A 60,948-nucleotide genomic window follows, 5' to 3' on the forward strand; every position below is an offset into this window, starting at 1 on the left:
CCAAATTGAAAGATTGTTCACCAATAACAATTGAAATATTATCTTCATAATTTTGACACCAAATGAAGGAATCTTCACAAGTTGATGCCAATTGAAAAGAATGCTCGTATCTTATAATGTCACTTAGTGAATGCTCACAAAGACAAGAGATAGCATTAAATTGCACAAGCTATAGTTTCACAACTAGTGACCCTTTGGATGTCGAAGGCATGTAAGTCACTAATTGCAAAACCTCATAATATAGACTAAATTCCCCCTTTTTAATAGTGCATACATATATATGTGGAAGGCAAGAACATAAGCACTTTTGGTCAATTAAGTCCAAACAAGGGAATTTAAGCTATATTATGGAGAGTAGCTACTTAAGAGATAAAAATTGCAATCTAAATGAATATGAGAGATAACTTTACCAATTTGGATTGAGTTAATGTAGCATACCCATGAGAAACTCATTCTCACCGAGAGACTACACAAATCACTAGAAGAAAAGATTAGTCTCAAAAGACACAAGACATAGAATGGGCTCCCCCTTAATATGTGCATCAAGTACTTGAATTACTTGTGAAATGCACTTGAATCAGTTTAAGAGTCTAGAGGAGTTCATCCTATATCTTGGTCAAGGCATAACAAATTTGCAATCATTGAAATTATGCCAAAGAACATACCACCACCAAGGTAGATAGATCACCACATAAATTTTGATTGTCATGACCATCATAAATGAGACTTCAATGATTTGGATGGCCATAGTTCTCACTTGATGAAATGTGGTGAAATTGAGTTCTTGTGATCATCCAAGATCCATATTAGGTTCCTAGTATTTTCTTTACCTAAGGCAACCCACATAGAGAGCAAAAAGGTAAAATTCATGAAATTTACAAATTGTGAACTAGGAGTTATCACTCTTTGTTGACAAGATCCTGGGTGATAAATGGGATGGATCATATGCACATCATGAGCTCTTAAGAGGAGAAATACCAATGAAAGTCCACTCTTCAATTCTTTTCTTTAACTCATTCAGATTTGGTTCCACTAAAGGATTAGGGCATCCAACACTAGACCGGGATCACTTGGTTTATAAAGACTGAGACCTCCTAGAATAACCTTTGGAGTACCCAAAGATTCCATTAGAACCATCCATCCTCCTTTGATGTTCTTCTTTCTCCAATGTGTGAGACTATTCAATATGAACTTGAAAGAAGCCATTAGTCTCACAAGATATAAGCTAAACTCTCCCTCAATTTATGCATACAAGAGTACACAAAGTATGCTCATGATATCAATACCATGAGGTTAAGGGAGAAGTTTACACTATATTTCAACTGATTCAAACTCCTTCAAGTTGCTTGCAGTCTGATTAGTTTCACTGGTTGTAGTTGCTTCTAATTGATTTTAGCTAGTTCCAACTGACTGTAACTCATTTCTGCTACTTGTAACTACTGAAGTTAGCTGGTTTCATCTAGTTTCAATTGATTTCTGCCGCTATTTTTAAAAGCCTGCAACTAATTTCTTTTAGTTCCAACTAGTTGCAACTAGTTGCTGCTGCTTGTAATTTGATTGCAACTCCTTTAGACCCTTGTGTGAGTCTTTCTCTTTCATTGCAACTCCTTTAGACTAAAATGATGCATTTCATTTTTACTGATTCTTCAAGATCAACTTGAGAGCCAACTTAATCTTGTTGATACAATGCAATCCAATTTCATACAATGAGTTTTCAGATTCTGTCTTCCTTGGAGAAAAATTCAGATCTCTCAGACTACTTGTCTAATATGCATGAAATTTGGTAGAGATGTGCATACTTTAACTGCTATAAAAATTTTAGCTCATTTGGACTCCACTTGATCAGTTAAATTAATTTTCTACCAAAACTGCTAAGGTCTGAAACTGCAGTGCTGAAGCTGACAGAATTCAACTCAAAACTGAATTTCTTCTAAACCAATCTTCATGCCAACTGTACAAAAACAAGTATTATATGTGTATAGCATGCTCACAAAGTTACAGGCCAATTTATCAGTATTTGAACTTCCAAATCCATGCTTAAAGACAACTAACTCAGAATTTCAATTTTCTGGACAGATTTGATAATTCCCAATTCTTCTTTTCTTCTTGTCCAATCTTAAGGTGAATTTGGTTGAGAATACCTACAAGACTTTATTTCCATTCAGACCTCTTATCAATACTTGTAATCTTGTGAATTCTTCCAATATAGATTATCCAACTCAATCTCAAACTTGATTTTATCCAATACTTGAGAATTTGGTCTCTTTGGCCTCTAGCAACCTCATCTTACTATAGGTGAAGAGTAACCTTCAGACTTGTGATGTATTCAGTTAAACAAGCACAACCTCTTCTCCTTGATTTTTTATAAATAAGCTCAACGCAAGAGGGCATTAGTAACACAAGCACTAGCTTCTCATTTAGTAACCCTTTATGTGTGGAAGGCAAGTGGGTTACCAAAATAGAGAAACCTCATAACATGGACTAAATCTCCCTTGATGCCTTATGCTCACTCTTTTGAGTGGAATGGAAATGTGAATGTGCATGGTTGGTCAATTACGTCCAAAGAGTATATTTAAGACATATTATGGTGAGTGGCTAGCATAGATAAATCAATTCTAAATCAACTAGAGAGAGAATACATGACATAATTTTGGATTGATGACTTTTGTATCATAGCACACTCCATTTGAGAAACACATTCTCATTTAGTGAGACTACATAAATCACTTAGAGAGAAAGATTAGTCTCACAACACTAGTTATAGAGTAAATTCCCCTTTGGTAAGTACTCTAAGTATTTGAATTCCTCACATAACACTTTATTCATTTAAGAACTTGGGATTTCACTCTATATATAGGTCATGGCAACAATAGAGTAATCAAATTAAACTATGCCAAGAGATACTCACAACCAATATAGCATGTAGATACCCATAAGATAAGAATGAGAATTTGGCAATCTACCATATGAGAAGATTTCATCAAGTAGAGAGTTCTTGAAATGTCAATGATGATTGCCTCTACTTGAGCTTGATTCTTTATTCTTGTCTTTCTTGAAATTCTTGGTTCGAAGTCCACAAAGGAAACTTAAGTCATCTATGTTGCTTGTTGTGGATGATGAATTCAATTCCAATCATAATTTTTTTTCATGATCAACAACCAATGAATATCTCCAAGTGCTTCATTTGTCCTAAGTGGCTACACAAAGCACAAAGGAGTAAGATTTGATAATAGCATGCACTTGAGATTTAGTTATTACCACCCTTTTTAAATATAATGGACGACATGGTCTCTTCATCTTCACTTTGCCCATCATCATGTTGTAGATTTTGTCCATAGATTAGACTACTGTCAGCTACTGTTGTCTACAGAGGTGCGGTAGTGCTGCTCCTCTATGTGGCACTGCTATTGCCCGGCACTATTGCTTGTGTTAGCGGCATTGCCGCTCGTATTTCAACAATATGTTGCAGATCAGCTATTCATCTGTGACATAAGGAGCCATCACCTCTGTAGCCTGTACTTCTTGTGGTCTTATATCACTGATGGGCATTTGCTAGATTGCCTCACAAGGTGGTTCCTCATTACCTACAACATGAATAAGATCTTGCTCTACTAGAGAGCCTGTAACACCCTAAAAATGACATTCTTTTAAAATAGCTAAAAATGATCTATTTATGCAAATGTGTGAGCATTAAAAGATAGGGAAATAATAAATTTTGTGGAATTAAAATTTAAAAATAAGTTTAGAAACTTTTGATGCATACATGCTGCTGCATATCATTTTGTGAATGCTTGGAATTTGTTAAAGATTTCAAAAAGAATTGAAATTTGAATTTAAAAAGGGTTTTGGAAAATAGAAGAAATAGAAAAGAAAAGAATCCTTTTTCTTCCCCTTTCATGAATTCGGCCCGCTGGCCCCTCTCCCCTTTTTCCCCGCTCGGCCCAGCACCGCAACCCTGCAGCCCAGCAGCCGCGCTAGGCAACCGCCCACGCTCCCCCGTGCCCCGCCGCTGATGCCCGGGCCCCGCTTGTCGGTGCCGTCTTCATCCCCGCGTGCCTCGGAACCGCCCGCGTCCAGCCTGGCCGCAACTGCCGCCCATGATTGGCGTCGTGGGAGAGCCCACCCTCGCGCCCCAGCCACTTTAAATTGGCACCGAGCCCGTCTCCGCCCCTCCCTGCTGCCGCCACGCCCCATTTTTCCGTTCACCCGTGCGTGAGGAAGCTACAACCGCCGCCTCGTGGTCTCCGAGCTCCGCCGTCCGCCTCCGCGCGAACCACCGTCACCGAACCGCCTCAGCTCCGATTTTTCACCGTGGTGAGCATCTCCGTACTCTCCCCTCTCCTCCCATGCTTTTCGTTTCTCATTTCTTGACTTCTCGAGCCCTGGCCGCGAGCTCCGCGAGCCGTGGTCGCCGGCCATGGCGGCCACCGCGCTACCCGCCGTTCCCGGCCGCCGTAAAGGCATGGCCGCGACCCCCTTCCTCCCCCGCGCTCACTGGTGCTCTCGGATCTCCGTTTGGTGAACCCTAGCCCCTAACCGCGTGCGACCGAGACCTTCACGCCGCCGGCAATGGCGCCTCACCGCCGACGTCACTGTGGCCGGCCGGATTTCCCCTCTTTCCCTCCCCAAGCCGATCCTAGCCGTCCATCTCCTGATCGGCGGCCAGGATTAGAAGTTACCCCTTCGCGTGGCTGTTTTTCAAAAGAGTCCCTAGACTTTTCTAAGTCCTAACCTGCAGTCCAAGGCGTATTTCCCCGAATGCGCAATCCCGTTTGGAAAGCGTAAACTCCACGGCTTAAGTCAAAAATACGTTTTCAGTATTTACAGAAATGCCATTTGAACTGTTTCGCTTATAAAATTGTCGTTTTAGCTCCGAATTGATCCATTCAAATCGCGTTAGCTTCGTAATTTCATAAGCTACATGTTGGAGCTACTGTTAGTCAAGTTTGGAACTTTTTAATTTCATGATTAGATTTAATTCAATATATGGCTATAGGAAAACCCGTTTAAATCATAACTTTCGCATTTTAGCTCTGTTTTTCGTGAACTTCGCGTTGACGTGATCGTAGCGAGACGTAGATTATGTTTACAAACATTTTATCTTGTTTTCAATACTATTGGTGTACTGTTCTAATGATAGGAATGTTTGCTTTGCATGAATGCTTTTGGAATGTTGTATGTTGCCGTGTTGGTCGCGTTCAGACGGTGAGGAAAATGTTGGAGACCAAGAACTCTTCGACGACCAGCAAGACTAGCACGAGTTTGTGAACCAAGGCAAGTATAGCATGGGCCTTCCTTGAAGTCCTATTTCACTTTAATCAATTACTCATTTGCATGTGTCTAATTTTGATACCCGTAAGGACATCCTAGTGATTGTTTATCATGTTCCTTGTCTCCTATGGGTTAAATGCATATGGGTAGATTGCTAGTGCTCTAACTGAACTTGATATACATGATGATGAATGATTCTATGGAACAAAGTGAGTAACATGATTTATAACAACTGTTCCATAGGGTGAAAGTGCAAATGACCTTTGTTCATGTTGCTCCCGGCCCTCCATAAGGACTTATCTGTCGGCAAAATCTAGGACTGATAGTGCAACTGGGAGAGTCATATGGCTCTGACTTTAGCTCAGTAATAGGATCTTTCCTAGCTAGTTAGAGGTTACCTTTTTGGCGCAAATGGGGCTTGCCACTTTGGGTATAGGGCTGCCTCTGTTCCTATGAGTATAGCCGCGATGGATATGTGCCATAGGAAAGGGGGGTTCCTACATCTGCCTGCTAAGGAAACCTAGCGGCCCTAACTTGTTAGGGAAACCTATGAAATGGCTTCATAGTGTACCCTGCCCGCTCACCTTGGTAGTGACATGGGAGTAATTAACCCGGGCATATGGGGATCACGACTCGCGGTGAATGTGCACCACCTCTACAGAGGGTAACAAACTGTTATAACAGCCGTGCTTATGGTCACGAGCAGCCCGGAAAACTCATAGAATAACTGAATATTTGTTGTTGATCATTTAAGTTATTCTATGATGATATATGGTACACTTGACACTGATATATGTTCTTATGGGATTAAATGAGAGCTTAAGCATGACTTGATAATACTTGAGAATAAAAGTTTGACCTACTAAAAATGCTAACTGCAGTAAACCAGAGTCAATCCTTTTGAGCTTCATAGCCCCATGTTAGCTTGCTAAGTACGGAATGTACTTACACTTGTTTATTTTCTTTATTTGGATAAAAATCCCGGATGGGTAACAGATGACAACGGGTATGAGGAATTCCCGGAGGATTTTTAGGCTTGTGGTCAACCAGTTGACCTTCCCTGTGATGAAGCCCACGAGAGTTTATTATCTTTTTATCTTTCTGCTGTGATGTATAAGACTAAGTTTTATTATAACTCTGATGTATGAGACACCGTGATGATACTTTATATAATTTGTCAGCTTGTGTGTGTGATTGATTCCTGGGCACACATGAGTATTGTGCATTCAATTTTATCCTTAAAATTGGGTGTGACAAATTGGTATCAAAGTCAGGTTGATTGTAGGATGCAAGCCTAGTTAGAAAATGGTCGTTTTAGCATCTTTGCTCCTCTGGTTTCTTGCTTACTGTCTTATTCTTGTTATTTTTTTAAAACATTTATGCTTTTCATACCTTAATCTATTATTTAAAATTGTTGATTCTAATTATATCTCACTTTAAATCTATAGATGTCTCATAATCCGAAGACTGCTCGCCTCAGCACCGCCGGCTATCGTGCCATGTTCACCCCGTGTGCCCCACCGGCGGAGAGGGAGATTGTGATCATCTCCGACGACGAGGAGATGGCTACACCGATGCCTTCACCTGCTCCTACACCAGTCGCCGTGCCCGTCTATCCTGTGGTAGCTACACCTGAGGAGTCGACGGCTACTTCCCCTACACCTGCACCCTCCCTAGCTGTCCCCGTGGAGGATGAGGAGATTGGCTGGAAGTGCAAGTACTACTTCAAGCCAGCTCCAGAGACAGCCTACTACCACACTCTCCTCACCCACGTGCTGGACGACTACTACCCCGATTTGCATGCCTCCATCAGCTACCACTGCGCTGAGTACTAGCATCCATTGGAGGCTACCTTCTGGAAGGTAGAGCTGGTGGTCACCACTTGGAACGATATCAAGAATGGACATGAGGTGGAGACTGTCCACTGTGCCCCTGCCAAGAGAGCCCATGCTTTGGATGGCATGGAGGATGCAGCACAGAATGCCTACATCCACTACCATGGTCGTCGCTTTGAGGCCATGAGGGAGGATCGCTTCAGGTTCCTTCCTTGAAATGATCATGAGGGTGTTTGGTAGGTTTTGGCTCCACTAGAGAATGACCTAACTCTGGAGGCAATGGTGCAGCATGTCCATGCTATGCAGGGAGTGGATGATGAAGTCAAAGGAGAACTGCGTGCATCTCAGAGGGCACAGAGACGTCTTCTGAAACAAGTGGATGAACTTCGAGCACAACTTGAATAGCCTTCCATCTACAAGAAGAAGCGCCGGTTCTTCACCATGATTGACACCGCTCCATAGGTGTTAGGTGCCTTGATCTAGATTACCACGTCGTTAGTTCATGTTCTTATTTAGTCTTGTTGGTCTTGTGAACTTGGTTGATTAGATGTTAAATTTGTGAACTTGGTTGATTTGGTATTTTGCTTGATTGCTGGAAGTTTGTGGGCATGTCCACAACTTCCTTAGATTGGAACTTTAAGTTTAGAATGAAATCTTAATGCAGATGTTTCGCTTTATCTTATCTCTGCTGTGCTGATTTCTAGAGCAGCCTGTGTTCTTTATCTGGTATCTCGAAATCTGGGATGATAAAAATTCTGAAATTTTTGTGGAGATAACAAGACCTCTGTATCTTTCAAGTGTCTCTGGAATCACGTCAATATCTGTTCAGATTTGGGAGATCTAGCTGACACAAGTTGATGTTCCTGCGCTGTCTGGAACTCAGAACAGTTTCGGTTTAGCTCTACTTTTGACTATATGTGAGTCCGAATCTGTAAAAGTGGTCTAAATGAAAGTTGTAGCTGATGTCCTAAGCTTTCTAACAAATCTTGGTGCACCTCTGTTGGATCTCTGAAACTCGAGTTATAACAGTTTTACTGAACTGCTGAATTTGAATCTTGTCCAGAAAATTCTCAGCATTGTGTCTTATCTTTTATAAGCTCTCTATAATTAGAAAAATCTCTAAATTTTGCACATTTGCTGGAAAACAGATGACCGCAAGAGGAGGAAGAGGCAGAGGCCGTGATTGTGGGCGTGATGCTCTTATAAATCCACCACCACCACCGGTGACCATGGAACAGATATTGGGAATGCAAGCGCAGCTGATGCAAGCTATGATGCAGCGCTTGGACAATGAACCTGCAAGAGGGCCACCGCCTGTTTAGGTCAGAGATAAGCATGAAGAGTTTATGAAAGGTCGTCCACCGGTGTTCACACATGCCTCAGACCCTATGGAGGCAGATGATTGGTTGCGTGCTGTGGAGAAACAACTGAACATAGCACAATGCAACGACCTTGAAAAGGTGTTGTACGCCTCTGGGCAACTCCAAGGAGTGGCTCAGGATTGGTGGGAATCATTCCAGTTTGGACGTCCCAACAATGCTCCTGCTATCACTTGGCAGGAATTCAAGGACAGTTTCCGGTCATACCATATTCCTGATGGACTAGTGGAACTGAAGCAGGAAGAATTCAGATCTCTCAAGCAAGGATCAATGACTGTGGCGGAATATCGGGACAAGTTCGCCCAACTATCACGCTACGCTCCTAATGATGTAGCGGATGACAAGGATAAGCAATGCCGTTTCCTCAAGGGACTCTATGATGGACTGCAGCTCCAGCTGATGTCTAATACTTATCCTAACTTCCAGTCTTTGGTGAATCACGCAATCATGATTGATGATAAGCACAAGGAGATGGAAGCTAAGAAAAGAAGGCTCCAAGGGCAAGCTTCTGGAAGCAACACTCGCCCACATGCTTATCCTCAACAAGGTTTCCAGCAGAGGAATCAAGGACCAACTCACTAGGGAAACCATGGTCAGTATCCCCAGCGGAACCAGTTCCAGCAACGCCCTCAGTACCAGCAACAGTTTGGAAATCAGCATCCCCCGCAACAGACTAGCAATCCTGCAACACGCCAAGGAGTGCCCAACAATGCTCCTATGAAGAGTGGTATACCCAATAATCCCAATGCCTGCTACCGATGCGGAGAAGTAGGTCACTATGCTCATTAGTGTCCTAAGAAGCAGAACCAACAAGCACCTCAGAACCAGACCAGCAATCAGAAGTTCAACGCCCGACCACCTCACACTGCGAAGGTGAATTATGTGTCATTTGATGCAGCTCAGGAGACGCCTGAGGTCATGTTGGGTACGTTCAGCGTCAACTCAATCTCTGCTACCGTACTTTTTGATTCTGGTGCTTCGCATTCTTTTATCTCCTAAGCTTTTGTTAGAATACATAGCATACCGTTGTGTGCCATGAAAAACCCCATACTAGTAAATTCCCTGGGAGGTAGTATGCCCGCTTCTTATTAGAGCCCCTCAATTAGCATTTCCTTAAGGGGGGTAGACTTCAAAGTGAAGCCTATTGTGTTGAGAACAGCGGGAATCGATCTTATTCTAGGAATGGATTGGATGAAACAACACCGGGCAGTGATTTAGTGTCAGGAAAAATCTGTGGTTGTGACATCACTCAATGGGGGATAGAATCTGTGTAGAAGTAATAGTGCAAGCTCAGCCTATAGCCACAGTGAATCAGCTAGATGGTGAAGTCAATGAACAAGATCGTGTCGTGGAGGAGTTCCCGGATGTCTTCCCCGATGACTTGCTAGGTATGCCACCTGACCGAGACATTGAATTCATTATTGAATTATTACCTGGAACTACACCAATAGCTAAATGTCCATATAGAATGGGAGTTAATGAATTAGAAGAGCTTAAGAAACAACTAAAAGAGTTGCAAGAAAAAGGTTTCATACGCCCCAGTTCTTCCCCATGGGGGGCACCTGTGATCTTTGTGGATAAGAAGGATGGTAGTCAACGGATGTGTGTGGATTACCGCTCACTTAATGAGGTTACCATCAAGAATAAATACCCTTTGCCTGGGATTGATGATTTGTTTGATCAGTTGAGAGGAGCACATGTATTCTCCAAGATTGATCTCCGATCTGGGTATCATCAGCTTAAGATTCGGAACTCGGACATACCCAAGACAGCATTCACTACACGGTATGGATTATATGAGTACACCGTTATGTCTTTTGGATTGACCAATGCACCCGCATACTTCATGTATCTGATGAATAAGGTGTTCATGGAGTTTCTGGATAAATTTGTGGTAGTATTCATAGATGACATACTAATATTCTCCAAGACTGAAGAAGAACATGCGAAACACATAAGGTTGGTCTTGCAAAAGCTTAGAGAACATAAGTTGTATGCTAAGAGGAGCAAGTGTGAGTTTTGGTTAAAGGAAGTCTCTTTTCTGGGTCATGTTGTCTCCAATGGTGGAATAGCAGTGGATCTAGGCAAAGTGCAAGATGTACTGAATTGGAAACCACCAACTACTGTAAGTGAGATTTGTAGCTTTTTGGGATTAGCTGGTTATTACCGAAGGTTCATTGAAGGCTTTTCCAAGCTAGCCAAGCCCATGACAGCTCTGTTGGAAAAGAATGCTAAGTATGTATGGTCGGATAAATGCCAGGCAAACTTTGAAGAGCTAAAGAAGAGATTGACTATAGCTCCAGTATTAATCTTGCCCGATTTAAGCAAGAACTTCTCTATATATTGTGATGCATCCCGTTTGGGTCTTGGATGTGTGCTTATATAAGAAGGAAGAGTGGTTGCATATGCATCTAGACAACTAAGGAAGCATGAGTTGAATTATCCTACTCATGACCTAGAATTGGCAGCTGTGGTTCATGCTTTAAAGATCTGGAGACATTATCTGATTGGACATAAGAGTGATATCTATACTGATCATAAGAGTTTGAAGTATATCTTTACCCAATCAGATCTAAATCTATGACAACGTCGTTGGTTGGAATTGATCAAAGACTATGATTTGGAAGTGCATTATCACCCGAGAAAGGCAAACGTCGTAGCTGATGCACTTAGTAGAAAGAGCTATGCCAATGGACTTCAGATAACATCTATGTCAGCAGAGTTGTATGCTGAAATGGAGTATCTCAACTTGAGCCTGGTCACTAATGTAATGGAATTGGTGATAGAACCTACATTGGAGCAGGAGATACGCAAAGGTCAATTGGAGGACGAAAAACTTAAGGAGATAGCAGAGAATGTAGTGCTTGGAAAGGCACCCGGATTTAGAATGGATGAGAATGGTACTCTTTGGTTCGGGAAAAGGATATGTGTATCGAAAGTGAAAGCTATCCGAGACACAATTCTACAAGAGGCCCATGAGTCTGCTTATTCTATACATCCCGAAAGTACCAAGATGTACTTAGATCTCAAGGAGAAGTATTGGTGGTATGGTTTGAAGAGAGATGTGGTAGAATATGTGGCTTTGTGTGACACTTGTCAAAGAGTGAAAGCTGAGCATCAAAGACCTGTAGGGTTACTACAACCAATGAAGATCCCTGAATGGAAATGGGAAGAAGTTGGTATGGATTTTATTGTAGCACTGCCCTGCACTCAAAGAGGTTATGATTCAATATGGGTAATAGTGGATCGACTCACCAAAGTTGCTCACTTTTTACCAGTCAAGACTACCTATAATGGTGCAAGATTAGCAGAGTTGTACATGGAAAGAACAGTGTGCTTACATGGAGTTCCCAAGAAAATTGTGTCGGATAGAGGCACCCAATTTACATCGCAATTCTGGCATAAAGTGCATAGATCCTTGGGGACAAAGTTGAATTTCAGTTCTACGTACCACCCGCAAACTGATGGACAGACTGAAAGGATCAACCAGATTTTGGAAGATATGTTGAGAGCTTGTGCACTTCAGTATGGTGATAGTTGGGATAAGAGTCTGCCTTACGCAGAGTTCTCGTACAACAACAGTTATCAGAAGAGCCTCAAGATGGCACCTTTCGAGGTGTTGTATGGACGTAAGTGTAGAACGCCTTTGTTCTGGAATCAGACTGGAGAAACTCAAGTGTTTGGTCCCGATGTCCTTAGAAATGCGGAAGAACAAGTGAGAATGATTAGAGACAATTTGAGAGTAGCTCAGTCCCGACAGAAGAGTTACGCTGATACCCGCAGAAGAGAGCTGACTTTCGAGATTGGTGATTATGTGTACTTGAAAGTGTCATAAATGAGAAGTGTGAGAAGATTCAATATGAAGGGAAAGTTAGCACCAAGGTATATAGGGCCTTTTAAGATCCTAGAGAGACGTGGAGAGGTAGCTTATCAGTTAGAACTGCCTGAGAGCTTGTCCGGTGTGCACAACGTGTTCCATGTTTCCCAGTTAAAAAAGTGTCTGAGGGTACTAGAAGAACAAATTCCTTTGGAAGAACTTGCTGTCAAGGAAGATCTTACTTATGAAGAGTATCCGATAAAGATCTTGGAAACTGCCGAAAGAGTTACAAGAAGCCGAACAGTAAAGATGTGCAAGGTGCAGTGGAATCGTTATACAGAGGATGAGGCTACTTGGGAAAGAGAAGAGGATCTGAGAAAGACTTATCCCCAACTGTTTGAGTAAGCAATCACCCGAATCTCGAGGATGAGATTCATCTTAAGGGGGGTAGAATTGTAACACCCTAAAAATGACATTCTTTTAAAATAGCTAAATATGATTTATTTATGCAAATGTGTGAGCATTAAAAGATAGGGAAATAATAAATTTTGTGGAATTAAAATTTAAAAATAAGTTTAGAAACTTTTGATGCATACATGCTGCTGCATATCATTTTGTGAATGCTTAGAATTTGTTAAAGATTTCAAAAAGAATTGAAATTTGAATTTAAAAAGGGTTTTGGAAAATAGAAGAAATAGAAAAGAAAAGAATCCTTTTTCTTCCCCTTTCATGAATTCGGCCCGCTGGCCCCTCTCCCTTTGTTCCCCGCTCGGCCCAGCACCGTAGCCCCATAGCCCAGCAGCCGCGCCAGCCCAGCATCGCGCCAGGCAACCGCCCATGCTCCCTCGTGCCCTGACGCTGACACCCGGGCCTCGCTTGTCGGCGCCATCTTCATCCCCGCGCGCCTCAGAACCGCCCGCGTCCGGCCTGGCCGCAACTGCCGCCCACGGTTGGCGTCGTGGGAGCGCCCCCCCTCACGCCCTGGCCACTTTAAATCGGCATTGAGCTCATCTCCGCCCCTCCCTACTGCCTCCATGCCCCATTTTTCCATTCACCCGTGCGCGAGGAAGCTACAACCGCCGCCCCGTGGTCTCCGAGGTCCGTCGTCCGCCTCTGCGCGAACCACCATCACCGAACCGCCTCCACTCCGATTTTTTGCCGTGGTGAGCATCTCTGTACTCTCCCCTCTCCTCCCATGCTTTTCGTTTCTTGTTTCTTGACTTCTCGAGCCCTGGCCACGAGCTCCGCGAGCCGTGGTCGCCGGCCATGGCGGCCACCGCGTTACCCGCTGTTCCTGGCCGCCGTAAAGGCATGGCCGCGACCCCCTTCCTCCCCCGCGCTCACCGGTGCTCTCGGATCTCCGTTTGGTGAACCCTAGCCCCTAACCGCGCGTGACCGAGACCTTCACGCCGCCGTCAATGGCACCTCACCGCCGGCGTCACTGTGGCCAGCCGGATTTCCCCTCTTTCCCTCCCCAAGCCGATCCTAGCCGTCCATCTCCTGATCGGCGGCCAGGATTAGAAGTTACCCCTTCGCGTGGATGTTTTTCAAAAGAGTCCCTGGACTTTTCTAAGTCCTAACCCGCAGTCCAAGGCGTATTTCCCCGAATGCACAATCCCGTTTGGAAAGTGTAAACTCCATGGCTTAAGTCAAAAATATGTTTTCAGTATTTACAGAAATACCATTTGAACTGTTTCGCTTATAAAATTGTTGTTTTAGCTCCGAATTGATCCATTCAAATCGTGTTAGCTTCATAATTTCATAAGCTACATGTTGGAGCTACTGTTAGTCAAGTTTAGAACTTTTTAATTTCATGATTAGATTTAATTCAATATATGGCTATAGGAAAACCCATTTAAATTATAACTTTCGCATTTTAGCTCCGTTTTTCGTGAACTTCGCGTTGACGTGATCGTAGCGAGATGTAGATTATGTTTACAAACATTTTATCTTGTTTTCAATACTATTGGTGTACTGTTCTAATGATAGGAATGTTTGCTTTGCATGAATGCTTTTGGAATGTTGTATGTTGCCGTGTTGGTCGCGTTCAGACGGTGAGGAAAACGTTGGAGACCAAGAACTCTTCGACGACCAGCAGGACCAGCACGAGTTTGTGAACCAAGGCAAGTATAGCATGGGCCTTCCTTGAAGTCCTATTTCACTTTAATCAATTACTCATTTGCATGTGTCTAATTTTGATACCCGTAAGGACATCCTAGTGATTGTTTATCCTGTTCCTTGTCTCCTATGGGTTAAATGCATATGGGTAGATTGCTAGTGCTCTAACTGAACTTGATATACATGATGATGAATGATTCTATGGAACAAAGTGAGTAACATGATTTATAACAACTGTTCCATAGGGCGAAAGTGCAAATGACCTTTGTTCATGTTGCTCCTGGCCCTCCATAAGGACTTATCTGTCGGCAAAAGCTGGGACTGACAGTGCAACCGGGAGAGTCATGTGGCTCTAACTTTAGCTCAGTAATAGGATCTTTCCTAGCTAGTTAGAGATTACCTTTTTGGCGCAAATGGGGCTTGCCACTTTGGGTATAGGGCTGCCTCTGTTCCTATGAGTATAGCCGCAATGGATATGTGCCATAGGAAAGGGGGGTTCCTACATCTGCCTGCCAAGGAAACCTAGCGGCCCTAACTTGTTAGGGAAACCTATGAAATGGCTTCATAGTGTACCCTACCCGCTCACCTTGGTAGTGACATGGGAGTAATTAACCCGGGCATATGGGGATCACGACTCGCGGTGAATGTGCACCACCTCTGCAGAGGGTAACAAACTGTTATAACAGCCATGCTCATGGTCACGAGCGGCCCAGAAAACTCACAGAATAACTGAATATTTGTTGTTGATCATTTAAGTTGTTCTATGATGATATATGGTACACTTGACACTGATATATGTTCTTGTGGGATTAAATGAGAGCTTAAGCATGACTTGATAATACTTGAGAATAAAAGCTTGACCTACTAAAAATGCTAACTGCAGTAAGCCAGAGTCAATCCTTTTGAGCTTCATAACCCCATGTTAGCTTGCTAAGTACGGAATGTACTTACACTTGTTTATTTTCTTTATTTGGATAAAAATCCCGGATGGATAATAGATGACAACGGGTATGAGGAATTCCCGGAGGATTTTTAGGCTTGTGGTTAACCAGTTGACCTTCCCTGTGATGAAGCCCACGAGAGTTTATTATCTTTTTATCTTTCCGCTGTGATATATAAGACTAAGTTTTATTATAACTCTGATGTATGAGACACCGTGATGATACTTTATGTAATTTGTCAGCTTGTGTGTGTGATTGATTCATGGGCACACATGAGTATTGTGCATTCAATTTTATCCTTAAAATTGGGTGTGACAGAGCCATTAAAAGCATCATATGGCAAATGATTCATTTAAACTTTAAGTACTCTAGCCACTCCTAATAATTCACAAACACATACATATTTGTGAACTACTATAGACTACACAAGTTAAGTGGCTAGCTAGTAAGGGTTAAGTACTAATTACAGAGGTGAGCATGAAGTTAGAAATATATCCATCAATTTATCTTTGGGTCAATCTTGAGAGAATAGACAATATGAATAAAATTGATAGCTTGAGATGATATTTTCAATAAACTTGCTCAAGCACCCCAAAGCTTCATATCACCTTCGAGTACCTACAACACTCATCAGTCACACCTTGGTACCCAAACAATGTTGGGTCCATCAAGGTTAGTCACAAGAGACTTAGGCACCCAAATGACCTTTGTTCTAGCACATGGTGAACCAATCACTTTTGTAGCACAAGTGCCATTTTTGGCCTCCTAAGCATATTTGAATCAATTGATGAGTTGAGCTTAGGAGGGTTACCCATGCGATAATCCATACTTAGATGTCCCTTTCCTCTATAAGTGTAGCAAATGCGACGCTTGATCTTGTAAGACATCTTCTTATCTTGCTTCTTGTTTGCTACCTTGCTAATGGGTCTCTTTCTTGATGACATAAGGCCTTCACTTTTCTTGTTTGGACATGAGTCAATTTCATGTCCCTTCTCATTGCATCCATAACACTTCATCTTGCTTTTTCTTGTCTTCTTGTTCGAAAGTGTGGCTTGGTCATCAACCTTGTTGGCATACATAGAGGCATTGTGCCCTATGTAGGAGCACTTGACATGAGCCATCTTCTTCTTCTCTTGGATCTTGCTCATGCCCTTCTCTTCTTTCTTCAAGGAGCAATCTCTTACATGGTGACCCTTCTTCTTGCACTTGAAGCAAGTGATGAGAGTCTTCTTTGGTTGAAGTTGCACCTTGGTGGTCCTAGGGGCTTTGCTGTTCTACCTAGGTGCGGCACTACCGCTCTGGGATGAGGCACTTGAAAGCTCTAGTTTGGTTTTAGTGAATTGATAAAACCCTAAGTGCTAATCTAGTTTATCAAAGTGATCATGAGATAGGTAGCACTATTCTAAGTGATGGAGCAATGGTGAAGATCATGATGATGGTGTGGTGACCATGATGATCAAGTGCTTGGACTTGGAAAAGAAGAAAGAGAAAAACAAAAAGCTCAAGGCAAAGGTGAAACTTGATAGGAGCTTTTTTTTGGTTTGGTGATTGAGACACTTAGCGAGTGTGATCACATTTAGGATTGATAGCCATACTACTAAGAGGGGTGAAACTCATATCAAAATACGGTTATCAAAGTGCCACTAGATATTCTAACTTATTGCATATGCATTTAGATTCTAGTGAGTGCTAACACCCTTGAAAATATTTATGAAAATATGCTAACACACATGCACAAGGTGATACACTTGGTGGTTGGCACATTTGAGCAAGGGTGGAGAAGTTTGTGAAGTCGGGGAGCTAACTGGAGTTGACCAGACGTAGGACCAGACGCTAGACCTGTGTGTCCAGTCAGTGTTGGCTCAGTGCTGCTGCTTTCGGCCAGTGATCGGACTCTAGCGCATAAATGGCGATTGGACGCGTAGGGCTAGGGTTCGATTATTGTTGACATATGGTGACATGGCGCTAGTGCGTGGCTTGAGTGAAGACCTAACTCTGGGTGAGTCCGATCATGGAGATCAGACGCGTCAGGTCATGAAAAAGCCACTCGAGGAGCTCTCTAGAAGTGACCGAATGCCACGTTGGTGGCGCATCCAGTCAGCCAATGGAGCATCAGGTCGTAGGCTTCGCTGCTCGGTCGAGTGTGCGATCAGACATGACATTGATGCATCAGGTCATCATGGGCGTGCGTCTGGTCATCACTTAAGTAAGGCGTAGGCATAGTTGATCGTTGGAATCTAACGGCACACATTCAAAGCGAGGACATGTGTCAGCGGATCAGCGATCGAACGCTGAAGGTGGTGCGTTTGGTCACTTTGACCCGCACGTCTGGTTGCCCCGAGAAGTGTACAGTGAGGAGCCCAATGGCTCTATTTCGAGGGGGTCTCTATTTAAGCCCCATGGCCAGCTCAAGCTCACTCTCTTGGCCATTTGCAATGACATAGCAACCTTATGAGCTTAGCCAAAGCCCTCCCACTCATCTCCATTATTGATTCATCATCTTTTGTGAGATTGGGAGTGAATCCAAGTGCATTACTTGAGTGATTGCATCTAGAGGCACTTGGTGTTCATGTTTCGCTATGGGATTCGGTTGTTACTCTTGGTGGTTGCCGCCACCTAGATGGCTTGGTGCAGCAAGGATCATCGAGCGGAGGATGGTGCTTGTCTCCGGCTCCGATCATGGTGATTATTAGGGGTTCTTGATGTTTCATTGATGGAGAGCCAAAAGGTACTCTAGTAGATTGCTCATGGCTTGTGTGATCCTCATCTTATGTTGGTTGTGTGGCACCCTATTGAGGGTTTGGCGTATGATGCCAATTAGCATGTGAACCTGTAAGTGAGTGAATCGCCACAACGAGGACTAGTTTGTCGACAAGCAAGCGAGCCTCGATAAAAAATCTTATGTCATCTTGTCCCGAGGATTTCTAGTTTGATTGTGATTGATTGACTCCATCATATTGTGATTAGCTCTATCCTCGACATGGCGGTATAACTATCACATCCTCTCTCTTGCATTTATATTTCTAGTGTTGCTACGCTCTTTAGTGTAATTAGTTTTGAGAGCTAGCTTGTGTTGGGTCTAGTGGTTAGTAGGTCTCTTTTGTTAGTCTTTGAGAGCTCACTAACTTAGTGTAGTGACATAGCCTTTGTGTGCTTAGAGATCATGTCACTAGAATTATGGTAGGTGGCTTGCATTTTTAGTAGGCTAGCGCAACACTCGCTTCGCTGTTTAATTATCTAACACCTTGGCTAAGTGTTGTTGTAGAAATTTTCAATAGGCTATTCACCTCCCCTCTAGCCATTAGGACCTTTCAGCACTGCTGCATCCTGGAACCTCCACAGCCTTTTGTGGAACTGCTGCATTCTGGATAGATTGCACTTCTCCAAATTTTCCCTTGACTTTGTCACTGTTGGACTTGTGACCTTCTTGATAGGGCTTGATGTATGCTTCGGTTGATCCCTTATCAAGCTTCTTCACTATGTCTTCACGATTATCTTGAGAAGGTTGAGCATTGCACTTGCTCTTCCATTGAATCAAGTCCCTTCTTAGCCTCTCAACCTCTTCTTTGAGCTCTTCATTTTCTTTTGTAATGGAATCATCACAAGTTTTTACAAGTACATGCTCAATGGAAGGTTGGCTTGCTTGAGAGCAACAATTGTTAGCACAATGAGTTTGCTCAATTGACAAGTTTTTATACCTTTCGACCAAACTAGCATGAGAGCACTTAAGCTTTTCATGCTTTTTGGTCAACCTCTCCAAGCATTTGATCTTGTTGATGAGAAACTCTTCTTGGTCATGAAATGTTTCTTCTTGCTCTTGAATTTTCTCTATGAGCTTGAGCACCATCAACTTGTCTTTCTTGCTTAGATGTGCCAAGTGTTGATTGAACTCATCATCATCACTTTCATCTTCACTCTCACTATCACTCTCACTTTCACTTACCACATCCTTCTCTTTCTTTGCCATGAGACCCACATGAGAAGTGGCATAGAGAGTTGATCTTCTTGGTGAGGTGGATTCATCATTTGGCCTCCACCGGTCACAATCTTCTTCTTCCTTCAAAATGTTAGTCTCACAAGAACAAGAGGAAGTAGAAATACCACATGTAAAAACATTATTCTCACTAACCAATTCATTACCTTCCGTTAAGTCATATGTTGGCGAGGAATTGGATGTAGCATGATCACTTAGGCCTTTTGAGAGAATCACTTGAGGCTCTTCATTTGTTGGTGAAGTTGAGAACTCCTCAAGTGGTTCCTCCAATGAGAGCAACTTCTCATCATATTTGGACTTGTCATATATTTCTTTGAGCGTGGTCCAAATCAGATGAGCATCCTCAAGCGGTTAACCATCTTCAAATATGACGGCATCAAAAATAGCTTCACTCAAAGCACTAAATAAGACATTAGTAGCTTAAGCATTGTGTTGTAAGCATTTCACTTCCTTTTTAGATAAGATGGCCAAATCATCACTAGGAGGAGAAATGCTTACATCTACAATCCGCTCGATATGAGGACCCATGTCCTTGAAAATAGTAAGCACACTAGCAGACTAAGATACATAATTTGAACCATCTAAAAGTAGAAGTTCTAGAGATACCTTCTCACTTGTCAACATTATCTCTCAAGGCAGTTAAGCTCGAAATTGAGAGCCCAACTTTGATACCAATTGAAAGGACCTTGATGTCACCTAGAGGAGGGTGAATAGGGGCTTCTAAAAATTAACAACAAATAAAACTTGTAGTGGATTAGTAGAGTGCGCGACACTGCTGCTCTAATGTTGCTGCACTGCCTCACTCAATATGCAGCACTACCATGCCCTTGCAGATAGCTCAACACAAGCTGCACCTAGAACTCAAACTTGGAGATACGCTTGGAGATGTTCAGTGGCAAGTCCACTAAGTACCTGCACTTACAAACATGCACAACCAAGTAGATCAAGTGGAACACAAATAATGCAATCCAAAACAAGTGAGAAGACAGACGATTTATCTCGTGGTTCAGCTCACCACCAAGGCTTGCCTATATCTATGTTGTTGAGGAAGCCAATAAGGCTTGGGGTTTGCAACCCTTATTCTTATTCTCAAGTCAAGAGAGTGAACTCTTGAGATGAGGGGGTTCCACTAGATCAATGGGTAATACAAACTTTCCTGTGGCTCACCACAAGCACGGGAGCTCACCGGGCGATGCCTAGCTGTCTAGGAGGCTTCACCTATAACACCCTAGGTGTTTGGCTTCCACATTTGCACTTGCATTTCATAAACTTGAGCATCATTCATCCATTTATGAGCTTTGATTGTTTGGAACATGCTCTTGAAACATTGCAACATGTGTTTATATTCCATGTGTGTTTGTTTTAGGAAATGAATAGTGTGCAACACTCAAGTGAAACATGTGCAACTCACTTTAGTGAAACATGGTTAGCTAGTACCATGCAACAAACTCATGAAACATATGAAACATGGCTTTGAAACAAAAGTAGCAATTCACTTGTTTTTCCTTGTTTCACTGCATGTGATGCTTGATTTTGGTGTGATCAATGTGTGGTGTGGCTAATTATCCTCTTAAACAACTTAGCTACACTTAGAATGTCATTAGGAACAATGTTCATGTTGATCATTTTGCCTAATTATGTTTCCAAGTGATAGTTTGACTTGTGTTGACCCTAGAACTCCTTTGTTTGACTATTTAAAAAGTATAGCTTAGAATATTTGCATGTCTAAGCAACCTTAAGAAAAGTTGTAGCAAATTTTATAAGGAACAAAAGTTATTTTATGACCATCTCATGAAAATATGTAGAACATGCTCAAAAGGGGTCCACAAGTTAGTTTTTAGGTCTATTTGGAGACTGAAAAAATTCTAAGTCACAAAGCAAATTTCAGTTTCATTGGCTCGACTTGGTGATGATTTTACTCATGATTCTTGGAGAATTAGGTCTTGGTCTTTTAATAGAAGTTGTAGCTGGTACATAGGGCTTCGAGTTTTGTTCACATAGTTTTCTCTATTACGCTACGGATTAAGAGTTTGAACGACATCAACTCAGGCTGTCAGGTTGTAATCGGAGCGCTGATGGCGAGCTACAGTGACCGATCGGGTCAGGGCTTCAGCGCCATGTGGAGGCCACGCGTTGTCGTTGGCGTGCTTGGTCAGGACATGTCGGGCCATAGCTCGCCCACTCAAGCACCGCACTCGCACGTGACCGTCTGCGCTCGCATTTGCCTTCTCTGCCTCCTCCTTCGCTTCCCGCAGCAGCCGCAACGGCCACCACCTCCGCCATTGATGCCGAGCATGCTGTCATCACCTAGCTCCCTCACCACCGCAAAATTGCTGCCTCTAGCTAACCCACAACTCCACTGTAGTCTCCTCTAGCTCGTCTACCTCGCCGTTGAGCCGAAGAACCAAGGTAGAGGCTGCATTTTTGTTTCTGCTACTGGCTGGACCTCGCCGGAGTTGTGCTCTTTGTGGCCAGCACAACACTGCTTCTCTCCTCCTTCCCTAGCTCTTGTCTAGCCTTCTCCATCTTGTGTAGATGCTCGGGTGAAGGTGCCACCATCAATGCCAGTCCAGCCGAGCCAGAACACGGCCACGCACCGCCGTGCGCCATGGCCGAGCCACCGTGCGCCATGGCCGATGTACTTAGAGGCTAGTAGGGTTTAGGGTTAGGATGTCAATCAGTTTGGGAGATCATGGTGAACACGGAGGTACCCTCCTCGTCGCCGGTGACGCCGCTATTGGCGAGCTTCGCCTATTCCGCGCCGTCCTTAGCTGCCTCCCCTGTTTGGTGCCGATGACATGCGGCCCTACTGATCGATGGGTCCCGCCTGTCAGTGACTGAATATTAGAAGGATAGTTCATTTGTTCAGTTTTGTAAAATTTGTATCTCCAGTTTTATAGATCCAAATTGGGTGGTTCCAATTTTGTTAGGATCATGGTGAAGTGTAGTATTTAGGAAAAATATAACATGAACACTTGTAGTAGAATTTCTAGAAGGATTAAATTGAAACTTGAAATGTGTTTTTAAATGAACGCAAACTTGTTTAATTTATATCTTGAGTTCCTATGCTCCAAAAATTATGAGATTTTGATGGTGAGCTCTTCTTGATGAGTAGAAGCTCTGATAAAAATTTGAGAGTCAGTGCATATATGGTTTTTGAGTTATAGATTTTCCTTTTATCATTGGATGATCCTTGTGTGAATTTTAGTAATTTATCTATGAATCCAATGACCATGAAATTTATTAGAGGTTGTCCTAGTACCTTAAGGATGCTAAGAAAAATATAAAATCTATTATTTGACACTTTTCACTAGGGTTTCCTATTTATGGCATTTTAAGCCTTTATGCCTTGTCATTTTTGTGTAGGATGTTATACTTGTTCAAATGATGTGAAATTTTCACAATAGCCTACTTGGAGCATGTAGTACCTACTGTAATTTATGTAGATTAAATGGTGTAGTTTTCATATATGTTTATCATTCCTCTTAAATAATTAAATAAATTAAGAAAGGCATTAAAAGAAATGAATTGGTGGTGAACACTTTACTTTCTGGTGTTCTTGTGATATGTGTGATAAGTGAGTAAAGTTGGTTTTATACATTTATATGTTTGCAACATAAGTTAATAAATATTTTCTTGCATTATGTCTTTCTGGACAGTTCTCGAAACTTTACAAAGCTCACTATGATAATTTGGTTTGCTGAGAAAGTGGTGAATACAAAAGTTGTAGACAACTTATGTATCTAGCTCCTTTCAAAATTTGGTGCCATTTGGCCTAGTAGTTTAGGAGCTACAATCGTTCAAAGTAGGATCATAGTTTTGCTTGCTCTGTCTTGTTTGAACCTGATTATGTGGTTCTATAAATTCGACCTGGTAATGGTTGGAATCATGCCTTAAGGTCTGAAAATGAATTGTAGCCAATTTCATAAGCTTTCTAGATTGTCTTGTTGCCTGCCATTTTGATTTGTAGATCTCCGGTTACGATCAGTTTACTATACCACTACATAGTTCCTGTTTTGCTGAAATATGAATGTTTATGTGTATGCTTTGTTGCAATGTTCTTGTTGATTGTTTAGGTGCTAGCCTAACTTGAGAACATGCTTAGGTGCAGGTGCTAGGTCCTTAACTAAAGATGAGCAATTGTACATTAGGTTGTATACACTTGGTAAGTTAAAGTGATTTGAATAGAGCTTAAGTCAGAGAATGCGGACTACAGTAAGCATGTGCATTCCCCGAGCATTCCTAACTTCGTTCAAGTGCATCCATGATATTTATCTTGTGTATACATGCAATAGGTGTGCCGGAGGGAGTGACGCTTCTGGAGCTTGAGGGAGCGAGCCAGGAGGAGGAGCCCGAGGTCCAGGCAATCGACAAAGCAGCTGCTGAGGAGGAGTTGCCCAAGTGCCCTGACCACCGCCCATCCTCTTTCCTGAAAGACAAGCCCCGGAGCATTCTAAGTCTCCCATGTTTTTACAAATATCTTGAGTATCTTTTATTGTTGATGATGCATTAAGTATAGGAATTGGTTGGAACCAATTATTGCATTATAGATCTATCCTTGTCCAGATATCGTACTTGAATCCTATTTAAGTTTAGGAACGGGTTAAAAGCTTAGCCATGCTTAGTGCGGTAGAAGTCAGGTGATTTTCTATCACCTACGAGCTTTAGGATGAGGTGGATCATGGTTGGCTATATTTGCTATCGTGGAAAAGAACCATGTTAATAATGAATGAAGACCGGGCGAAGTCTTGTGTAGAGTTGGACATAGTGACTCAGTCTGTGTCGTTTAAGGACCGATACGCTGTACGTCCTCATGCCTAACACTTAGCTGGCTGGATAACTCGTTCTGACCACGAAGCCTAGTAGCTCGACTCAGGCCAGGAATGCGAGCAGTGGCGCGCATTCTGGAGGTAGTAAGGATATGCAGAGAGCCATTAGCGTAAGCCCAAGGCGGGTTAGAGTCCCAATCACTCTTGGCAGAGTGGTTCTCTGAGAATGCCGATCTGTTCAGACTCGCGACTCCTGAATTGTGCCAAAGGTGACTTGATTGCGACCTTAATGGGGGAAGCAGGGTTTGTGTTTAGGAATACCCCTCCAGCTGGATAGGAATCGATTCGAATCGCCGTCTCTCTCGGATAGTGAGAACTTGACTGAGTAGCGACAACGTAGATTCAATTAATTTAACGATATGGTTAAATGGATGATGATAATGTTGCCACGATTTATACCTGCTATGGTTATTAATGTTTGCATCTTAATCAAATGAATGCTTAGTGCAGGTGCTAATATAGATGATAAGTTAATGGCTAAAAGTCACTGGTAGCTCAGGTTAAGAATTGATCATTATTACTTATGCTTTTCAGCAAAAAGAAAGTGTCAGCCAGATCCACTAAATCAAGCTATGCATGATCCTTGGTGTCATTTGTTTTGGTTTTCGATGGGTAAGTCTAGCTGAGTACATTCTCGTACTCAGGGTTTATTCCCTCTTGTTACAGATGACTTTCTTTATCAGGGCTTCTATAAGTATTGTCTCCACTCGGCGGGTGACAAAGACTAGATCACGGGCATGATCTCTATTTATCTTATCTGAATGTTTTTGTGGGATGTGATCAGCAAGCTGGTACTTGTATTTGAACTCATGTGTGTGAGTTAAACTATTTGCTTCCGCTACTTTACAAGACTTGGTTTGTAATAACTATGACTCTGAGGTATTGTAATCTATCTGCAAACTGGTTGTGAAATGTTGTAACGTGTGATGTGTTATGTTGAATTACTGTGATCTTGGTTGTATGCAAGTTGGTTTGAAATCCTTCATGGTTTCAGTTGACTACCAAGTTTATATGGGCTCAAGTGCGAGAATTTGATCGTTACGGCGATTGTTTTTGTACTTGTGCTCTTATAAATTGGTTGGTTCTGTGACAGCTAGCATCAGAGCTAGATTCAACACTAAACATGTCATACGGGTATTTAAAAACAAAAGCTTTTGTTGCGAAAACGATTTTCCAACTTATAGTTATATATAAGTATTCAAAAATCTGAAATTTTATAGTGTGCTGGTGATCACATCCCTTGTAGCCCACATAAGGACTTTTAGGTGGCTTATATAATTACTAACTTGGGGGAAAGTGATCGTTTCTATTTCATCGTCCATGCGGCGTGCTATTGCATGGGTGCCATTCGCTTGAATGGTAATGTATGGATCAATTGCCTCTATGCCAAGGTAAGTATGAGTTGTGAGAGCATGACCGTCCAACTGTCGGTCTAGGGGAGAGTTAGTTGTGGTTATTGGAATATTTACATGTTGCATACATGTACATATGAAAGTACTTAATTGTGGGTATATCTGTCGGGTAGTTTGGATACCAAAGTATATATATCCGGGGATGTATATATGGAGTGTATCTTAGTTTACTACTTTCATTGTTAGCATTATATCTTGTTGGGTTGGGCTGTAATGAAATTTTCTGTAGGTACGCTAACAACGCACCATGTAGATTGACTAGTTACCGCTATTCGAGAGAACGTGTGTATGCCACCGTATATTCCGCTAGAACTTAACTTTTCTTAGGTTTGTGAGGACGTACGGAATGTGCATGCATCATATTCACTCATGTCATTCATATTGCATTACTCCCTCCCTTATAATTACTTATCCCAATTATTAAGTTCCATCTCTCAACAAAATAATCCTCTCATGAGAGTTGCATCCCTTTTGATACAGATGGCCGCACCCATGTTTCCTCCTAGTAGCAACACCTTTTTGGACCAGTTTGGTATGCCTACCTTGCTCTAGAGGGTGCTAAGCTCAGTTGGGTACCTGGAGGCACCCCGTTACACGTGGGTGTAGCCGACGCCATTTGGAGATGTGCCATGGTACAATGTGACCTTGGTGGTACCGTAGAACCCCATGAGACCGTTGTGGCGTGGGTGGAGCACCGAGTCTGATGGGCAAAGCCCATGGAAAGCCACACAAGTTGCTGCCCTTGATGTGCTTATGGACATAACATAGAGTTTCGGAGATGAATTAGTCGGTGGACCAGCTTCATCCATTCTCCGAGTGGCTCCTACAGATGCTGAGTGGACTCAAGAAGCTGGCCAGGCCTTAGTTCGAGGCCATGGTGAACGTGTTCAGAGCGACAATGTGGGAATGAGTGCTATGATGGCCGTCTTGAAGCTTTGTCGGGTCAGGTAGGACACCCTCTCTAGTGTGTTAGAAGAAGCCGGCAAGGCAATGGCAGCCCAGCACAAGTTCAGGTTGTGTGCCCGCAAGTATCGCCATAGGGCAGAGGCATGTGGGCAAGCTTAGCTAGAAGTAGATGAGATTCGGGGCATTGCAAATTATCATCTGCAGCAGTAAGGGCAAGCAGCACGCGAGAGAGATGAGCTTCATAACCAGCTTATGAACCTCACCATAGAGAGAGATGATGCAGTACAAGAGTTGGACCGTGTGACCCATCATAGATATGTAGCCCTAGAGTTGGCAAAAGAAAGGCGTTAGGGATGGATCATTGCCAACCACAATGCTTTTCAAAGGGAGAATGAGCTCCAAGAGCAGCTTGAGGAGCTTCAGGTTGAGTACCATCAGCTGAACAACCATTTGTTTCCTATTCCTCACCCTATTCCAAGGTATTCTAATGTGGGTGGACCTCAAGTGATTGAGGCTGATGAAGAAGAAGAGGACGTGTAGATGGATGTCAATGCAGCTGAACCTGCAAATGAAGAGGAAGATCCTGAAGAAGTCCAAGGCGTCTCCAATGTGGACAATGACCACTTTGATGAGTAGTTAGCTAGCAAGTCTCACTAGTTTAAGCTTTTGCAGCCATTTGTGTAATGGACTTAGTACTATGGCAGATGTTGGATGTACCTTTTAATTTAAACTTGGCATGTAATGTACCTTAATCCGCTCCCTTCGGGATGCTTATCTTAGTTGGTGAATTTTAAAACTTGTCATGTTGGAATGCACTACGTATGGCACTAGTAATCTAATTGATGATGTGGTGATTAGAGAATGAATTATTGCCTCTGTTTATTGTATGAATTTTATATTCTCTCTAGTAAATTCAGTTTGGTGTAATTACATTGTTCCTCTCCAATGTGCTAACATCACCAATAATTGCTGGTTGTGCATTGTTGCAGATGCCTCGCACTCATTCCACTGGTGCGGCTGGTGATGATGAAGATCTTCCACCACCGCCACCACCCACACCAGCAAAATTGATGGCAATTCTTGCTGAAGGACAGCGCACTATGGCTGAGGCTCTCCGCACGATTGCAAATCATGATGGTCGTGGTGCACGCCAAGGATCAGAACCAAATCAGTATAGCAACTTCAAAGATTTCCTTAATACTAAATCACCAATCTTTAAGAAGGCTGAAGAGCCCCTCCAAGCTGATGAGTGGCTGAACACTCTTGAGCAGAAATTCCATCTGCTACACTTGATAGAAGTGCTGAAGACTGAATATGCTTCTCACCAACTGCATGGGCCAGCTGGTATTTGGTGGAGTCATTATCGGTCCACTATGCCCGCTAATGCCTAAATCACTTGGGATCAGTTCAAGTCTGCTTTCAGGGGAAATTATATTCCTCCTGATCTCATGGTGATCAAGCATACAGAGTTCATGAAGCTAACACAAGGGAACAAGAGCTTGAATGAATACCTACAGACTTTTAATAACCTTGCAAGGTATGCTACTAAGTTTGTTGACACTGATGCCAAGAAGATCGTTAGTTTCAAGCGAGGACTTAGCCCTAAATTGATGAAGACTATGAGAAATTGTAAGTGTGCTCATTTTAATAAGTTTGTTAGTGATGCTTTATCTCAAGAGAACAACAATGTTGTATATGCTACTTCAAAGAATCGTAAGAGAGCCTATGAGGTGGGTGCCTCACAATCCAAGGCTCTAGTCACACATAAGGCTCCATTTCGTCCTCTAGCATCAGCTGCTAAGTTCCACCCACCATAGAAGAAGAATCTAGGCAGGACTAGATTTCACAAGGCTTTTACAATTGCTCTTCCAAAGGGCACTACTAGTCAAGGCAGCTCTAAGGTTCCTCCAAGCAACATGCTATGCTGGAACTACAACAAGACAGGTCACTGGGCAAGAGAGTGTCCTTACCCTAAGAAGAATAACTACCAAGGTGGCCGCCAGGGGCAGGTGAACCACACTAATATTGCTGATATTCCTTCTAGAGAGGTAGTAACTGCTGGTAAGTTTCTGGTTGATCAACACCCTATAGTTGTCCTATTTGATTCGGGTGCTTCGCATTCTTTTATTAGTCCCGCATTTGCATCCAAGTTTATGTAGAAAACATATACTGTTGAGGATGAGGGTTATTGTATTAGGGCTGCCAGTGGTACTATCCCAACCAAGCTCGTAGTCGGGGACGTGCAACTTGAGATAGAGGGACGAAGTTATCAGGTTGATCTGGTAGTTTTACCGGGGCTGGGTATCGACGTGATATTGGGAATGAACTGGATGAGCAGTCATGGGGTGTTTATTGATACATCGACTAGAGTAGTCATGCTCAGAGATCCTTGTAATTAGGAAGGTTTTCTAGTGCAGCTACCCAGGGACATCAATCTTTCTTGTGCGGCTAATGCGGTGCAAGCAAAGGCTATTGCAGATATCTTAGTAGTATGTGATTTTCTTGATGTTTTTCCTGATGATTTGCCTGGATTGCCCCCGGATCGGGATGTGGAGTTCAAGATAGAGTTGCTACCTGGTATAGCGCCCATATCTAGAAGACCTTATAAAATGCCTCCCAACGAACTAGCCGAACTTAAGACCCAGTTGAATGAACTTCTAAAGAAAGGCCTTATCCGTCCTAGTTCATCTTCGTCTGGGTGTCCAGCTATCTTTGTGAAGAAGAAGGATCAATCACTGCGCATGTGTGTAGATTATAGGCCTTTGAATGCATTCACGATAAAAAATAAGTATCCTCTGCCACACATAGATATCTTATTTGATCAGTTGTCTAAAGCAAAAGTCTTTTCCAAGATTGATTTGAGATCTGGTTATCATCAAATCAAAATTCGGCCCGAGGATGTTCCAAAAACTGCATTCTCTACAAGATACGGTCTGTATGAGTATCTTGTTATGTCTTTTGGATTGACCAATGCCCCCGCACATTTTATGTATCTGATGAATTCGGTGTTTATGCCCGAGTTGGACAAATTTATGGTGGTATTTATAGATAATATCTTGGTCTATTCTGAGAATGAAGAAGATCATGTTGAACATTTACGAGTGGTTCTCACTAGATTGCATGAACACAAGCTTTATGCAAAGTTCAGCAAGTGTGAATTCTGGCTTCATGAGGTACCTTTTCTCGGGCATGTGTTGTCCGATGGTGGAATTATGGTGGATCCCACCAAGGTACAAGAAGTGTTGGACTGGAAGGCTCCAATATCGGTGCACGAGGTTCAGAGTTTTCTAGGATTGGCTAGCTATTATCGTCGTTTCATCCAAGATTTCTCTAAAATAGCCAAGCCTATGACTCGGTTGCTGCAAAAAGACATGTGGTTTGTCTAGACCTGCAAGTGTGATGCGGCTTTTCACACCCTACAAACCCTTCTAACTTTGGCTCCAGTTTTGGCACAATCAGACATCGAGAAACCTTTTGATGTGTTTTGTGATGCATCCGGCACAGGTTTGGGAGGTGTTCTTATGCAAGAGGGTAGAGTCATTGCTTATACCTCTCACCAACTTTAGAAGCATGAGGTGAACTATTTGATGCATGACTTAGAACTCGCTGCAGTTGTTCATGTTTTGAAGGCCTAGAGACATTATTTGCTTGGCAATGTGTGTAACATCTACACTGATCATAAAAGTCTTAAGTACATCTTCACTCAACCTGAGTTGAATATGCGTTAGAGAAGATGGCTCGAGTTGATCAAGGATTATAACCTCCAAGTGCACTATCATCCTGGCATGGCAAACGTTGTTGCGGATGCCTTAAGCAGGAAATCTCATTGCCACTCTTTGATTGAAAGTGACTCCATTTGTCAAAACTCCTACATCCTGCCATCCTTCATAACATCACAGTTAGTTGTACTCTATAGAGTCGAATTATTGAGCTACAAAAGACAGATCCATGTGTGTTCCACATCAAGCACAAGATGAAAGAGCAAGAAACCAAGCATTTTTGGGTAGATGAGAATAACATGTTATGGTTCAAGGATAGGTTAGTGGTTCCGAAAGATAGAGAGCTTAGAAATCAAATCATATCTGAAGCACATTTCTTGAAATTATCTATTCATCTTGGTAGTAGCAAAATGTATCATGATTTGAAGCCTCGCTTTTGGTGGACCAAGATGAAGATAGAGATAGCCGCTTATGTGGCTAGGTGTGACACTTGTTGTCGAGTTAAAGCTGTACACATGAAGGCAGGATTGCTTCAGCCACTCTCTATTCCAGGTTGGAAATGGGAGGAGATAAGTATGGATTTTATTGTTGGACTCCCTACTACTCAGAGGAATTTTAACTCTATTTGGGTGATTGTAGACCATCTGACCAAGTCTGCACACTTCATTCCTGTCCGCATAGATTTCTGTCTAACTGAATATGCGGAGTTGTACTTCAATCAGATAGTCTGACTCCATGGGATACCTCGCACTATTGTCTCTGATAGAGGACCATAGTTCACTACTTGCTTTTGGGAGGACTTACACAGATTATTGGGAACTAAGTTAGTAAGAAGCTCTGCCTATCATCCACAAACCAATGGGCAAACTAAGCGAGTGAATCAAATCTTAGAAGATATGTTGAGAGCATGTGTCATCTCATCTAAGGGTTCATGGGAAAATTAGTTGCCCCTAGCTAAATTCTCTTATAATAATAGTTATCAAGAGAGTATCAAGATGGCACCGTTTGAAGCTTTGTACGGCCGGAAGTGTAGAACCCCATTGAATTGGGTTGAAGCCGGTGAAAGGAGATATTATGGAATTGATTTTGTTCAAGAAGCCGAAGAACAAGTCCGTACTATCCAAACCCATATAGCCGTAGCTCAAGCTAGGCAGAGAAGTTATGCTGATCATCGTAGAAAACCTATCGAGTTCGAAGTTGGAGACTTTGTTTATCTGAAAGTCTCACCCATGAAGAGTGTCCAACGCTTTGGTGTGAAGCGAAAGCTTACGCCGAGATATATCAGTCCATTTCAAATCATTGGACAAAGTGGTAAGGTAGCATACAAGATCCAATTACCTCCTGAGATGAGTGCTATCTTCAATGTCTTTCACGTATCTCAGTTGAAGAAATATCTTCGCATCCTTGAAGAGAGAGTTCCACTAGGGGATATCGAGTTAGAATCTAATTTGACTTTTGAAGAAAAACCGGTCCGAGTAATTGACACTCATGAGCGAGTGACTCGAAGTTGGGTGGTCAAGTTTTACAAGGTCATGTGGAGTAATCAGGGTAGTGAACGCGATGCAACGTGGGAAAGAGAAGATTATTTGAGGAAAGGTTATAAGGAATTCTATCAATAATGGTACGTTTGTCAAATCTCAGGATGAGATTTTTATAAGGGGGAGGGCTGTAACACCCCAGGTGTTTGGCTTTCACATTTGCACTTGCATTTTATAAACATTAGCATCATTCATCCATTCATGAGCTTTGATTGTTTGGAACATGCTCTTGAAACATTGCAACATGTGTTTATATTCCATGTGTGTTTGTTTTAGGAAATGAATAGTGTGCAACACTCAAGTGCAACATGTGCAACTCACTTTAGTGAAACATGGTTAGCTAGTACCATGCAACAAACTCATGAAACATATGAAACATGGCTTTGAAACAAAAGTAGCAATTCACTTGTTTTTCCTTGTTTCAATGCATGTGATGCTTGATTTTGGTGTGATCAATGTGTGGTGTGGCTAATTATCCTCTTAAAAAACTTAGCTACACTTAGAATGTCATTAGGAACAATGTTCATGTTGATCATTTTGCCTAATTATGTTTCCATGTGATAGTTTGACTTGTGTTGACCCTAGAACTCCTTTGTTTGACTATTTAAAAAGTATAGCTTAGAGTGTTTGCATGTCTAAGCAACCTTAAGCAAAGTTGTAGCAAATTTTATAAGGGACAAAAGTTATTTTATGACCAACTCATGAAAATGTGCAGAACATGCTCAAAAGGGGCCCACAGGTCAGTTTTTAGGTCCATTTGGAGACTCTAAAAAATTTCTAAGTCACAAAGCAAATTTTAGTTTCATTGGCTTGACTTGGTGATGATTTTACTCATGATTCTTGGAGAATTAGGTCTTGGTCTTTTAATAGAAGTTGTAGCTGGTACATAGGGCTTCGAGTTTTGTTCACATAGTTTTCTCTATTATGCTACGGATTAAGAGTTTGAACGGCATCAACTCAGGCTGTCAGGTTGTAATCGGAGCGCTAATGGCGAGCTACAGTGACCGATCGGGTCAGGGCTTCAGCGCCGCGTGGAGGACACTTTACTTTCTGGTGTTCTTGTGATATGTGTGATAAGTGAGTAAAGTTGGTTTTATATATTTATATGTTTGCAACATAAGTTAATAAATATTTTCTTGCATTATGTCTTTCTGGATAGTTCTCGGAACTTTACAAAGTTCACCATGATAATTTGGTTTGCTGGGAAAGTGGTGAATACAAAAGTTGTAGATAACATATGTATCTAGCTCCTGTCAAAATGTGGTGGCATTTGGCATAGTAGTTTAGGAGCTACAGTCGTTCAAATTTGGATCACAGTTTTGCTTGCTCTCTGTCTTGTTTGGACCTGATTATGTGGTTCTGTAAATTCAACCTAGTAAATGTTAGAATCATGCCTTGAGGTCTGAAAATTAATTGTTGCCAATTTCATAAGCTTTCTAGTTTGTCTTGTTGCCTATCATTTCGATTTGTAGATCTCTGGTTATGTTCAGTTTACTATACCACTGCATAGTTCCTATTTTGCTGAAATACGAATGTTTATGTGTATGCTTTGTTGCAATGTTCTTGTTGATTGTTTAGGTGCTAGCCTAACTTGAGAACATGCTTAGGTGCAGGTGCTAGGTCCTTAACTGAAGGTGAGCAATTGTACATTAGGTTGTATACACTTGGTAAGTTAAAGTGATTTGAATAGAGCTTAAGTCAGAAAATGCAGACTGCAGTAAGCATGTGTATTCCCCGAGCATTCCTAACTTGGTTCATATGCATCAATGATATTTATCTTGCACATACATGCAATAGGTGTGCCGGAGGGAGTGACGCTTCTGGAGTTCAAGGGAGCGAGCCAGGAGGAGGAGCCCGAGGTCCAGGCAATCGACAAAGCAGCCGCTGAGGAGGAGTTGCCCGAGTGCCCTGACCACCGCCCATCCTCTTTTCTGAAAGGCAAGCCCTAGAGCATTCTAAGTTTCCCATGTTTTTACAAATATCTTGAGTATCTTTTATTGTTGATGATGCATTAAGTATATGAATTGGTTGGAACCAATTATTGCATTATAGATCTATCCTTATCCAGATATCGTACTTGAATCCTATTTAAGTTCAGGAACGGGTTAAAAGCTTAGCCATGCTTAGTGCGGTAGAAGTCAGGTGATTTCCTGTCACCTACGAGCTTTAGGATGAGGTGGATCACGGTTGGCTATATTTGCTATCGTGGAAAAGAACCATGTTAATAATGAATGAAGACCGGGCGGAGTCTTGTGTAGAGTTGGACATAGTGACTCCATCTGTGTCGTTTAAGGACCGATACGCTGTATGTCCTCATGCCTAACACTTAGCTGGCTGGATAACTCATTCTGACCATGAAGCCTAGTAGCTCGACTCAGGCCGGGAATGCGAGCAGTGGCGCGCATTCTGGAGGTAGTAAGGATATGCGGAGAGCCATTGGCATAAGCCCAAGGCAGGTTAGAGTCCCAATCACTCTTGGCAGAGTGGTTCTCTGAGAATGCCGATCTGTTCAGACTCGCGACTCCTGAATTGTGCCAAAGGTGACTTGATTGTGACCCTAATGGGGGAAGCAAGGTTTGTGTTTAGGAATACCCCTCTAGCTGGATAGGAATCGATTCGAATCGCCGTCTCTCCCGGATAGTGAGAACTTGACTGAGTAGCGACAACGTAGATTCAATTAATTTAACGATATGGTTAAATGGATGATGATAATGTTGCTACGATTTATACCTGCTATGGTTATTAATGTTTGCATCTTAATCAAATGAATGCTTAGTGCAGGTGCTAATATAGATGACAGGTTAATGGCTAAAAGTCACTGCTAGCTCAGGTTAAGAATTGATCATTATTACTTATGCTTTTCCGCAAAAAGAAAGTATCAGCCAGATCCACTAAATCAAGCTATGCATGATCCTTGGTGTCATTTGTTTTGGTTTTCGATGGGTAAGTCTAGCTGAGTACATTCTCGTACTCAGGGTTTATTCCCTCTTATTGCAGATGACCTTCTTTATCAGGGCTTCTATAAGTATTATCTCCACCCGACGGGTGACGAAGACTAGATCACAAGCATGATCTCTGTTTATCTTATCCGAATGCTTTTGTGGGATGTGATCAGCAAGCTGGTACTTATATTTGAACTCGTGTGTGTGAGTTAAACTATTTGCTTCCGCTACTTTACAAGACTTGGTTTGTAATAACTATGACTCTGAGGTATTGTAATCTATCTACAAACTAGTTGTGAAATGTTGTAACGTGTGATGTGTTATGTTGAATTACTGTGATCTTGGTTGTATGCAAGTTGGTTTGAAATCCTTCATGGTTTCAGTTGACTACCGGGTTTATATGGGCTCAAGTGCGAGAATTTGATCATTACAGCGATTGTTTTTGTACTTGTGCTCTTATAAATTGGTCGGTTCTATGACATCACCTCCAAGAGTAACAAATGCGCAACGAAAATTGACGAAGCTTGACAAGTTTTCAAGGTTTGGCTTGCTCTAATCTACTCTCTAACACTTAATCACTCACTCTCACAAAGAGAGGGGTTAGAGATAGCTCTCATAAGTCTTGGGAAGGGTTTAGAATGTTTGGAGCATCAATAGCCCGTCTAGGGGCCGTGGGATAGGTATATATAGACACAATCCCAAAACTAGTCGTTGTAGTTCAAAAACTAGCCGTTATGACCTATACAGGTGTGGCACTGCTGCTCCAACCCGCGGCACTACCACAACGTGGCACTGCTACAAAAATTCATGGCACCGCCGCAACTCTGAAAAACAGCACATGTCACCTCATAGAAAACGTCATAACTTTTTACTCCGAACTCCATTTTCAGTGATCTTAGACTTTCTAGAAAGCTTGTTTCGAGGGCTATCTAGCCCAGTCAAGAAAAAAGCCCTAAGATCAACAAGTGCAAGTGTTGTGCTAATGTGTTTCTCTCATGTTAGCACTTGTGTTCGGTTAGTTTGAGCACTTGAGACTTGTCTATGATTCGTATTGCATCCCCCTTGATAGTATGACATACCTATACTCAAGATCAAGAGAATATAACCATTTAAACCACTTGAGTCTTCAATATCTTCATATTCCATTTCTTCTCAATATCACTTCATAAGGAGTTGCAATCAACTTTGTCTCCTCTCTTTGAGCAAACATACCTTGAGCATGTGACTTGAACCATTTCCATATATATGAGTTCACCTCATGGCTTCAAGTCACTTCTACTAATAATTTGATTCTCAACACAATATGACTCCTCATAGATCGATTAGTTCCTCAACTCAATGCAAGTACTCTCTTCTTCACCTTAGCCATGGTATCTCGGTCCTCAAGCCATCGCTTACCCTTCACCTTCGCTTAGTCCCTCGAAGCCCTTTCCTTGCTATCTTCACCTTATCAAGCCATCCTCAAGTCACATCATATTAAGTATCCATTGAAAAACCATTTCTTCATATTATGATCCTTACAATATCTTCTAGATATGAATATTGAGATCAATCAAGCTTTAGTTTGACTCGCATAGAGACATATATGGATCAACATCAATATGGTCAAGCCAATTCACGATTCCTTATATCCTCTTTATTTTGGCTTGACACTCCTAACACTCACTTTAATCTCTATCTTCATACTTCTAACTTGATCATATTAATGCAAAGTGATTTTCTAAATCTTTATCCATACAAGCAAACCAATGTAGAGAACATTTTATATCCATTATACATTGTCTCCTTTTGTCATTTCACCTTTGCTTGATATTTTCTCACTTATGCACTCTTGACTCATTCTTCAATCCTTGATTAAAGCTAATCCACTATCAAACTCTTCTTATTCATGCAAAGCAAGTCATTATTGAGACCAATCCAAAATTATCAACTCATGTCTCATTTGCCATTTGTCAAATATACTTGCTTTCTCATGATACTATGATATCCCACAATATAGAAGCCATTTCATCAACTCCATTTGCATTGTTGTCTTTTTCTTAAACTATATTGTTTTCATGATCCTCCAACACAATTTTGACCTTGATTTGAACATTATATGGAATATCAAGTTTGTCTTTTTGTTGAACTTATATACATTTCTCATTCCACAATCCATAAGTGTATGCAATAAACTCAATTTTCTGTTCAACACTTAACAAACTTGTTAGACCTTTAATGATGTTGTTATTCAATTCACCAAAATCCATTAAAGGGCAAGATGCACTTACAAAGTTGCACTAAACATTTTCATATCTTTTCATTCAAAATAGGTATGTAGAATATGATGGACTATATACCCATTTTAAAAATTAATACACGATTGGTTTGATCGCATTTTTTTACCTTACAGTTTGTTCTAATAAGCTGAAAATAAAAATCATGAAAAAATGATGTTGGTTCAAACAAGGAACTGAAAAACCACGTTTGTATCTAATTATTTTTTATGTTTATTTTGAACAAGATACCATATTTTGCATGTGACTAATTATTCTTCTAAATTTTTGAATTTTGACACTCTAATACAGTTTTTATATATAGAAATGTAGGGTCCTGTTTCATGTAAAATTTCTTTTGAAAGTCATAATGAAAAATTCTTTTTGAAAGTCATTGTAGCTAACACGCGGAGGTTAAAAAGTCACAGGGGAGAAAAGAAGACGAAAATGATTTAGCGGCACGGCAGCTGCCGATCAGATCTCCACCGTCCGTCGTCGCCGTCGACCACTCTCTCGACCTCTCAAATCGACAAAATCCCTGAACTCCTTTCCAGCCTCTCCTTGCCCCAACCACCCGCCACCGCGCGCGAGATCACAAGCCTCCACACCGTGACCACCGGCGCCGCTGCGGCGTCCGGAGCAGGCGGCGAGCGTCGTGCACAGGGATACGGTAGGCTCGGCTCGCCGGGGCGGACGAGATGAGCGGGCACGACTCCAAGTACTTCTCCACCACCAAGAAGGGGGAGATCCCCGAGCTCAAGGAGGAGCTCAACTCCCAGTACAAGGTCTCCGCCCTCACTCGCTTTACCTTGTTCTCCTCCTGTGCCCTGCCGCGCCTGTCGATTGGTTGCTGCGCGCGGATCCAGATCCGGGCGCGACGTTGGGGCTCCAGGCGCGTCTACTCCTAGATCTGCGGGTCTCGGTTGCTTTTCTCGTGGGGTTCGGTCGTGTTGTGGGAGGGATTTTGCGCCGGAAGTGCACATTTCTGTCTTATGTTGGTTACGAATGAGATGGAATCTGCAGAATTCAGTGCTGGATCGGGGTGTTTAAGCTGAAACGCGTCTGAATTGGAGACGAATGGAATGAACTATGGTCCTTCTGAAACTTGACTCTGAGGCCCAGTTGGGACAGCTTTGAATCATCTCATTCTTTCATCCTATGCCAAGATGAATTAACAGGGGGTTAAGCTGTTGATCTGCAAACACATTATTTTTAGTAGTTCACACAGGGACAGTAGGGGCATATATATTATTTTTATCCCCACATATACATGATCAGCAAACACATTCATATATAATAATATGTTCTAATTGCTTCCAATATATTCTCATGTTGTAAACTGCAAATACTGTATAACTGAAACTTGTTTCTCAGTGGTTTTTTTAGTTATTGATCTATACGCTATTGTGCGTAGTCGTGGTCATGTGAAATATTGACACAGTGTGTTCTAGTTTTATCTAATTATCTCACCGATTTTACATGTTGTAAGAAGGTACATGCTACATCTTTTTGCTTTGGTATTTAGTGAATTTAAGCTCCCTTTTATACCCCGTGGTGATGCCAAAAAGTTGTCTCCCTGACTCCCTGTTTATCTACTTGTCCTTTTTGGCCACACATCGAAGTGTTTCACATATACTATAAATGATGTGTATGTCTAAAACAAACATCGAAAACACATGCAAGAGAGAGGCACACACAACATGCTGTCACTGTGTCACAAGATTAGTTGATTTATGATAAATCATAAAATTCACGTTTCCAATTTATGTACACTTTAGGCTGTATTGTTGACATTTAGGGGGGAGAAGTGTACTATGTAATGTGGTAGTTGGACCATGTACACTTTTGGTCAAATTAGGTACTACGTATTGTGGTGATGTTAAAATTACAGTTGCTGCTGCAAAAGGAAACCAATCTAGAACTATTACTTACATTTCTGCATTTCCAGATTTCCTGATGTCTGACCTTTTCTGAAATGTGGCTTGCAGGATAAGAGAAAAGATGCTGTCAAGAAAGTGATTGCTGCCATGACTGTAGGAAAAGATGTATCATCATTGTTCACTGATGTTGTGAACTGCATGCAGACTGAGAACTTGGAGCTCAAGAAACTAGTATATTTGTATCTCATCAACTATGCTAAAAGTCAACCTGATCTTGCCATTCTTGCTGTGAACACATTTGTTAAGGTAAGAAAGTCTAGCCATACTCGCAATTAACATTTGTGCAGGAAAAGAAGATTACTGTATGCAAAATAGGACCTTTAGATATCATATAATCAGAGACATGAAACCTCTGCAGGATTCGCAAGACCCAAACCCATTGATTCGTGCTTTGGCTGTTAGGACAATGGGTTGTATCCGTGTGGACAAAATCACAGAGTATCTCTGTGATCCACTTCAAAGATGCCTCAAGGTCTTTTTTCGTTCTTCTAGAACATTGTTGAATCAAGCTGATCTCTCTTCCATCTAATGATCTAAATGACAATGTATGTAAATTGTTCCCTCAGGATGATGATCCCTATGTACGGAAGACTGCAGCTATTTGTGTTGCTAAACTTTATGATATAAATGCTGAGCTAGTAGAGGACCGAGGATTTTTGGAGGCCCTTAAGGACTTAATATCCGACAATAATCCTATGGTTGTTGCAAATGCTGTTGCTGCTCTGGCAGAGATTCAAGATAGTAGTGTTCGGCCAATCTTTGAAATCACCAGCCATACACTGTCAAAGCTTCTGACAGCTCTGAATGAATGCACAGAGTACACCACACTCCTTGGCTATATTTAATTTTGAATATCTTGGTAATTTACCCAAATCAAGCCCTTTAACATTTTGGTAATCATGCAGGTGGGGCCAAGTCTTCATTTTGGATTCTTTGTCAAGATACAAAGCAGCAGATGCCAGGGAAGCTGAAAACATAGTGGAACGAGTTACACCCCGTCTCCAACATGCAAATTGTGCAGTTGTTCTTTCTGCTGTCAAGGTACATTATTACCTGATTTGCATCTACCGAAATATCATAAGGTTTAGGACTTGTGCAGTACTGCAGTTTTGTTTATGTGCTTGTTCAGTAACTGTAACTTACTATGACTACTGACTGGCAAGGTGTCTATAGATGTACTTCTCAGTCCTCATCCGTCATCACTGCATTGTAGCATGGACTGTACGCTTGTTTCTTGGTTTGTCATCATTTTATATCATGATGAACTGTTGGTGCCTTTGCCATGGATTTGTTCTTTATTTCTTGACCTTTCAAGTGAATAGGACTGGTAGACTGTCATTAGACTATTTTTTTATAAGAACTGTCATTAGACTAGTTGATGTCATGTACTCCCTCCATTTGAAATTGTAAGACGTTTTGGCTTTTATAGATACATTACTATGCACTTAGATATCCACAATGTCTAGATATATAGTAAAGGCAATGTATCTAGAAAAGCCAAAACATATTATAATTTGGAACGGAGGTTGTATCTACTAACATAAAAAAGGACGTACCCAGTGCAGAGAGCTCCCGCTCTGTGCGGGGTCTGGGGAAGGGTGTCAGTGGCAAGCCTTACCCTCGCCTGTGCAATTCGAGGAGACTGTGACTTGAACCCGGGACCTTTCGGTCACAGGCGGTAAGACTCTACCGCTTACACCAGGCCAGCCCTTCTTGTATCTACTAACATAGCACCATTTTTTTTTTTTGAAATACTTTTGTTGGCTATTTCTTTTTAAAATATTAGTCTATTTGTTATTCTGTTCTGTACCAGATTGGAGCTTTTGTTAATGTTTTTTTTCTGTGTGATTTTAGATAATCCTTCTACAAATGGAGCTCATTACGAGCACGGATGTAGTTAGGAATCTCTGTAAGAAAATGGCTCCCCCTCTTGTCACTCTTTTGTCAGCAGAGCCTGAAATTCAGTATGTAGCCTTGAGGAACATTAATCTGATAGTTCAAAAGAGGCCTACAATACTCGCTCATGAGATTAAGGTGACAATTTTTTAGCTCTTATTCCTCAATCATACCAGTGGCGTCCTCTAACTCAATAGTGCATTTGTCTATAGGTTTTCTTTTGCAAGTACAATGACCCTATATATGTCAAGATGGAAAAACTGGAGATTATGATAAAGCTTGCCTCAGATCGAAATATAGATCAGGTACAGAATCAATTTTTCTTTTGTTGTATGCAACTGTTGATTCTAGCTCATGTTTGGTTGAAGTCAAAGATCATTTTCAGCTACAATTTTAGTTTATTATTTTTCTTTGTGACTTCATACAATAGAGAAGTACAGAAATCGACAAGAGAGAGTATTCCAGGGACAGTGTTTCAATACCTAGACTTTGAAATTCAATCGCTAAATCTGTCCAACATGTTTATCTTATGAGAGACTTAAGAGTTCTGTTGGTACTGGGTAACTTTTCTCTGTTCAAGCGTTGACAGAGCTTCTTGTAGGTGCTCTTGGAATTCAAGGAGTATGCCACAGAGGTTGATGTTGACTTTGTGCGGAAAGCTGTTCGTGCGATTGGGAGATGTGCAATTAAATTGGAGAGAGCTGCTGAAAGGTGCATCAGTGTTTTGCTTGAGCTGATTAAGATAAAAGTTAATTATGTTGTTCAGGAAGCTATAATTGTTATCAAAGACATCTTCAGACGCTACCCTAACACGTGAGTTGCTTCTGCATTAATTTGATGTATATTTTGGAACTATCAAACTATAAGAACTTCGTTTCTGTTCTGCACAAGAAATGGTGTGTATATAATATCTGTTTTGTTCTTACTGAATTTTACAGGTATGAGTCTATCATCGCTACACTTTGTGAAAGTCTGGATACTTTAGATGAACCAGAGGCTAAGGTCTTAGTCAATGCACACATAGTAATTTATTGTATTTTGTTAGGATAATTATTTTATTTTTGTTCACTTACGTGTCTTAATTTCTCTAGGCATCAATGATTTGGATAATTGGAGAATATGCTGAAAGAATTGACAATGCTGATGAACTTCTTGAGAGCTTTTTGGAAACATTCCCTGAAGAACCAGCATTAGTTCAACTGCAGCTGCTAACTGCTACTGTTAAATTGTTTCTTAAGAAGCCAACTGAGGGGCCGCAACAGATGATACAGGTTGTTATTTCAGATGCTTGCTTGTTTACTTATCTTTGCAATGTTGTTTAGACTTTAGAGATCATTGAGTACATGACAGCTTTCCACTCGGTTGAAGTCTTCAAGGTGTCTGAATATTTACTTATTTGGTATCATGGGCTCTCAGACTTGCATGGATGACATGTTGATGTCTTGAGAGCACTGTTAATAATGGTGATTGTTGTTGCAAGTAGTTGCTTCCTCCTATAATTCCTTGCTTCTAAATGTTGGTTCATCCTCAATATTGTGATCAGCAATCTTGTTCAACGCCAGTTCACTGTTAATTTGCATAACTATTACCTGTAGGCTGTTCTCAATAATGCAACAGTTGAAACAGATAATCCTGATTTGAGGGACAGAGCATACATATACTGGCGACTTCTGTCCACTGATCCTGAGGTATTGCATGTCTGAACTTTTCAGCTGATGATTTATTAAATATCCACCCAACGACTGAGCTATGCTTGGCTTTCCGCAGGCTGCAAAAGATGTTGTTTTGGCAGAGAAACCTGTGATCAGTGATGACTCCAACCAGCTTGACTCATCACTTCTTGATGAGCTGCTAGCAAACATTTCTACCCTTTCTTCAGTTTATCATAAGCCCCCAGAATCATTTGTCAGCCGTGTTAAGGCAGCTCCTAGGGCTGATGATGAGGAGTTTGCTGATACAGCTGAAACAGGGTATTCAGAGTCCCCATCCCAGGGAGTTGATGGGGCATCACCTTCCTCTAGTGCTGGCACTTCTTCTAATGTACCTGTGAAACAGCCGGCTGCTGCATCCCCACCTCCAGCTGCAATGCCAGACCTTTTAGGTGATTTGATGGGTATGGACAATGCTATTGTCCCTGTTGATGAACCTGCAGCACCTTCCGGGTAAGCAAAATTTTAATGTTTTTTTTTCCTGATTTCTACCCTGGCACTCAATTTTGTGTCTCGTGTACAAGTAATTGACCATATTGATATCTCATTCTTTACTTTCGCAGCCCTCCTCTACCTGTCTTACTTCCTTCGACTACAGGCCAAGGGCTGCAGATTAGTGCACAACTAACGCGGCGTGATGGCCAGATATACTATGATATATCTTTTGAGAATGGCACCCAGGGTGTCCTAGATGGATTTATGATTCAGTTTAACAAGAACACATTTGGTCTTACTGCTGGTGAAGCACTTCAGGTTCCACAGTTATTATATTCAATAAGTTACACCAACTTTTTTGTTTGAGTTTCATGGACTGAGCTTGATGTTTTTCTGTGATTAAGGTTACTCCACTGCAACCAGGCCAATCAACAAGGACACTTCTACAAATGATACCGTTCCAGAATATCAGCCCTGGTGCACCAAACTCGCTATTACAGGTTGCTGTGAAAAATAATCAGCAGCCGGTGTGGTACTTCAATGACAAAATTCTACTGCATGTTTTCTTTGGTGAAGATGAAAAAATGGAGCGAGCTGGTTTTCTTGAGGTAAAAAGTGCAATCATGTTTGTGTGATTTTCCTGTTTCTTTTTCTTGTTTGGGCAGTGAAGGCGTGTGATTGTGCATTGCTCACAGTACTATTTGATTTAAGTCACTCAACAATTGATTCAAGTCACCCATGTTTGGTTTTTTCATATGAAGTTTGAAGCGATTTTATCTGACTGCAGGCCTGGAAATCTTTACCTGATGACAACGAATTTACAAAAGAATTCCCGGGCTCTGTCATCAGCAGCATAGATGCTACTGTTGAGCGCCTCGCAGCATCAAATGTGTTCTTTATAGCCAAGCGGAAAAATGCAAACATGGATGTTCTGTATCTGTCCGCGAAGATGCCCCGCGGAATCCCCTTCCTTATAGAGGTTACAGCTGCGGTTGGTGTTCCAGGTGTGAAATGTGCAGTCAAAACTTCAAATAGGGAGATGGTTCCTCTCTTCTTTGAAGCTATGGAGGCTCTTATCAAGTGACGACAAAGTTAATGGATCGGTGGTTCTACAAAATTTGATCAGATCGATGAGCTGCTATAGGTGTTTGGACGCTGCATCTTTTTTCACGGAGCTGGTGTGAATTGTAGTTGTTTTTGTATTAGATTACAGTATTTAAACTGCTAGTTTTCTGGTTCCAAAGTTTTTTGCCAGAAATACTGGAGACCTTACCTCGCATAATTTGTACATCTTACCCTGTTGGACCTGGAAATGTTCATCTTGTTATGCATACAGTGTTTTCCTAAACGCTAAATGGTAAACAGTCGGTCACCTACCGTTTAGCCATTATTCGGGCAAAACGTTCCATTAAATGAGTTAAACGGCCAATTAAACGGGGGTAAACGGGTGATTAAACGGAAACGGCGTATCACCGTGTAGTGTTTACACGGTGTTTAAATGGGCTAAACAACCGTTTAGGCGAATAGTGTATGCATAGCATATGAAATATGACTAGTTTTCTACATGGCTAATGTAACAGATACAATATTGTTTTGCTTCACCCGTGACCGACTATTGCTGCCTTTCTTCTCTAGTGACCAATTAAGAGCCGTTGGGTAAGAATGTAAAGGCCACTCGATTCTTGTCTTAGCATTAATTAAACATCCCAGTAACGTCTTACTAGTATCCTCCTTAACGGATAGAGAGAGATTTTGGTGAAAAAACATCTCCAATAATTTCTTTAATTAGATCTTCAAATATATCTATTTCTAGATTTCTCGCTAGTCAAAAATAGAAAGTGGAGCCGACTCTTTAGAGCGTGCATAAAATAAAACGTTGTTGGAGTGTGGAAAAAATAGAGAATAATTTTTATTTAAATGACAATTCAAATAATGATTTTGAGATTGAGTTTAAAAGAGCCTCTTATCATTAATCTTATGTTTTAATGTATAATATTAATTTTTTATTTTTTATACATGCGTAACTAATGATAAGATAGAACTTTTGACTTGAACAAATATAAATGAACGTATATTTTCGATGAAGGAGGTAAATTGTTGCTGGGCAGACAAGTGCAGTGCATATTTTGGAGATGCATCTTTGAACGTGACATTGTTTGTACAAAAAAGAAAAAGATCCGCATATGAAAAATTGAAAACTGATGAGTGAAAAAAAAAAAAACAGCTCCAACATTGAACGATGCAAACCCATCGCTGCGAAGCTGAAAACTGGAACCCCGACAACAGCAGCGTCCCGTCGCTCGGCCCACCGTCCCGCGCGAGGGCGCCGTCGTACGGCCGCGCCGAGAACTGGGCGCCGTCTTCGTCGTCGCTGATGAGGGTGGCTGGGTCCTGGCCATGCCGGCAGTCGTCGCCGTCCGACCAGCAGCCGCGCTCCCAGGAGTCCTCGTCGAGCTCCAGGTCGCTCCCCGTCTCCTCCTCGGGCTCGAGCGAGTCGACGAACTCGACGCGGAGGCGGAACTCGACGCCGCCGAGCTGAGCCCCCTCCTCCGCATACCTCGCCCGGACGCGCGCGGCCGCCTCCCTTGCCGCTGGTGCAACCTCCGGTCTCAGCGTCGGGTGGTCGAGCCTGGCCATCAGGTCCTCGAACGCGCGGTCGACCGCCGCCGCGCGCTGCACGCCGACGGGGACGCGGCACGCCACGTCCTCCATTGCGTCGACCTCGTCGTCGTTGGCGTCGCCTCCGGAGCGGTACCTCTGCTCGACGATGAGCCGGAAAGTGGCCGCTGCCTCTGACGCGGCCGCCGGCGGGATTATGGCCAGGGATACCGTCTTGTCGTCTTGTGCGAGCAGCACGAGCATCTCCGCCGCCATCATGTCGTCGTACCTCGCGACAGCCTAGCGCTGTAGCTTAGATTTGGCGTTGCTCGACCACCAAGAGTTATATAGACGAACGATCCGAATTCGACTCAAATTTTCTCTTCCACGTCCAGTCGGATTGCTCTACGATTCGGTCCCAACCGAGTGCGATTTGAATATCTGCTGGTAATGTTTATGGCTTGCCGCTTGCCGGCTGCGATCCGATTGGAGATTTGGGTTCAGGACTGGAAGAATCGAATGTTTGTATCGTGTTATTTGCGTCAGGTTGCTTTGCCGATTTCAGTTCAGGCAGTGAGTTCCTTTCCTAGTTCCTACCATTGCCAACTGCTCAGATTGTCTGAGACCCTTTGATCGAGACGGTTGAGTGCACTCAACTCACCACAGCGGACGGCACTTGACGGCAGCCAGTATTCGACGCATGTTTCACGGTGACTCAGACTGACAGCTAACTTCCAGCCAAGTTATAGTGAAAGATAAATATAAAGGTCTGTTTGGTCGGACTCCACGATCCGTGCTACAGTAACACAAAAGACTTCTTTTGGCTCCTAGTTTATTCGGAGAAGAGAGAAAAACTGTTTCGATGAACAGTACCATGAACGGTGTGCGAGTTAGAGGATCCGATGCTTATGTTTTGACTTTTCAACTCTAAGTTTTTTGACAGAGGAAAACCCTGCATTTATCCGGTGCATCCTCATTTTTTCTTTCAGCCCGCTCGGAAGTGATTGCAGCAGCAGCATTGTGGCTAGTGCTGCTGCTGCAGCAAACACTCAAGAAAGCTAGCAGCGGCAGCGGCTGCTGGAGTAACACATTTTCACCTCCACTGTGAGTTTTAATTCTATAGCGCTTGCAATTCCTTTAACAATAGATCATCCAATCCTTGCATTTTCTTTTGCCCTTCTGTGTCTGACTTGTTTTTCTGTAAGATCTTGCCATCTTCTCGCTAATTTGTGCCAGATAGTGTATGGTGCTCATTGAAAACATGGTTTGAGCTGTTTTTTTTTTTGTCTTAACATATGCCTCATATTTTTTTATAGCAAAGCAAGCATGCCAAAAAATAATCTAGCTCTATTATGAGTTTAAGAATGATATCTGATAGAGTTTTACAGGATCATCTAGCCATAGATCTAGCATCTATATTGATATTTAGGATAAACAGCAAGTCCTAGAACATGAACTAATACGAGATTTAAAGATAGGGTGAGAAAGAGAGAGGGGTTGCGGAGGTGCAAACCATCGGCCGTCTTCGTAGAAGATGAGCTGGCCATGGAGTCGCTTTTTGGTGGCGCGGTGAAGCCCGGCGGTGGCGACGTTGTCACGGTGGCGGCGGTGGCCGGTGGCGGAGCTTCCCGTCGCTGGCAACGTCTCCTCTCTAGATCGGCTATGGTTTAGGGACTATAGGTGGGGTGTCGGTGGCTCAAGTGAACCTCGTGCCTTGTGCCACAGCCCTCACCTCCCTTTTTTATGGCTCTGTGCGACGGTGCCCACCAACCATGGAGCGGTTAGGCGTCCCCGATCAGGGCACGGATCCAAGGGCCCAATTGGCCGTTGGGCTAATTGGAAGAGATCAATCTAACATTCTCCCCCTTAATCTCACCTTATGACTTAAACTTAACTTACTTACTTTATCTTTTTCCCATTCCATCACAGATCAGTGCATAGAGTGTGTCTCATCATCATGGTTAGTTGCCATTAGATTAAACAGCTACAATGCACCTCTCTGTTTTGAAACAGATTCTTAACTAGGCCCTTATTGTCGAGGAATCATATGCTTTCCCTTAAACCCATGCCGGCTAAGTGTTCTCTGAATACGCTGGGTGGTAAGCCTTTTGTAAGCGGATCTGCGAACATCTTTTTTGTTCTTATATGCTCAAGACTAATTATATGATCCCGGACTTTGCCTTTCACAATATAATATTTTATGTCAATGTGTTTGGCAGCACCACTTGACTTATTGTTGTGAGCATAACATACTGCTGGATTATTATCGCAGTATAACTTGAGTGGTTTATGTATGTCGTTTACCACTTTCAACCCGAGTATGAATTTCTTCATCCAATTCACTTGCTTTGTGGCCTCATAACATGCTACAAACTTGGCATACATTGTGGACGATGTAGTGACAATTTGCTTTGAGTTTTTCCACGATATAGCTTCTCCTGCGAGAGTGAATATGTATCCTGACATGGATTTTTTGTATCTCTCGCATAATCAGAATATGTATACCCCTCTATGTGTAGGAAATCAGATCTTCTATACGTTAGCATAAGACCCTTTGTACCTTGCAAGTAATGCAAAATTTTCTTTACTAATTTTCAGTGTTCTATTCCGGATTAATCTGAAATCTGCCAAGTAACCCAGTAACCAAAGCTAAGTCAGGGCTAGTACACACTTTAGCATATTATAAACTTCCGACAGCTGAACTATATGGATCCGCTTTCATTTGATCAATCTCATATTGGTTCCTGGGACATTGAAATTCCTCATATCTGTCGCCCTTGACTATAGGAGCAGGTGAAGACTTACAATTTTACATACTGTATTTCTTTAGAACTTTTTCTAAGTATGCCTTTTGTGATAATCCTAAAACCCTATTTTCTCTATCTCGGTGAATCTCTATTCCTAGAACAAACGAAGCTTCACCGAGATCCTTTATATCAAACTTCAAGAACAAGAACTTCTTTGTTTCTAGTAGTAGATTAACATCACTGCTAGCGAGCAAAATGTCATCCACATATAGGACTAGGAAAATAAATTTTTCATTCTTGAACTTTGCATAAACGCAATTGTCCTCTATATTTTCTTGAAACCCAAAATTTCTTATTGTACTATCAAACTTCAAATATCACTGTCTTGAAGCTTGTTTTAATCCGTAAATAGATTTCTTTAGGCGGCATCCCATACGTTCTTTTTCTTCCACAACAAAACCTTTCAGTTGTGCCATGTAAACATTTTCCTCTAGATCCCCGTTTAGGAACGTCGTCTTTACATCTATCTGATATAATTCTAAATCATAATGTGCTACAAGCATCATTATGATTCTAAAAGAATCCTTACATGAGACTGGAGAAAATGTCTCACTATAATCTATACCTTCTCTTTGCGTGAAGCTTTTTGCCACAAGTCGCGCTTTGAATCTTTCTATGTTCCCTTTAGAGTCATGTTTGATTTTGTAGACCTATTTACAGTCTACTGTCTTGTCTCCTTTAGGAATTGTTTCTAAGTCCCAAACATCGTTGGTTTTCATTGATTTCATTTTATCTTTCATGGCTACAAGCCACTTGGATGAGTGAGCGCTTCTCATGGCTTCTTCAAATAAGGTGGGATCATCCTCCATTTGAAATTCCTCACATTTATAAACTTCATAGTCATCAGGAATGGTTGATCTCCTAACCCTTTGAGACTTTCTAGGGGCCTCGTTAGATGGCGCTTGTTTTATATGAGGCTGTTGTTGCTCTCCCTCACGTGTGACAACGGGCTCTAGGGGATCCTGAAGGACAGATTCCTCATGTTCATTCATGGTTTCTATAGGAGAACTAACAACAGGTACTGTTACTATAGTATCTTGCACTGTTGGTATAGCAACAATAGGTAGTGTGAAGAATGGCTCCTGAACCATAGGAGTGGACACGTATACCCGCTTCTCTTCAAAACTAATTTCTCGTGCTATCATGCTTCCCCTGATCATATCATCCTCCAAGAAGACAACATGTTTTATTTCTACAAATTTCGTTTGTCTATCAGGACAATAGAAGCGATAACCTTTTAATTTTTCTGGATAGCCAATGAAATGGAAAGTGACTATCTTGGAGTCTAGCTTCCCTATGTTTGGGTTAAAAACTTTTGCCTCAGCTGGATAACCCCACACACGTAAATAGTTAAGTGAGGGTTCATTTTCTGTCCATAACTCATACAGCATTTTGGGCACCGACTTGCTTGGCACTCGATTAAGAATATGAATGGCGGTTTTTAACACCTTCATCCATAAACTTATCAGTAGGGTAGAGTAACTTATCATACTTCTCACCATATCCATTAAGGTATGGTTGCGCCTTTCAGCTACTCTATTCTGCTGAGGCTCGTTCGGTGTAGAATACTGTGCAACTATGCTATTTTCCTGTAAGAATCTTGCAAAAGGTCCAGGAATTTGGCCATATGAGGTGTGTCGACCGTAGTACTCTCCCCCATGGTCGGATCTTACTACCTTAATCTTTAAGTTGTGCAGATTTTCTACTTTAGTCTTAAATATCTTAAATTTATCTAATGCTTTCGATCTTTTCTTAATTAGATAAATATAGTCAAAACGAGAATAATCATCTGCGAATGTTATAAATAAATCATAACCATCCACACTCTTCACAAAAAAGGACCATAGATGTCTGTGTGAACTATTTCTAAAATTCCTGCGCTTCGTTTGACATCTTTCTTTATTTTCTTAACGTACTTTCCTTTTATGTAATCTATGCACTGTTCTAAATCTGAAAATTCTAAAGGCGAAAGAATTGATTTCTTAATCAATCGCTCTATTCCCCCCCTCGAAATATGGCATAAACGATAGTGCCATAATTTCGAAGATACATCATGCACTCTCTTTCGCTTATTTGTTGCATTCATAGACGAGGAAACATTCTCATTCTCAGTGCCCACAGCATTCATATTCTCAGAAAGTGATAATAAATAAAGCTTGTCTTATCGGAAGGTAAGACCAACACACTTATTATTATACACGATCCGACATTTGCCATTACCAAATTGACAATCATAACCATCATCGTCAAGTCGTGAAACACTTATCAAGTTTCTACGCAAAGAGGGTACATAAAGAATATCTGAAAGCTGAAGTCTAAATCCATCATCTAATTCTAGAGAGAGATCTCCAATAGCTTCAACTCCATTTGCTACTTTAATTCTTCTTTCTCCTCTTTGTAGGGTTCTCCTCGTACGGAATCCATGTAATGAATTTGCAACGAACACAATAAATGGAGATATACATAAGAAGAAACACAACATAATATAGATTCCCATGCAACACAATGACTACATCCTCGCAAGTTTATCAAGGTTTTTTTATTACATACATCTCACACATAATATAGATGGCACGGTAAGCAATCCATAGAAATACTAAAAATATGTTCCTTTGATTTATGAAAACATATAGCGCATATGCATGAAGCCAGACCGAGAGATTATATTATCTGAAGCGTGCGTCACTCTCAAGAGACAAATTTTTTTTGCAGTCGTACTCCCTCTATCTAGTAGAGGGGAATATGTTTGACGAATAGGCTTTCCAACGTTTCCTTGAGTTCCTCGCTGTCTGTATAACGATCTATCTTGCCGTGGAAAATTACCATCATGCTCATTGCAAAGTTGGTGACTCGTTGCACAACCGGAAGTAGAGCATGATTCTCAATGAGTGCTTGATTTAGTGTTTTCCATGCATCCTCAACAAAGGACCCAATCTTGTCCAGGGCAACCTCGCTTGTGACATTTTGCTCCTTCATGTAGCACTCCACGGTGGTGGCTACATCCGTTTTGTTCTTTCCTCTCTGTGAAATTAAAAGCATGCATGAAGCTAATAATTAGTTAAAAATGTTGGCATTGATCTGAGGCTCCGTATGGGACTTGGCTCCATGTCCCACGTACTTGCCCTGATCTGATTGGTGGAGGCAACATACACTACCTAAGAAACATCTTGGCGCTTGATCTCAGCTACACGCCTACATCAGAAGATATATACCCAACAAAACTACTGATGAAGGACTAGGGCTAGCATGGATGTAGCTCTACAGATCAAGTCAGCCTCTCCAGCCTCCTGTGCCTACGTCTGGTACTATAGCGACAACCTACATCGACATGCCTGCTACATCAAGCAAGCATGTCGACGTTAGCAGCCTTAGGGGCGCATCTACACCTATCGGGTAAGAGCAGAACTCAGAGTTAGTTTGGGTAATTAGGTGTTCTTGTAATTCGGCTAGAAGATCCTAAGTGAAATGAATCTAACAGAAAATGCTATCAACCCTGATGATGAAATTAAATTAAACATAGCTAGACCTTGCCCCAAATTAAATTAAAGGAACTAGTCAGTGTGGGAGGGTGTGGGTGTATACAGTATACCCGATCATCTAAGTTTGAGTCATCTTGAACTTGAGTTTAAGAGGCCTATTTCTTATTTGCAATGCCAACTAATTCCTCTACAATGGTTAGTTTTTTTTTACTTTGGCCCACAATCAACTGTGAAATCAACTCTATATTTTTAGATGTCAGGCTCATGATTGTTTCAATACTGGAGTGTTGCCCTTTTCCAAGGAATCTATATGGGTCGCCAAAATTCTGGCCCTCTTCCCATTGGTGTTGATGTATTGTCATATAAGATGCTGTTTGGTTCGTTCACCAGTAACACAATTGTAAATGAAATTAGTTCAAATCGTCTCTCTTGCCGTAACGTCTGCAGGTTTAGTTTATTTACGTTTGCGTTATCAACCTAACAACCAAACAGCTCGTAAAACTACCTATATGATGTCTCAATAGAGGTATTCCTTTTTCATTTTTGAAAGAGACAAGCCCCATCAATCTGTCTTTCCATATTGTTTCAAGATACCTATCTAGCCTCTCGCCCAATTTTTAATTTTTAATTTTTAATATCCAATAGATTAAATTAAAGCCCTTCATTCCGCCTTTAAATATGAAGTAACTTTTAGTGTATTAAAATAAATACCTTAAAATCTGCCATGTCGTCCATGAAGCGTGTCACCTCTGCAGATGCTCTTATGACATCATTATTGCTGCCAATGACCCACTCGAATACCTCCTTGGTTGCTACATCACCCATGCCCACAAGCAGCCCAACACCTAGCAGTTGAATACCTGCCGATATAGTGGACACGTTCACATGATCATTGAAGCTTGGTATGTAACCCTGGTGGCACCATTCCACTTCTTGGAGATAACTTTTGGATATACGCTGGAACTGGATGTGCCAGAAAAAGGAAACAGTGTTAACATTTACGAGAAGAATCATACAGGTGTCATTGTCATTGTCATGATAACTTGAATCTCGACGAAAAATGAGCTACATACAGTTTCCACCTCTGAAAATAGCTCTATTCTAGATGCAATAAAGACTTCTACAGAATTCATTTTTACCAAGGGTATTTTCGCCCTAGTTTGACCCAAACCGTTGGTGATGGTTATCACTACCTGTTTGTGCCACCAACTAGCGGTGAAAATCTATCCATTTTCACCAACTGTTTGTACACAAACAGGTGGTGATAACCATGGGGCAACATAAAAACTAATAATATTTTTAAATAAGTTGGATGAAGATGAACCTTATATTAAAGGTGTAGATCTCAAGATCTATAGCTTTGTAGTTGAACTCGTTTTCATTTGAAATCATATACAGTCCCAAAATTCTGCTTGTACTTCTCATATTTTAAAATTCAATCTTTTCAAATTGTCCAAATAAACTCAGATGAAGAAATGACCATAACCAAAGTTGTAGCTAGATCCCGATGAGATCTACAACTTTATAGTTGAAACTTTTTTCACCTGAATTTGTTTAGGGCCCTCAAATGTTCGTTACCATATCAGCTGTAACTAGTTACAACTAGCCTGAAAGGAGAAATTTTGTTTCAAATGACCTTGGATGGAAAAATGGCCAGAAGCAAAATTGTATATCCTGATCATATATACAATTTTGTAGTTTACATTTTCATTTGAAACCATTTATGATCCCAATGTACTATTTGAAGTTTTCATATTTTGTGAAATATCCAAATGAACTCGGATGAATAAATAACCAAAGCCAAAGTTGTATGTCTTGATAAGATGTACAACTTTGTAGTTCATCACTTTTTCATTTAAAACCATTTGTGGTTCTAAAATAATGTTTCAAGTTCTCGCAATTTGAAATTCAAAATTTCAAACGATTTTGAATGAAAAAAGACTACAATTAAAGTTGTTCATCTCGACCTAATCTAAAACTTTTTAGTTGAAACTTTTTTTATTTGAATTCATCTAGGGTCTGAAATATCCATTTCAAAATACGGTAGAGTGAATACGAGGGGAATGTTTCTGCCCTTAAGTCACAAGCGACTTTGGGGTGGAGTGGTTAGTGGAGGTACGTGCAAGGTCTATGGTCGTGGGTTCGAGCACTCACCCACACGTGCGTGAAAAAATGTGACTTATGACTTGCGAACCAGTGGTGATGACCATGATTATCACCAACGACCTTCACAGCTTCACCGCCAAGGGCCAAAACCCGATGACGATGGTCGATGGGGTTTACGAATCGATGGTGATGAAGACTCTATAGTAGTGAAACTTTTCAAATTCACAACCTCATCAGTGCTACAGTGAACTGGCTAATTGCTGTGCACTTCCTTTCAAGATAGGTTTACGTAATAAGGTTTACAATCTCTGCAGTGCTATAAAAAGGAAGACAACGAGTAGAGTCATCAGCTAAAAGGGGATATGCTACTTTTCAGTACGTACCGCTTTCCTGGCGTAAGCATTGCGGTACTTCTCATGTGGTTCCAACTCATCCTCAAATACTGTGAAGTTCTTTATCACCTTGAGATAGAATTTCTTTATGTCCTCAGGCAGAAGAGAAATATCACTCTCATCCCATCTGCATTTATGCCAATCATTTAGGCTACCGGTGGTTATATGGTCTATTTTTTCTTTGATAAAATGATCCTCAACTCACACCAAACACCAACTTCTCTCTCTCTTTTTGCAAAAAAAAAAAAAAAAAAAAAACACACCATCTTATCCTTATGGGATGTTTACTTTTCTTTTAAGTGAAGGCTAAGGAAAAGAGATCTGAAAACTACCTTTCTATAGCCTCGCTGAGCTCCCGACACTCCTCCAAAGTAGCATGATCATCATAAGTGTCATCTAACAAAGATGTTAGCATGAGCAACTTGACGAGGATCATCCGTGCACGTGCGTACTCTTCCTCATAGTACACACAATAAGCCCAAAAGTAACACTCAACAATCCGATCCCTCCCGTATTCTAGTCCAATGTCTTCAGAAAGGTCCTTCCACCACCTGGTACAAATTAGGTAGGTATAGGTATCACTTATCAGTCTAGAAACGTTTGGATATAAATTACTCGGGAGGAATTATAGTAATCTCGTAAATTAGTACAATCATTACGGTAACTTAAAGTGGCCATAGAATAAGTTATGGGACACATCCACTGCAACTTTCAAACCTCAGTGATATCTTTGAATATTTGTGTTCATGCAAATAAATTGTGTGTGAAGGAGTCCAAGTTGTCACTTATCATATACATACGCAATGTCTAAAACACTTACTGAGTAATTGCCTTCAGTTCATTTTGGTGAAGATGCTGAAGGAGGTTAAAATCTAGCTTGGCAAGCTCCAATATGGCAGGGTTGCACTTTGGGTCGACACTGTATTCTGGGATATAAGATACTGCTTCTAGCCTGTTCAAGCTCCTTGGTAATGGTATTCTAAGGGAACGCCCAACTTGTTCTGCTAAAGGGGACTTGAGACCACTTTGTATCAATTCCAGATGTCGCCTTGCAAATAGGAGCGCTTCTTCAAGTACCTCCTCGTTATGATTTAAAAGGTTAGCTGCATTGTATAAACTTAACAAGCCCTTTGCGTCATTAGTTATGTCACTGGTAAAGCTCCCATCTTCTTGTTTGAACTTACCGAATTGATCTACAATGTAAATGTAAGATAACTTTTTTTGTAAGTACTTAAGTGTTCATGTAATATCACATAAGACTATTAAGAGATCACCTGCAGAAACCCGAAACCCGTGCTGCCTTAGCAGGCGAAAATGAAGGGAAACCTCATGAAGACTTGAACTATTGAATTCAGCTCCTTGAATGTTGTTTAAGGTTGTGTATATCTGTTCCTTAAAATGGCGATCTATTCCCAGATGTTGGATTACATCTACTAGGTTCATTTTCTCCACGTCATCCTTGCAAGCCTCAAAAAGACAAGTCACCTCCCCTTTCAATTCCATGACTCTCTCCGTCATCTTTTTGTCTGAAATCTGCCAATTGAGAGCAGAGGCAAGACAACAGCTCACATGTTATATAGATTTATCTGAAAATAGGTACATAGAAAAATAAATACCCCCCCCCCTGTTCTAATAGTATCAGAAAATTAAAGATAGAACGACTTACAATTTGGAACTGAGGGAGTATATAATAAAGTTCCAATGGCTACATATACCTTGTATAACTCATAACTCATCACACAAACTAAGGTTTTAGTTATGCTAGTACTGGAATAATAATGTTGCAAGGAAATGGGAAGGACATATACTAGTATATATGGTCCAATGGTCCATAACAAATCACTCTGAAATGTCAACGAGAAATTGACATCCATGCTATTTTTTAGAAGGTTCCACTGAGCAATGCGTTATAGAGGAGAGACAGTGGATCATTTGTAGCCAACATATGGCCTATGCTATATATATATATATATATATATATATATATATATATATATATATATATATATATATATATATATATATACACTTTGCGGTTTCGGTGATTAAAGTGACAACATCAACATGATCACTTGGACTAACATATTTGATTAGATGTGATTTCAGAGGCTTATTTATATTAGGTCCCATGGATGCAAGGGAACAAGCAAAGTTTGGGAAAAAAAATAAAAACAGAACAAAGAAAACAACACCGAGTGGTCATACGGTCTAGATTGTGTATAAAGCAGATAATTAATTGTGTTAGCACTAGAAATGAAGAATGAATGGGACAATTGTGTTAGCACTAGAAAATTAGGTCATTCTAGGGCTAAAAAAATTCAATGGACTAGACAATTTGGTCGTTAAAAATCATGTGCACTAGACAATCAATGAAGTCTGACTTTTCAAGATGTGCTGAAATTGATGCTCTTTTTAAGTTTTTCATAGCTTCAAATTGAACATAGATTTTAGAATCTTCTAGAGCATTTCATAATATTTCTTTAGAGTATAAGGTCATCAAAATTGGAGTTCAATGCAAGGAGTTATGGCCAAAATGTGCAATTATAGCCATGTTGAACGTAGGATGATCTAGTGAATATATGGTGGTCTGGTGCATGCAATTTTTCAGCATAGGACCATCCGATATATACAATAATGTATACTCCCTCGGTCCCTAAAAAAATGATGTTTTAGGTTTGTACTAGGTCAAAGTATTCAATGTTTGACCAAATATATAGAAAAAAACCATCAATATTTACAGCACCGAATAGGTAGACTATAAAAATATATTTCATGATAAATCTAATAATACTCATTTGGTATCATAAATATTAGTACTTGTTTGTATAAATTTGGTCAAACTTAAAATGGCTTAGTGGCTTATTATGTTGGATAATGACTGAGTTGGGAAATATATAGAAAAAGAACATCAAAGTTTTAGTGGCTTGTTATTATGTTTGATAATGACCAAGGTGGGAAATTTATATAGAGATAAATATATATATATATATGTTACATTTTAGCAATCATGAAAATATTTCCTTGACAACTCATATACTAATGATACTAACAAATTATTTAAAATTATCAATAGATATATTTATACATTTTAACTAAAACATTTGACATATCTGTAATGATAGTGTAACCATTATTGCACATATAGTTCTTTTATAAGAAAATTCAAACATCTTGAGAAGCAGAGAGGTTAGTGCAAAGTGCAGGTGACTATATCTTCGTGGCATTTGTGATTCATTGGAATACGTAGTTTTTATAAAGCTTAAATATTAATACACTATTGATGTTAGCATTGCTACCCATCCCAGATCTCTCTTCAAACTCTCTTACTGATCTTAGGCAATGTCGTGCAGGTTTTAAATGACTTTTTATTTCATCAAACTACTTGAGAGTGCAGTCTATGACCTAACACTACTAGAAATCCTTTCATCTATGACGTTTTGGGTATGACGATCCCAAATTTGGTCACTGAACAAGGTTCATCAATGACGAAATTTCGTTATTCGTCATGGATGACCGGTTTGGGCGTCAACCCCTTTGTTCAACTGTGACAAAGTAGAAGAAATCGTCATAGAAATGTTGTGAACTTCGTCATAGAAGTGAAGCTCAGTAGTTTCACCGTTGAGGTCCCACCTGTCAGCCGAAATTTTCGTCATAAAAGTGAAATTAAAAAAAATATGCGGTGCCTAGGAATCAAACCCAGGACCTGCACTTCCCAAGCAAGATGGCTTACCATCACACTACGAATTTAGACGTGTTATAGAGTGGGAACATTAATTTATTATCTGTTTGAATAATTCATATATTAAAAAAATGTGCAGTGCCTGGGAATCGAACCCAGCACCCTTCACTCAGAGTCAAGCTGCCTTACCATCAGAACACGACTTTGGTCATGCTCAGAGATGAATTTTTTTTCTTATTCGTTTATTGAATCAGTTCTATGACTCAAACCCAATCCAATCGTGCTGCCCCAGATCCAAACCCAACCCAAATCCGGCAGAGGGCGGGAGTAGGTTCTCCGCTGGCGGCGAGCCTCTACGACGGCCAGCTCCGGCAAACCGCTCTAGCAGCCTAGCTGGTACGGGATGCGCTGGCGGGCAACTGCTCTGGCGGTGTAGCGGGCTGCTCCGGCGGGCACCTGCTGCAGAGTAGGTTCTCCGCCGGCGGCATGCCTCTCGGGCATCTACGGCGAGCCTCTCCGGCGGATAGCTCCGGCGAACCGCTCTAGCAGTCTAGCTGGTACGGGATGCGCTGGCGGGCAGCTCCTCTGGCGGCGTAGCGGGCTGCTCCGGTGGGCACCTGCTGCAGCGTAGCTGCTTCGGTGTGCACCGGCGGCATGCTAGGGTGGCTACTTCAGCTACTTAGAGGTATTGTCCCCTCCCATTGCTTGCAATTTGTAGAGCAGTAGATGTTTAGACAAGGATTGGTAGAGCAGTTCATGGCTTTTGTTCAGCTACTTAGGCCTAATTTTTTTTTGCATTCAGAAGATGGACAGAACATGGATTCGTGCTACTTGGTTCAGCGATGAGTTCACTGCAGGTGTTGATCAGTTTATGTCTTTTGTTCGAGATAGATTCAGTCCGAATGATGCTATACGTTGCCCATGTCGCAATTGTCTGAATCAGTCTTCACGGAGTCTGAAAGATGTGCATGACCATGTTTATCTCCATGGATGGTCAGCTACATATACTCGGTGGGTACACCATGGAGAAGATTTTGATGTTGACATTGTGGAACTTAGAGAGGATGAAAATGTACACCATGGAGAAGATTTTGATGTTGCCTTTATTTTTCAGTAGCAATCAGTAAGAGTAATATTTGAGAATTTAGAATTTAGATTCATAATGACTTAAGATATGAGCCGCAGCAAGAGCCACCATAGTTTAACATAAGGTTTCGACTAAATGCATATTCAAGATACATAGAGGGAGTTTTAGATACTGATAAAAAACAAAAGATCGGTAATTGATAAGTTTATCACAACTAGATAGAGACTATAATGTATCTATTACATCTATAAAATGAACAAAGAGAAAAGCACACGATTTAAGATAAGTATAATTATGAGTTAGATGTATTAAACAATAACTAATGCTCATGTATTTTTAGATTCGAACCCGTGCGAGAGCACACGTTATGGACTAGTAGTTCAAAATTGGAATTCAGATACCGTATATAACAACATTATGTATTGTAGATTTCCCAACCAATTGTCTTAGGCATTGTGTTTTTAACTTAGGAATTTGTTCTTTTATCTCATGTAGGTGCCATCCAAAATTATTCTGAATCTCCTGGTTTCTTTTGAACTTGGCCTAAAGGCGGCTGTTTTTAAAGATATTTATTTCAAGTATTTCTTGCCACATCTGTAGAGTTAGTATATGAAACTAAGTCACTATCTTGCAAACACCCGAGAGATGCATATATTACCTGCTCTCATTTTAGTATTACACGGCTCCATGCCCTCCAAGCAGCTTGGCTTTTATACTTCTCGTATTAGATATACGTTTCCTGGCCTGATTTGTTGTGTCTATATCCATGTGAAACGCACGCGTAGATACATGTGCATGAACACTGTCACTTTCCTCTGAATCGCGATTCCCGTCTCTCTCCTCGTGGTCCATGGGGAGGATAGCTAGCTAAGACTTCAATCATGTCCCTCTTAATTCTTACAATTAATTGTATAGACAGTCGACTCATATTGCATGTTTCATTCAACATGTTGAATTCGTATATCACATATTTGTATATGCAGTAGTATTATTTTATAAAATATGGAGTGCCTAAAATTAAATTACCAATATTTATTTGATATAATATTTCAGTCAAAATGTATGAAGTTATTTAAGATACAACTTATGTAATTTATTATCATGTTGTACTAATAATTTATAAAAAAAATATTACAAGATGGTGGTGCGGTACGTGTGTTTGCTGGCGGTGTTGGGGAGGGGTTGTTATTATAATAGAGATGGTGGTATGTATAGTTGGTTTCAAAACCAGCAACGATGATTTCCGAAAAAGAAAAACCTAGCGATGATGATGTCAATTTGGAAACGAGACGATGGTCAACATTTATGTATATTGTGAATGGAATTATGCATAGAAAAAAAAAAGTGTAGTTGCAGTAAAAGAAAGATGATACAAGAAAGAACATGCCTGCAATGGTTCTGGGATATAACCGATAAAGAAATACCCCCACACAGTCTTGGGTGCCATGGGTATCCGTTGTTAGGCTTCTGCACAACTTGAGTCTTCAGTCCTTACGGCCGTGGTCTTCAGCACACCTATATAATTTTTGCCGAGCTCAGTAGCATGAGCTTGTAACCCAGGCGGGGTTGTGTGAGCATTAGTCATTAGAATGCATATATTTATAGGTGGTTGTGTGGCTATAAAGCACTACGGGCCAGTTTTGGGGTGAGGCAAAGTGTCACCCGCTTCTGGCCCCAAAAGGAAGGGGTTCCTTCCCATATACATATATAATATGTAATACTATACCACTTGATATATATGGTCTAAAAATCTAAGGACCTAAGAAAGTAGCAGTCCATCACCGAGATGTATCTGTCGCCAAATTGACCTTACATAAGCCACGCCGCGTGAAGCTAGTCGCGATGCCTTATCCGCGGTGGCAGC

The 60,948-nt window shown here is 41.2% G+C and overlaps 3 protein-coding genes across 3 annotated transcripts; 1 reads left to right on the plus strand and 2 right to left on the minus strand.

Moving 5' to 3' along the window:
* Positions 1-37,458: 37,458 nt before the first annotated feature.
* LOC136539852 (beta-adaptin-like protein C) lies at positions 37,459-44,267 on the plus strand. The gene is made up of 15 exons (XM_066531848.1): positions 37,459-37,741; positions 38,945-39,142; positions 39,255-39,368; positions 39,463-39,713; positions 39,802-39,937; positions 40,751-40,930; positions 41,005-41,097; positions 41,394-41,605; positions 41,731-41,794; positions 41,884-42,063; positions 42,388-42,480; positions 42,560-42,954; positions 43,065-43,254; positions 43,341-43,544; positions 43,724-44,267. Exons 1-15 carry the CDS (start codon positions 37,655-37,657, stop codon positions 44,018-44,020), a joined length of 2,694 nt encoding a protein of 897 aa, XP_066387945.1. The 5' UTR covers positions 37,459-37,654; the 3' UTR covers positions 44,021-44,267.
* Positions 44,268-44,946: 679 nt separating this feature from the next.
* Positions 44,947-45,814, minus strand: LOC136537152 (uncharacterized). The gene has a single exon (XM_066529211.1). The coding sequence runs from the start codon at positions 45,811-45,813 to the stop codon at positions 44,947-44,949; it is 867 nt and encodes a 288-aa protein (XP_066385308.1). The 5' UTR covers position 45,814.
* Positions 45,815-50,600: 4,786 nt separating this feature from the next.
* On the minus strand, positions 50,601-60,721 carry LOC136531093 (alpha-copaene synthase-like). The gene is made up of 7 exons (XM_066523817.1): positions 60,472-60,721; positions 55,593-55,851; positions 55,139-55,511; positions 54,651-54,869; positions 54,310-54,445; positions 52,532-52,783; positions 50,601-51,362 (listed from the first exon to the last, which is right to left on the minus strand). The coding sequence occupies exons 1-7, from the start codon at positions 60,529-60,531 to the stop codon at positions 51,069-51,071; spliced, it is 1,593 nt and encodes a 530-aa protein (XP_066379914.1). The 5' UTR covers positions 60,532-60,721; the 3' UTR covers positions 50,601-51,068.
* Positions 60,722-60,948: the final 227 nt, after the last annotated feature.

The sequence above is a fragment of the Miscanthus floridulus genome, chromosome 2 (assembly GCF_019320115.1).
Source record: "Miscanthus floridulus cultivar M001 chromosome 2, ASM1932011v1, whole genome shotgun sequence".
Taxonomy (NCBI): domain Eukaryota; kingdom Viridiplantae; phylum Streptophyta; class Magnoliopsida; order Poales; family Poaceae; genus Miscanthus; species Miscanthus floridulus.

Bases quoted from the DNA above. Each gene is read 5' to 3' on its own strand.
- LOC136539852 (XM_066531848.1), top strand. From the start codon at position 37,655: ATGAGCGGGCACGACTCCAAGTACTTCTCCACCACCAAGAAGGGGGAG. The intron at 42,481-42,559 runs GTATTGCATGTC...GGCTTTCCGCAG, and splicing joins TTCTGTCCACTGATCCTGAG to GCTGCAAAAGATGTTGTTTT. The intron at 43,545-43,723 runs GTAAAAAGTGCA...ATCTGACTGCAG, and splicing joins AGCGAGCTGGTTTTCTTGAG to GCCTGGAAATCTTTACCTGA.
- LOC136537152 (XM_066529211.1), bottom strand. From the start codon at position 45,813: ATGATGGCGGCGGAGATGCTCGTGCTGCTCGCACAAGACGACAAGACG.
- LOC136531093 (XM_066523817.1), bottom strand. From the start codon at position 60,531: ATGGCACCCAAGACTGTGTGGGGGTATTTCTTTATCGGTTATATCCCA. The intron at 54,870-55,138 runs GTAAGTGTTTTA...AATTTGTACCAG, and splicing joins GAACTGAAGGCAATTACTCA to GTGGTGGAAGGACCTTTCTG. The intron at 52,784-54,309 runs GTACGTACTGAA...TGGCACATCCAG, and splicing joins ATGCTTACGCCAGGAAAGCG to TTCCAGCGTATATCCAAAAG.